Source organism: Bombina bombina, chromosome 2 (genome assembly GCF_027579735.1).
Source record: "Bombina bombina isolate aBomBom1 chromosome 2, aBomBom1.pri, whole genome shotgun sequence".
In the NCBI taxonomy this organism is placed as follows: domain Eukaryota; kingdom Metazoa; phylum Chordata; class Amphibia; order Anura; family Bombinatoridae; genus Bombina; species Bombina bombina.
Window position 1 is genome coordinate 418,426,736 of NC_069500.1, and position 72,089 is coordinate 418,498,824.

Genomic DNA, 72,089 nt, shown 5'->3' on the forward strand with positions numbered 1-72,089 from the left:
TTTCACAGGCATTAAATAGTTTTTTCCTTTTTATCATATAAGCCTTAGTTTCACCTTTGAGGTATGCCTTAGCGGCTTCCCAATATATCTCTACTTTATCTAAATACTCTCTATTGAAAAATTGATACTCTCGCCATTTCTGGCCTAACCAGTCAGCAAACTTTTTATCCTAAAATAGATAGTTAGGAAAAAAGAAATTATTTACAGGATTATTAGTTGTGTTCTTAATCGATATACTTAAAGAAATGACGGCGTGATCTGATATCACTATGTCGGCAATATGAGCCTCAGTATCCATCGCTAACATAGCACTGGAAATTAAAAAAAAAAACTATTCTGGATAGTGCTCTGTAAGACTTGGACTCACAAGAGAATAATTGTGAATCCGGGTGTTTAATACGCCAAATATCATGGATATTTAGATTGTTGCAGATCTGACTAAATATTTTGGCCTTAGCATTAGAAAATTGAGAGTTTTTTGGAGTGCGTCTATCTAAAGATGAAGTTTGAATAAGATTGAAGAATCAAATTTTGTCCAATGTACTGAGATAGAGACATAATTAGTTGATTCCAAAATCAAGTATCTACCTGATTTGGCGCATATATATTACAAAAATATATTTAGTGTTCCCTATCTCGATCTCAGCCAGAAGCCATCTATCCTCTTTATCCAAAGTATATTTCAAAATTTTGTAAGATAGTTCTTTGTTAAACAATATGGCTACTCCTCTTTTCTTTTTATTACATGGGGAGGCAATCACATGACCCACCCATTTTGATTTAAGTTTATTTACTTCTGTGGCCTTGAGATGCGTTTCTTGTAAGAAAGCAAGATCCGGTTTATGTTTACCTAGTTGTTTAAAGGGACACTAAACCCAAAAAATGTCTTCATAATTCAGATAGAGAATACAAATTTAAACAACATTAAAATTTACTTCTATTATTTATTTTGCTTCATTTTTAAGATATCCTTAGTTGAAGAAAAAGCAATGCACATGGGTGAGCCAATCACACAAGGCTTCTATGTGCAGGAACCAATCAGCCGCTACTGAGCCTATCTAGATATGCTTTTCAGCAAAGAATATCAAGAAAATAAAACAAAATAGATAATAGAAGTAAATTAGAAAATTGTTTAAAATTGTGGGTTTTATGTCCCTTTAAGGATCAGCTTCCTTTTGATAGGGGAATATATTCCCCCAATGTTCCACGAGCATACCTCCTATTCTCTATGCTAGTATCAGATGTGAAGAGGGTAACAAGGGAAGGAAAGGAGGGGAAAGAAGAAAAAAACGCGAATCTAAAAACAAGTCTTTATATATCAAATAGCTACATCCCAAGGAATCCAGAAATCTATTTACAACTTTAATTGATTCCCTCATCTTATAGGCTAATTTTCAAGTCAATGCAGAATTGTCTGGCTTCTTGTTCAGTTAACAAAGTATGCGTAGTGTCCTTATCTTCTATTATTATTTTGGCTGGGTAAATTAGCCTAGCTTTGTGTCCTGCATTAATTAGCTTGGTGCAGAAGGGTGCCATGATTTTCCTTCTTTGAGAAGTTTCACTGGAGTAATCCTGAAAAATCAGGATTTTAGCTTCCCCTATCTGCACCAAGCCAATTTTTCGATAAAGTCTTAGGAGTGTCATTTTATCTTGATAATTTTGGAATTTGATCATGACTGCTTTATGCTGAATTGTCCCATTTAGCAATTTCCTTTGAGGACCTACTCTATGTGCTCTTTCAATCAATAGAGGAATATTCTGCTGCTGCACCCCTAGTATTTGCGGGAGAGATATAGAGGAAAAATGTATAAGATCAGCAAACTCACTAGACTCTGGGAGTCTTACAATTTTTAGGTTATTGCGACGAGAACGGTCTTCAAGATCAGTTATACGATCTTGTAGAATTTTAATATATTTATTATGGTCTGATAATTGAATTGCTTGATTATTTATAATATCCTCTGTTTCAGAAACTCTATTTTCAACCTCATTGAGCCTATTTGAAAATTGTCTTACCTCAACTGTAAGATTAGCCATCTGAGACTGTAACAGCTCAAATTGAGGTAGAAATATTTCTGACAACTGATTTACTAGTGGCTGGATATCAGTTTTAGAGGATGTAGAGTCTTTAACTAATTCAGGCTGGATATCTGAAATACGTATCTTCCTGTCTTTATTTTTAACTGGCATGATGGGCGAGTTAAATTTAGAAGCCGTAATATACTTGTCCCTATATGACCCACACTTCTTCCCTTAATAGCTACTCTGTTTAAGTGAAAGTGACTTATAAGGTGCAATAAAAGAAAATATAGTGAAGCAAGTGAATAAAAAAAAAAAAAAAAGGGAAAGGTGTTTAGGGCGGTTAGCGCCTAGCTATACATATACGTGTACACACACACACAGACACGTGGGTAGGAGCATCTACACATGTAGATATATACATACATAAACAAAAAAAGTGTAATAAAAATAAATAAATCAGTGCATATACCGTGATATAGTGTAGGGGGAAAAAGGCAGACTTTATGTTTGCAGATTTTTTTAAACCAGGAATTGTAATTACTATTACAGAAAGCTCTTTAAGGGTTGCTGTATTGATTCTCTGTTAAAGTAAGATTGTCTAAGTATTATAGTTAGCTAACAAAGCTAATTCATAAATATTTTGCTTTGCAAGGGTTGCATTTTATAAAACAAAATAACTGTTGGTTTGTATCTAAATATATATATATTTTTTTCTTGTTTCCTGTGTGGGTAATTAGGGGTGTGATTTTTTTCAGCTGTTTGGGCCTAGCTAGATTATAAATTTAGCACATTTACTCTGGGAGCTTGCTCTTTAAGGGTTGCTGTATTGATTCTCTGTTAAAGTAAGATTGTCTAAGTATTATAGTTAGCTAACAAAGCTAATTCATAAATATTTTGCTTTGCAAGGGTTGCATTTTATAAAACAAAATAACTGTTGGTTTGTATCTAAATATATATATTTTTTTTTTCTTGTTTCCTGTGTGGGTAATTAGGGGTGTGATTTTTTTCAGCTGTTTGGGCCTAGCTAGATTATAAATTTAGCACATTTACTCTGGGAGCTTGCTCTTTAAGGGTTGCTGTATTGATTCTCTGTTAAAGTAAGATTGTCTAAGTATTATAGTTAGCTAACAAAGCTAATTCATAAATATTTTGCTTTGCAAGGGTTGCATTTTATAAAACAAAATAACTGTTGGTTTGTATCTAAATATATATATTTTTTTTTTTCTTGTTTCCTGTGTGGGTAATTAGGGGTGTGATTTTTTTCAGCTGTTTGGGCCTAGCTAGATTATAAATTTAGCACATTTACTCTGGGAGCTTGCTCTTTAAGGGTTGCTGTATTGATTCTCTGTTAAAGTAAGATTGTCTGTTTAAGTATTATAGTTAGCTAACCAAGGTAGTTAGGCAAACAAGGTTTTGGGGTAATCAAGGGGAAATATATTTTATACTTTTAAGTTAAACCTTTTATTAAGAATGTGTGAGAATCTCATTCAGTGTACAGCTTGCCACATGTTTGCATCACTGGAGCAGCCGCTTCTGGGATTATATGTTTGTGGCAAGTGCGAGCATATTGTCTCTTTAGAAACTCGTATTGGGGATCTGGAGGAACGAATTGCAACACTACATGAAATTCAGACACTTGAAAGGGAAATGGATAGGACTGAGCTGGTTGTTAATGGTTCCAGCAGTGGGAATGGGGAGGATTCAGATGAGGAGACTCCAGGATGTAGCTGGGTCACAGTAAGAGGGCGAAGTAAGCGGAAGAGACGGGCCAGTTCTGAGCTGGTACACCCCAATAGATTTGCAAGATTAAGTGAAGATGTTGGGGATATCAGTTCAGGGGTGGCAGTGTCAGAGAGGGCTGTGTTGCCTAGTATAGTGAACAGTCCTTTAGCTGTAGAAGAGGAGCATACTATGGTGGGCAGTCCTTCAGTCATGGAAGAGGGGCATACAAGTCAGGGCCAGAGGCAGATGTTGGTGGTAGGAGACTCTATTATTAGGAAGGTTGATAGGGTAATTTGTCATCCAGACCCTTTACATAGAACAGTTTGCTGTCTTCCAGGGGCTCGTGTTAGGCATATTGTGGAGCGTATTGATAGATTGTTAGAGGGATGTGGGTCTGATCCTGCAGTCATGGTGCATATTGGTACTAATGAAGGAATCGGTGGGAGATGGAGAGTCCTAAAAAATGACTTCAGGGAGTTAGGTAGCAAGCTTAAAGCAAGGACCTCCAAAGTAATATTTTCTGAGATATTACCAGTGCCGTGTGCTAATTCAGTAAGGCAGAAGGAGTTAAGGTCTGTTAATTCATGGCTAAAGACATGGTGTAAAAATGAGGGGTTTGACTTTTTAGAACACTGGGCTGATTTTTCACTAGGGTACAATTTGTACAGTAAGGATGGATTGCACCTGAATGACATGGGTGCAGGTGTGTTGGGGGAAAGGATGGTAGCACGTTTAGAGAACCTTTTAAACTAGGCAAAGGGGGGGAGGGTCAGTTAGAACACAATAGAACAGAGAGATCAGTCTGTGAATATGACAATCCCTTAATATCTCAAGGAAGGGATGACTTAAGAAATGTCACATTAGAAAATATAAAGGAAAGCACACCAAGTAGCAGCAGAAAGCACATGAAAATTAAATGTATGACAACAAATGCAAGAAGCATGACAGGTAAAATGGGGGAGCTGACGCTCTTAGTTGCAGAAGAGGACTATGATGTTATCAGTATAACTGAAACTTGGTGGGATGATTCACATGACTGGGCAGTTAACTTAGAGGGGTATACATTATTTAGGAGGGACAGGAATAATAAAAGGGGTGGAGGAATCTGCATGTATATTAAACGTAACCTTAAACCTACAATAAGGGAAGATATTTATGATACAAGTGACAATGTAGAGACCCTGTGGGTTGAAATAAAGAGTGGGGGGAAAAATCCTAAAAAAATATTACTAGGAACATGCTACAAGCCTCCCAACATTAGTGACCCGGAGGAAACTCAACTACTAATGCAAATAGGTAAGGCTGCTAATAACAGTGCTGTAATTATGGGAGATTTTAACTACCCTGATATAAACTGGGCCAATGAAACTAGTAATTCAGCTAAGGGGGATAGATTTTTAAATGTTCTCAGGGATAACTTCTTGTCACAATTAATAGAGGAGCCAACTAGGAGTAAAGCTATATTGGATTTAGTGCTATCAAACAATACAGATATAATATCAAACATAGAAGTTAAAGAACATTTGGGTAACAGTGATCATAACATGGTCACATTTGAAATCTATTTTCAAATGCAGTGTTTTAAAGGCTTAACTAAGACTTTTAATTTCAAGAAAGCAAAATTCAACGATTTAAGGAAATCATTAAATAATATAAATTGGGACAATGTATTTTCTAATAAAAATACAGAGAATAAATGGATAATATTTAAAAATGTGTTAAATAAATATACATATCAACACATACCATATGGTTATAAAAGTAAAAATAAAAAAACAAAGCCATTATGGCTAAATAAAAATGTGTTAAGAGAAATTAGGAAAAAACGTAGGGCATTTAAATTATTAAAAGAAAATAGTACAGACTCAGCATACAATATTTATAAGGAATGTAACAAAGCATGCAAAAAAGCAATCAAATTAGCCAAAATTGAAAATGAAAAATTAATTGCTAAGGATTCTAAGTCTAACCCTAAAAGGTTCTTTAAGTACATAAATAGCAAAAAATCTAAGAAGGATAATATAGGTACATTAAAATGTGTGGAGGGTAGCATGATAAATAATGACAGGGAGAAGGCTGAGGTACTAAACCAGTTTTTTTCTTCAGTATACACAAGAGAAGAACCATTGAATGATACTTTTGAACATAATAGAACATGCCAGTCCATACCACTAACTGGGTTTTGTTTAGAGGATATCAGGAAAAAACTGGAAAATATTAAGGTAAATAAAACTCCAGGCCCAGATGGAATACACCCAAGGGTGTTGAGGGAACTTAGCACTGTTATAGACAAACCTTTACTCTTAATTTTTCAAGACTCATTATCCTCAGGCATGGTACCCCAGGATTGGCGTAAAGCTGATGTGGTGCCACTCTTCAAAAAGGGAAGCAGGGATGATCCAGGAAGCTATAGACCAGTTAGTCTGACATCAATAGTGGGGAAGATATTTGAAGGGATTATAAGGGATTATATTGATGAGCATATTCGTGTAAACAAGATTATGAGTTCTAATCAGCATGGCTTTAGGAGAAATAGATCATGTCAAACTAATCTGATTAGATTCTACGAGGAAGTAAGTCAAAATATAGATAAAGGGGAATCAGTGGATGTGATATACTTAGATTTTGCAAAGGCATTTGATACAGTGCCACATGAGAGATTAATGCACAAAATTAAGGGACTGGGAATAGCTGAAAATGTTAGCTCATGGATAAATAACTGGATAAAAGATAGGGAGCAACGAGTAGTAGTAAATGGATCATACTCAGATTGGACAAAGGTAATCAGTGGCGTCCCCCAGGGATCAGTACTGGGCCCTGTTCTTTTTAATATTTTTATAAATGACTTGGAGCAAGGATTAAATAGCGACATCTCTATTTTTGCAGATGATACTAAGTTAAGTAAGGTCATAAGGTCAGAGCAGGACGAACTGTCTTTACAAAGGGATTTGCTAAAATTAGAACTATGGGCAAGTGAATGGAAAATGAGATTTAATACGGAAAAATGCAAGGTTCTACATTTTGGAAGTAAAAATAAGCAGGCTACGTATTTTTTAAATGGGACAAGACTTAGCCAAACACAGGAGGAAAGGGATTTGGGAGTAGTAATAGATAACAAGCTAAAGATGGGTGCACAATGCAGGGCAGCGGCTTCAAAGGCTAATAAGATACTAGCATGTATTAAAAGAGGTATTGATTCAAGGGAGGAAAGCATAATTCTGTCATTATATAAAGCCCTGGTAAGACCTCACCTTGAGTTTGGAGTGCAGTTCTGGGGACCAATTGCTAAAAAAGATATTGCAGAACTAGAAAAAGTTCAGAGAAGGGCCACAAAGCTAATAAGGGGATTGGAGAAATTAACCTATGAGGAGAGGCTAGCCAAACTGGGTCTGTTTTCTTTAGAAAAAAGGCGCTTGAGAGGTGACATGATTACTTTATATAAATATATTCAAGGCCCATATACAGAGATGGCAGAAGCTCTGTTTATTCCAAGAAAATTGTTTCTGACAAGAGGTCATAATTTAAGGTTGGAGGAAAGGAGATTTAATCTCCTGCAACGGAAACGTTTTTTCACTGTGAGAGCAATAAAATTGTGGAACTCATTACCAAAGGAGGTAGTGAATGCCAATACCATAGATACATTTAAAAATAGTCTGGATAAGTTTCTGTATACTAACAAAATTCATGGATATGATTGCTAGTATTAAATGGGTCACATTTTAATGGGGTTATTTAAGCTTAACTGGAGCTTTTTGTAAGTATTTTAGATTTGTATAGGTTGAACTCGATGGACTTCAGTCTTTTTTTCAACCTTATCTACTATGTTACTATGTATACAGTAATGCCCCAGTATCCAGCACAGAAATGCACCAACTGTTGATGATGTAGCAAGAGGCCTACCAAAAATTTAAATATAAAATCTTATAAAGCGTAAACAAATTTTATGGCATATTAGGTGTCTCTCAGTTCAATTTTGTCAGTGCCTAAGCAATCTAATAAACAATATTCCTAAGGTAGCAGAACAGGTAAACAAAAAAATTGTAGGGTCCTCAGATATAAGTGTATCTCAAAAGTAACTGATAGCAGGTTACAGTAATAAAAAAGCTCTTATAGGCACAAAAGAAAAGCTTTTTCGTAACACAGGCTGCAAAAAAAAAAAAAAACTCCAGCCTTGATAGCCAAACTTTTGAAATCTGGGCGGCAGTTCTTTCCATAAAGTTAGGCCCGCTGTTTTAGAAGTCCAGCATATCTATTCTGACTCCTTTAAACATTTGCCTTGTTGCTATGTTGACCTCTTGACTCCGGTTGACTTATTTATAACATCAAAAAGCTGGGTGCAGAAAGCAAACTTTGAGACCGTCAGCAACAGAGGTAACACTCAGCGCTTTATGATCTCCCCAAATTATATCAGTTACTTTAAACCATGCTGATACTGTGCAGCAACAGATCAGTAATAATAATATGATCAACGTTCTTTTTACTTTAGTGAGAAAGGTCGATACAGGCAGTCATAGGGGAGAAAAGAAAAAACACCCTTCTGCAGGGACAGATATACTTGCACTTTCCAAGTTGTAGCAGGTACAGCAGAGGAAGTTTAGCCCATCCCGGTATGTAATGCCGTCAGCAATGGCCCCTGTTGCAATTCCTAAGGGAGACTGAATCAGCTGTCAGCTTGAAGATATCGTAGCAACTGTCTGGGTAGTGTGGTAGCAGCCTTAGCAGCTTTATCCAGACGGTACAACACTCAAATTGCAGGTACTGTGTCTTGCTCCGTGTGCTGCTCCGGATCTTCCCTCGGGCAGAATGAGACACCTGCTTCTCACTGGTGTTCAGGTTAGAGAGGCATCAGGCCCTAGGGAATGAATCTATTCCACAGCGGGCCCACTACAAATGATGAAGCAGGAAACTTTAAATGTGTTTGTTCTGTTCGGCAGAGCAGCGGGAGTTTTAAAATATGCAGGGTATTTAGAGTGTAGAGGGTTATTCTCGCACATATAGTGCAGCAGGTTTTGCGTTCGTAGTACAACCAGGGTACCAGCAGTCTACAATTAAGGGACCACATCCCTCTATTACACTCGTTAGAGAAGTTGAACCCAGTAGCATATACAATTCCTTAGGAGAAGCCACTTGCAGCTCTTGCGACGGAGCTTACCGCTCTCACAGGTTTCCTGCCAGGGCTCGAGTTGTAGGTGCCCAGCTCCCTAGGATGCATAGACCGCATCAACAATGGGAGAAAGAGCCAGGGAGGCAAAGAGCTGTTTCAGAGGCTGTCTGTGCACCATGCCAAATTTCCCTAAGAAATTGATCTGTGGACTCCAATCTATATGTCCGAGATATGTATGGGCATTGACTAGACCCTGCATAGCTTCGAAAATACTACAGAAGCAGTTTGGCCAAGGCGGTGTTGCCATGCCCAATATCCAGGGATACTATGAAGCTGCCAGACTGACTCATATATCTGCCTGGGCAGAGAGAGGGGAACCACAAAGGTGGAGAGACACGGAATCTTCAGAAGCGCCCCCCGGACTGGCACTGGGGGAGCTCCTCTGGATCCCAGTTCATCGGTTGAATGATTTGGGGTTTGGTAATCCCATTAGAAAAGATAACTTGAAAATATGGCACGCTATTAGACATCTCTCGGGAATTAGTGCCACATCCATCTCCGATGCACTCAGTACCTAGTTTACTGGTGACTCTTCCGGACATGCATTCTTCGCAATGGAAAAACTGGAACATCCAACTTGTTACTCAGTTTTACCTTTCTGGGACACTTACTCCTCCACAACGACTAGACTCCCTAATACAAGATCCGCCCCCATGGGCAAGGTTTGAATATACCAGGTTATATAACTTCTTACTTTCATGGGGCTTCCCTAAAGCAGAAGACAGACCTTTGACTGCTTTGGAAAAACTATGGAAATTAAAAACAAGGCTTCCTAAGACTATATCCACACACTACAATCTAATTCAGAAATCAACTAACTCTGACAGAATTTGGCAACTCAAAGCCTGGGAATATGACCTATCTATAATCATCTCGGACGATGACTTGCACAAGCCATAATATTGACTAAGAAAACTTTGCATTGTGCAAATTCTATTGAATCCCATATGAAAGTCCTCCTCAGGTGGTACTACACGCCTGCTAGACTATCTCAGATATTTCCTCTTTCTTCCCCCCTATACTGGCGTGGATGTGGCAAAAGAGGTACTGATCTGCATGTATGGTGGAGCTGCCCAGCCTTGACGCCTTGTTGGAATAAAGTATTTCACATGTGTGAGGAAATGGGTCTGTCACTGCTGCCTAAACCAGAGATAGCCCTCCTCCATATATTCCCAAAATCCACACCCCCTGTGAGATCTAAATTGGCCATCTTCCTATTCGCTGCTATGAAACTCACTATAGCGAAAACCTGGAAGCAAGTATCGCCCCCAGATATAGCGGAAGTAGTTCATAATATTAAATATTTTGCTGAAATGGAAAAAAGTATCTATTCACGAATGGATAGAGAGGACCTGTATTGGTCTATATGGGAAGCATGGTTCCACCATCAGGAAAACCCTAGATAAACTATATTTAATTTAATTATTTTCGCCTTCTCTGTAAACTTGATACTAGCTGACTCTTGTTCCCCCTGTTCTGGTCCCTCTTACTTCTCCCTCCCTCTCCATGTCAGGATGTATCCCTCCCCCATGTCCCTTACCACGCCTGGATAACCTGCTATAATTCGGTTCCGCTATTAGAGCTTTGCATAATATTCATAATGATGTACAAACTGACTCTTGTATCTATCATCATAGTTATGTTTCCTCAAAAGTTCTATAACTTACCTATTTTGAACTTGTTTGATTAATTGATCCATGTTGTACTGTAAGCAATTTGGTTACTTATCAGGAAACGTCTCAGAGGTCAAGTACGGCGGTCATACTAGTTAACATATATTTTATACATATGCTCACCCTGACATTCTAAAGTGATATGTAATTTATCGCTGCTATTCTTTTAAGATGTGTTTGATCGTTGGATGTCATTTGAACTTGATGTCTATTGTTATATTGTTATCACCTTACTTTGATATATCTTCAATAAAAATTATTTAAAAAAGGGGGGCGGAGCTTGGCAGCTTTGAGAGATGGCCGCGTAAGGGAATAGCTCCTAGGCCCACATCTCTTAACCCAAGCAAAAATAGCCTTAACTAACACCTAAATACACCCAGGAGAGGGGCTTAATACCCCAGGATTAAGTCAAAAGGATCGGCTCACCCGCTACATGTCCCATGCCACTGTTACAGCAAGTGGCGGAGCGAGCGGCTATACAGAGGAGGAGACAGCGCCATCTTAACTGCAGGGCCTGGTGACAGGGCGGCGGTCTCTAACGCATCTACACAGCCGAAGGTGTCTCTGGGCAGCGGACTCTTTTACCGCATAGGGGGAGGACGGCACGCACGGCTGGAAAACATTTGCAGCAGCCACGGACCAGACGGTGCTTTCCTGACCCGGTAAGCCATAATCCACACCCATTGCTGCTAGAAGTACCGCAGCGGTGGCTCCATACTTAGGCCCACAAACGGATCTGAGAAACCGGCCGCTCCACCACTCAGCACAACATATATCAGGCCTGCAGGCTGACATAGTCACCGTCAGAGTCACAGAAACAGCGACACATAAAGGACTCACAGCACTAGCGGGCACTATAACACAGGCCTCAAGCGCAGCCTCCATTGAACCTGCATCAGACCTGCTTCTGAAACCTACACACACCACCACACCAGGGAAGCAGTGACTTTTTTTCCTAGAGAAAGCACTCAGATACTAAATAGCACTGCTTCCCAGTTTGTAAGGGCAGAGGAGCATCAGAGCCCAGTGGAACGCACAGTTAGCACTTCAATGCCTGCCCGTAAACCGCCTAAACGTGACGGGCTGTCAAGCTCAAAAATGCTGCAAAACTATCTCAGACAGCCCGAATCAGGCTTTCCACCCCAGAGTGAAAATCCAAGTAATAGCGCTACTAAAGACACTGACCAGAGCGCCACACTGCTACCACACTCTACATCATACCTCACAAAAGAAGACTTAAAGTCGCTATGTACAAAAGAAGATGTAAAAGAAATAGTATCAGAGGTTAAAAACTGGTACGGCGAGTTAAAAAAGGATATCTCAAGAGTGACACAGAGAGTCACAACACTTGAAGAAAGCCACGAAGTTGCCTTCAATGACATACAACACATCTCCCGAATAGCATATGAACAAGATGAGACCATTCAACACCTTATGGACAAGCTGGAGGACTTAGATAACCGGGGCAGAAGAAACAATTTGAGAATACGGGGTATACCCGAAAGCATCCAACCAAATGCCCTGGAAGGGTGCCTACAGGACCTCTTCCGCACCCTCAAAGGCGATAACAGCTCACCGGAGATCCAAATTGAGAGAGCACACAGGGCTCTGCGTGCGAAGCCCCCCCCCCCCAAAAGCCCCGCCAAGGGATGTTATCCTCAAAATATTACACTTTAAAGACAAAGAAGAGATATTAAAGCTGTCCAGGCAGAAGAAAGACTTTACACATGCAGGAAACAGAATTCAGATTTTCGCTGATTTGAGTCCCGCCACCCTGCAGAAACGAAGAGAATTATCTTATGTAACCGCCACTCTACGAGATCAAAATATTCCGTATAGATGGGGCTTTCCGGTTAGCATCATAGCAACGAGAGGAGATACAACTGCTGTGTTCAAGCACAAAGAAGACCTCCCAAGATTCTGTGAAGCATTGAGGATCTCCATCAAACACATCGACTCTCCCCCTGACAACCCATCAGACTTGCACACTCCTCGATCCAGACCACGGCCTTCCCGCGAGGAAACTCGTGGAGAGGCCACTAATGCTCAACAACCTCCTTTTTTTGATAAGGACTCCAATCCTGGGGACTGAAACCTGAAACCTTAATAACCCCTTTCTTCTGGGACTGATTTCTGTGCTACACATAGAAGGCTACAGGTCGTATGTTTACTTTAATGTATTAAAATGTTTACAATTTCATTAAGGGTTAGAGATGTGGGATACTTCCCACTCTATCATTGTATTTTTTGTTGGTTTTCTTGCTGTGGGTTTGAAAATCTTTTTGGAAAAAGTATTTGATAGTCCATCCGATACACAAACCCTAATTTTTTCTTTTCTCTACAGGTTATTATTGCATTGTTTGTAAGTTTTGAATATATCTGATATAACATCCTTGTTTTTATATGTGGGTAGCCCCGGGGGGGGCTCTTCACTGACAACACTCAGACGACAGACCATACCAGAGTAATTGACTCCCGCCCACAAACCTTTAGAGACTCTCACACATTGGACAGTCTGCTCAGTCATCAATGGCAGACACCCTCGCACACAAAGCCCGACCCATCACACTCATATCAATCAACGCCAAGGGACTGAACAGCCCAGAGAAGCGATCAGTAGCTTTCAGACAATTACACCAGGCTATGGGGGACATAATTTTCATCCAGGAAACAAATTTCCAGAGAGGTCGGGAACCAAAATACATAAACAACCAGTACAGAACGGCCTTCATAGCTTCAGGTCGGAGCAAAAGGGGAGGCGTGGGTATCTGGCTGCGCAACACCATTAAATTCCAACCTAAACATGTAGAAAAAGACATTAATGGCAGGTACATCATAGTAACAGGACTCCTCTTTGATCGCCCAGTGACGCTTGTAAATGTATATCTCCCGAACTCAGATCAACAAATACTTTTCAGGCAACTAACTCAGCTACTACTCGAACATATGTCAGGCATACTATTACTGGGAGGAGACTTCAACCTCCCTCTTGACCCTACCATTGATACTTCCACAAGGAAGACCAACGTACCGAAAAAGACAATTAAAGCTATGACAGCACATATACAACAACTCAAACTGCATGATGTGTGGAGACACAATAACCCATCCACACGTGACTATACCTTTTATTCACACCCCCACCGTACTTACTCAAGAATTGATTACATACTGAGCGACCAGTTGGGGCTGTCTTTGATAAACAACTCCAATATACTTCCAACAACGTGGTCAGACCACGCCCCAGTAACATGTAAGCTAGATTGGCCAACCTCCCCGGTCTTACCCTTCATTTGGAGACTAAACGAGTATCTCTTGGACAACCCACTAGTCAAACTAGACATAGACACCACATTAGAACATTACTTCCAAGAAAATACAGAAGACAGTATCACCCCCACCACCCTATGGGAAGCGCATAAATGTGTAGTGAGGGGAGACTTTATCAAACACAAGTCCAGGGAGACCAGGGATAACAGACAATTTCTGAACTCCACCTTGGCCCAAATCAAATACTGGGAAGCAGAACATAAAAGGAAGCCCTCCTCCACATCCATCTTGGGGCACCTCACACAGGTCAGATCTGACCTCAAGAATTATTTAACTAAAATGTACCAGCGCAAAACTGCCATGCTGAAACAACAGTACTATGACACTAACGACAAAGCAGGAGCATCTCTAGCAAGAGCTCTTAGATGTAAGCAGCTGAATACTCATGTACACTCCATACAAGACGGGGAGGGGCACAGCCACAGGGATAGCAAACAAATAGCAGAAACATTCAGACGCTACTACGAAAAGTTATACAACTTAGAAACCGATTGCACACAAGACGACATAGACAGATTCCTGGGAGATGTGGAACTCCCCTCGCTTTCAGCGGGTGATTTAGATTCCCTAGAGGCCCCAATCACACCGGCCGAAATCAAAACGGCCATCAAAAGTATGCCCAATGGGAAGAGCCCTGGCCCCGATGGTCTCAGTGTCAAATATTATAAAAGTTACATCCGTCACCTACTACACCCCCTTTCCTCTGTCTTTAATTCCCTTTTAGAGGGTAATGGCTTCACAGAACAAATGCTAAAGGCATACATAACTGTTCTCCCCAAGCAGGGCAAAAAACCGGACCGCCCGGAAAATTTCCGCCCCATCTCCCTGCTGAATGTGGATTTGAAAATATATGCAAAGGGGGGCGGAGCCAACTGTGAAACTGTTAGGACGCACGTTTCAATAGCTCTGGCCATTCCGGTTATAAAATAAGAATTTGCCTACTATACAAGCTTTTATATTGGACCATTGAGGAATATTAGTGAGTGTGGATGACCCATACACCTAATTCAAAGCTGACCACTGCTACATTGAAGAAACATCGCCAGCATCGGGGGTAAAATACTGATTACTGGGCTGGAGAGCCGCCATCTTTTGGCCTACGCAACATTCACATAGATGTACGAGACTGTTCAGAGTTGCCTGAATCATTTTAAGACTTGATATCTACTACTGCACCCTACCATGGATACCGCAGAGCGCATTATGGGAGAGATACACCGCTTTCTAAACAGCTACTGGGATGTGTTTACATACTCTAACGTGTTAGCACCTCGGCAGACGGAAGCAGTGTCCGTTGCCTGTTCTGATCATACTCCTATTGCTATTACTGCTCCCGAGAGGGGGGGCGCCTTGGGGCCCCGGCGCTCCTCACCTCCTCAACACCACCTACAGAAAACTTTGGGAACGAAGAGTGCGGTGGCAGTAGCCCATTCAACCATAACGGAAGCGGCTGGCCACCTTTCTGGAGCTGATCGCTCAATACCTCTGAGCACTACTTACAACATATCAGTTGCAGCGGGTTGCGACCCCCTGGAGCGGCATCGCGTGTCTCCTGAAGTGATACGTAGCGGGTTGTTTGATCTGAGACAGTCAGGTCGGTTCAACGAGAAGGTAACCCATGACATGCTCTACCACATTGTCTTGGAACTTTTTTCATTATTGGACTGCCTTGCCTGGTTTAGCTGGACCGCCACAGTTCACAGCCTTCAAATCCATGGTGGCCTTAAGAAAAATATCCTGAAAACAGGAATAGGTTAAGTTCTTCTTCGTTTAGGCGCCTCTCTTAGCCTTATAAGATTGATAATATGACCTATTCATGGACGGATTGCCTATTATTTATCTGGGACTTAACTATCCTAACTGTATTGTGAGACCAACTTTGTTTCATACTAGGTGCTGAACATTTCCAGGATCTTTTAATGTACTGTTGGACTTTGATTTATCATTATGGGTCACATATGTTTGTTTTAAAGCTCATACTACTTTATTAGAGTTCATTGTTGCAGGGTTTCCTTTTCCATAGTTCTTTGGTTATTGTCCATTCCTATTTAGAGTTTTAGGGGGCAAACTCGGGGATTTGCTGATATGGCCACTACTGATGAGGGGTAGCATGTAGTGATGCAGCCAGATTTTTGTTAAAGTTACTAGAGCGGGCTGGACCCACATTGATAATCCTATTTTGGACCTCCCTGCATTTTACATATATTAGCCCTATGCATGTTGTCCTTCTCTCCGTTTGCAATTGCTGCTTACTGTATTATGTCCCCCTGAACACCTCTTACACATATTACTGAGCCTAAGTGATTCTAAATGTCTTCCCAGGGATCAGTCATCCTGGCACACATAATACACCATTTGGATTGCTCGCACTTTCTGGCCAGACTTTATTTTACCAGCCCTGATACCTACCCATGGTCCTTGAAGAGCCCCTATATTTATGTATGTTGACCCTGATAGGTTCCAAATGTGCTGTCAATGTACCACCCTTTGTAGCCCCACACAACCTCTCAGGGTTGATAACTGCGGGTTTTAACCCCTCACCTTTTTTCACTTATTATGAGATATATGGGGGTTTAATGTATACGAATAAGCCTGGTCTTAAATTGATGTTTTCATAGTAACTACCAAATGTTTTAACCATTAATATATGCAATATACTTGTTATATTTCGCCTCACATGTACCAGCTCTACATTTATAGTTTACTGACTGTTATACTGGTTTCTTATGTTTGAGATATGCTTTATCTTCCTTAAGCTAGTTCACCATGGTTTGACAGTTTCACAAGTAATATACTGTAGTTATTGTATTTAATTTACCACCTCCCCCCCCCTCCATAATATACCTCCTACCCTTGGAGGGTTAACTATGTGGCTTCTCTTGCCTATGCCGCAACCAAATTGTTGTTTCTACATATTTTACCATACTATTTACCCAGTGGAGTAATACTCCCATAATATCTTTTTTGTTTCCATATACCATGTTAATTGCTAATTTACTTTAAGCTTACCAACCAAGAAGTGACCATTCACACTATTCATTTTAATTTATAAAAAGAGGTTCCAATCTTTTCTATAAGATTATACACATTAACAATTGCACTCTTCTACTTATATAGAAATCATCAAACTGTAATGTACTATTTCTACTTGTTTTCACGTTGTGTTGTTTCATATATGTTGTAACACTTTTGCACAACCTCAATAAAAAAAAAAAAAAAAAAATATATATGCAAAGGTGTTAGCCACCAGAATAAACAAGTTGCTCCCGACACTGATCCACTCCAACCAAGTGGGATTTGTGCCCGGCAGAGAAGCTCGGGACAATACCCTTAAAACACTACAGCTGATCTCATATGCTCAACTGCATGTGGTCCCAATGGCCCTGGTTTCAACAGATGCCGAAAAGGCCTTTGACAGGGTCCATTGGGGGTTCCTGAGAGCAACCATGACCAAGATGGGGTTCAGCGACAAATTCATAGCACAAACCTTCTCTCTATACAGAAAACCAACGGCCCAAGTTAAAGTAAACGGGTTACTGTCTGACAACTTCTACATACAGAATGGGACGAGACAAGGGTGTCCGCTCTCGCCCATCCTGTTTGCCATCTCCATAGAGGCATTAGCACAGAAGATACGCTCAGACAGACAGATTCAGGGCATCAGGACAGGGACCGTTGAGCATAAGCTTGCGCTCTATGCCGATGATATCCTGCTTACCCTTACGGCAAAATCAGAATTGTTAAATATCGCCTATAATGCTGAACGGCTGCCTAATATCATTTTAGACTGTCCCCTGAAAAGGCAACACTCAAAAATGAAATACCTGGGCATATACCTCTCCCCCGACCCGCAATTACTATTCCAAGCCAATTACAAGACCTTGGAAAATAATCTTATTTCAGACTTGTCCAGCTGGAGAAACAAGTCGATCTCCTGGCTGGGACGAATTGGCGTGATAAAGATGAATGTGCTGCCTAGACTCCTCTATCTGTTGCAAACAACACTGATACCACTGCCACTAGGATATCTGGAAAGAATCCAAGCCCTCATAGAACAATACATTTGGAAAGATATCAGGCCGAGGGTGGCTAGGCGGTCCATTCATCTACCAAGAGACAGGGAAGGGCTGGGCATTCCAAACATCTCAGTGTATAAACAAGCAATATCCTTACACAGGCTGCTAGACTGGTGCCACAATGACCCACATAAAGACTGGATCAAGTTAGACTGCGACATCTTCAATATAGATAACCTATACCCTCTACTCTCTGACTTCTTCTCCACATGGGACAAGTTGATTAATACCTCCACAAACATATCTACAAGAGTGTACCCGCTTCTACCTATTTACAATAACCCCTCGTTGCCCTGGGACCTCAAAGACAAAAGAACTAATGAACATGACCACATGATAGATCGGGTGTGGTACACGATAACCGATGGCCACAAACTCAAAGACCTGGCCAGGATCAGGGAAGACACACTGCACATCCCTCTGACATGGTTCTCACACAGCCAACTCGGGCATTTCTTCTCAACACACCAACACAAACATCAATTGGGGAGACCACTGACTCCTTTCGAGACTCTATGCATACAAAATTCGCCTACTAGTCATGCAATATCCAGACTATATAAGCTTCTTCTAATAGAGACACTCAAACACTCCCCTCATACACCAAGGCGTGGGAGAAGGAATTACATTCAGACATCTCCCATCAGGAGTGGCAGAGAGCTTTCGATCACACGAAATGCTCCTCAATATCAGCTAGGGTACAAGAGTCTAACTATAAGTTTTTATCCCGGTGGTACCTCACACCAATCAGACTGCAGTCCATATATAAGACCGCTTCACGGAAGTGCTGGAAGGAGTGCGGAGGAGAGGGTTCTCTGTCCCATATCTGGTGGGGGTGCCCTAGGCTTGACTCATACTGGACGGGGATACTTACCCATATAAAAGACACAATAGGTCACACCTTACCCAATGACCCCAAACTACTACTCTACATGTCCCTTCCTAAACTGGAGAATAAAGTCTCTAAAGCTCTATTGATGGTTATGCTGAACAGCGCCAAACTGCTGGTACCTAGGTACTGGAAATCCAGGACAGTCCCGACTGTAGCAGAGTGGAGAAGGGAGGTCTCCATGCATCTTAATTTGGAAAGATATCATCACCTCACACAAGACACATTAGACATACATGAACAAATGCTGACAATGTGGACCTCCAGCGTAGATACCCTGACAGGGTAGATCACAACATCGACACAGACCTCACGTGGGGGGACCCAGGACTTAGACTGACACATTGACACGGACGGGATGGGGCGCCGTCTCTTTCCCCTCCCCCCCTTTCCCCTCCCCCCCCCCTCCTCCCCCCCCCCCCTCGGTGGCTATGTATTAACTGCATCATCAACATTATCTGTAACACCTATGTTGCTGTTATATCTCACACTGCTGTTACCTGATTATTTCTTATCAATGTTTACTCGGTTCCTTCACATCCCAGCTTGAAATAGTGTGGTGGAGGATGGACTTTTGGACATTCTATATCCCTCCCCTCCCCATTACATCCCAAGTTTTGTACTCTTGTAAGCTCGGCTTAGGCCAAGCTCCAATTGGGAACCTTTTTTCTTTACAACTGTAGGATGCAGATAAAACATGTCTTTGTTGCTTATTGCCTATCCTGTAATGCATCATTATGCTGTGCTTGTATTCTTTTTTCTTTCAATAAAGCTCTTTGAAACTCAAAAAAAAACAAAAAATATTTAAAAAAAAAAAAAAAACACTACTAAAAATAAAAAAACACAGTTATGCCTATGCTAAAATTAAAGCCCCCTTTAAAAAAAACCCCAAAAAAACAACCCAAATTAAAAAAAAATTAAACTAACACTAAAGGTCACTATAACAATAGCCCTTAGAATGGCTTTTTATGGGGCATTGCCATAAAGTAACAGCTATTTTAAAATAAATACTACAACCCCATTCTACAATAAAAGTAACCCCTCCAAAAAAAGCATAATCTAACAAAAAAATAAACTAAAAAAAGAACTATCCTAAAAACAGATAGACCTTAGAAGGGCATTTGGTAGGGCAGTGCCAAGAGCTCTTTTGTTACCCAAAACAAAATCCCTTATCTAAAAAAAGATTGCCCTGAAAAGGGCATTTGCTTGGGGGTTGCCCTTAGAATGACATTTGGTAGGGCATTGCCCTAACAAAAACTATTTCTTTAGATAATTTTATTTTTACATAGATTATTTTCTATTATGTATCTATTTATTTAACCCCACAAATACATTTCTATAAGAGCTGCTAAACAGTTACAATGAAAGTGTCTTAATCCTGTCACTTTTTATGTCTTGTGATAGTATACCTGCCATTACTAACATAAGCTACAAGATAAGACTAAGGGCTCTATTTATCAAGCTGTGAATGTAAGTTCAGAGCTCTTGCGTTGCACAAGCGAGCCTGCAGCTGATAGTTAAGAAATAGTGGTCTTATTTTAAACTCTCCACCACCTCTGTGTTGGTGGTTTTAAATCACCCAAACTAATCAGACTTTAGGTGGGGGGATTGACAGCCCCTGCTTAATTGGTTGCACAAAGGTTGGATCATTGTTGCACGAGTGCTTGCCCCTCAGATGAGGGAGCCCTAAAACTTAATGTCGACAAATAAAAATAAATAAGATATGTATTTCTGATTTGCTGAGGGTTTTTTGCTTTGAGTAGGTAAACACACAAAATATATTGTAAGGGATATTATTGTGACATTCACAGAAGCAAGTTAAAATCAGCCAATGGAAAAACATGTTAATTGGATCAAATTTAGCTGCATTGATTGAAATTCAATATAGGTTGTAAGTGGAAATGAGATAATGAGAAAAGGGAGTTTGCGAAAGAGGGCGAAGGGACATGGGAGAGTCAGGGAAAGTGATTGAGAAAGTGAACATGAGAACTAGGGAGTAAGATTGTGAGGCATGACAAGTAGGCCATATCAGTGGAAAGCGGGGAGGTACAACAAACCAAAGATCACTCAAATCAAAATGAAAAGCTTAGGCTAAATCCAAAAATGTAAATATATTTAGCAAAAACATTTTATAGAATAAGTTAAGTTCAGCAACAGATGAGAACTTTAAAATGATGTGGCCTCAAAGTAAGGATTCATGCACCTTCTATAAGCTTCCTTATAAACATAGAAGCCTAAGATTTATACACAATCAGCTTTAAATAAGGTTTAGACCTTTGCTGTTGACATATGTTATTATGGCATGAATTTATATCTCCTATTAGTTTGCATATTGCAGAAAAGATTATAGATGTATGAGTGTTTCCCTTGAATGGTTAATATGTATGTGGTAATTGGTACCTTTTGTTAATTTATTTCATTTTTATAGTATGTAATTTAATTTTATATTACAATAAACAAAGCCAGACAAGCTGTACTCTCTGAATCAGCGTAAGGAGCTTTATTAGCATGAAAACATGAAGCAATGTTTCAGGGCTCCCAAACCTTTATCAAGTGAAACACACGACTATGTGATCAATATATATATATATATATATATATATATATATATATATATATATATATATATAGTCAATTAGCCAGTGACCCAGCACTCCAACCTTGGTGGTGTGTAGCAGACCAGGGTGCAATCCTCAAAAGAAATAATAAAGATGTATATTTTATCTTTTATCGTCACACGCTCATTTTTCTGTTTGGGAGTACGGCTCTACCGCTGACTAAAGATAAATTTTGTCCTGAAGAAGACTCATAAAGGAGCCGAAACGTTAACAATGATCCTCTACAATTGATATTGTAATACTATCAGAATAAATGTTTTCACAGTTTAACTATAAATTCTGAGAGTGCCCTTCTTGATATACATCTATATATATGTACAAAATGAAATCATGGACCAATCATTACAGAGACCACTCCCACAAGTGGGTAGGGGTAACACACAAGCATTTCACAAAATTAAACCCTTAAAGGGACAGTCAACACCAGAATTTTTGTTGTTTAAAAAGATAGATAATCCCTTTATTACCCATTCCCCAGTTTTGCATACGCAACACAGTTATATTAATACACGTTTTACCTCTGTGATTACCTTGTATCTAAGCCTCTGCAAATTGTCCCCTTATTTCAGTTCTTTTGACAGACTTGCATTTCAGTGTTTACTCCTAGGTAACTTCACGTGCGTGAGCTCAATGTTATCTATATGAAACACATAAACTAACGCCCTCTAGTGGTGAAAAATTGTCAGATCAGAGGCGGCCTTCATGGTCTAAGAAATTAGCATATGAACCTCCTATGTTTAGCTTTTAACTAAGAATACCAAAAGAACAAAGCAAAATTGGAGATAAAAGTAAATTGGAAAGTTGTTTAAAATTACATGCCCTATCTGAATCATGAAAGTTTATTTTGGACTTGACTGTCCCTTTAATAAACTTCCATTGTTAATTGTAAGGCCCATGTATAAAAATGAAAAGGTGTGTATCACAGGCAGGTAAAATTAAAAGCATACTAGATAAATGGGTTACAGTCAAACTCTTTATTCATTCCCTTGGGTGCATCATATCTATCCTTCATATCCAACTAGCCTTCTTAAATAGCAAATCTTTCCGTCTATTCCCTATTATAATGCTTTGAAGTGTCCATGTGGGTTTCTCTAAATAGGTGAAATGATGCAAAAGGTAAAGGATTGGGTAGGCCAACATAAATCCAACATTAGAAACCCTGATCTTAACTACCTCTGGGTACTCCATCATTTTCAAAGCAAGTTCGATACGATGCACTCCAAAGGAGTGAATAAATATATATATATATATTTTAGTAGACAACCCAAGGTTCATTGATTTAGGCCCAGGGCCGTCTTTAACACAGGGCAAAAGAAGCAGCTGTACAGGGCTCAGTCTTTGTTGTGGGACTCTAGTGCCCTTAAAAAAATTTTTAAAAAATATTTTTTTTGGTTTATGCCAGATTGCTGATGTCATATGACATGGGGGGCACACACAGTCAGTCCTAATACTGTCACAGTCAAAAGTTCTCTGCTTATATTTATTTGTGAGAAACTGTGCCAGACCGTGCCGGTGTCATGTGACATGCCAAGCTAGTGGTGCCATGTGCTGTTTTAGGTATGCATTGTGCAGCATTGAATGCTAAGCCATAACTCGGCATTCAGCCAATCCAACTGCATCAGAAAAGGTCCTGCTGGGGTTACCACTGTAACTAGGTAACTGCTCTGGTGGTGGGGATTGTTCAGGGTAGGGCTGACTGTAGGCACATGCAGTAGAAAGCTGGAGTGGCAGGCATATGAGGAATTGAACATCTGCAGGTGCAGACACTGCTCTCTTCAGTCTTGAGGTTGTGTGACTCATTTTACACTGTATCCCTGCAGTCTTGGACAGACAGCATCCAGTCTGCTTGTCCCCTTAGCCCTACTCTTTCTGCTGTGGCCCTCAGATCAACTAACTGAAGTTTGTTAGGGGAACAGTGCTTTGTAGAAAGGTGTCAGTGGGAAGAATAAGTGAGTGCACACACGTACCTCCCCCATGCAGCATTGTCTAGTGCAGGGTGAGAGGGAACTTGTTCCTAGCAGAGAAGTGACATGTGCTGCTGTGGCGGATGTATAATGTCATGCTGATACTTCACACATTAAGGTAAGGTTTATTTTTATAGATTTTTTCTCTCTGTCTCAGATTTTACAGCTTCCCATAGTAGTTCTGCTGTTTCAGTCAGTGTAAGGTGTATAATCCCATGGGGGGGTGTCAGCGCAGGCCAAAGCCTGGGGCCTAGTGTACCACCTGAGGCATATGTAGATTATCTGATAAGGGCCCCTTAGAATGACTCAGACCACGCAGCATTATGATCGAAAGCCAATTCTGTTTATTGCACAGTGCAAGCCTTTCTTATAGTGACATACAGGGTTAAGGGGATGACACGTTAGGACCGCGTCATCTTACCCAGTTATACAGAGCAATTTACAAGGAAAAACTGGAACATGAGTTTCTCATAACAATATTTACAGAGTCATAACAAACTACCATCTGCAGAGACAACCGAGTGTCTGAAGCCTCTTGTTTACATTATCTTATTCTATCTTACTTCTACGCATTAGGCCAGGGTACATTGGCAAGGCCGAATAGCTAAAGAAACTCATAACATGCATATAATTCTCACTGCATAATACCCCAGTATAATAAAGTCTATTCATTACAAAATGGCTGCGAGGAACAAGATGGCTGCGAAGAACAAGATGGTTGCCATCAGGTTCATATTACCCCTAACATACCATCCTTTTATTCTAACAGAATAACATAAAAATAGACAGGCATAGAAAATTAGTAAAGTCTTATATTATGGTAACAGAACTCTATAAGAATACTAAAGAGAAAAATATTTGCCTGTCGTGATATACTTTTATAGGCTAATTGTCACTGCATATAGGTACAGTCCCTCCAATACCTTCCATCTATCCTCCAGCCCTCCCAAAACTACCGGTCTACCAGCACAGAGACCCAACCAGCCCCCCATCTACCCCCAAACAACGCTGCATCTTCTATCTCTCCACCTGCATTGCTAGCACCCCCCCAATATGTCCAACAGTTCCTTTTCCACAGTAAAGCATGACATAGCAACAGCACAACTGTCTCTAGGTGGCCTCTGATCACTTTAAGAACAGTCTTTGTCCATTTGAGAGCGCTGCACCTTGACACTTTGCTATAATACAGTTCTCCAACAGTTCATTTGCAGTAGGGGTGCTTATCCACGGTTCTTCCGCAGGGAGATACTGGAAATCTGATGGTTTGTTCATGGGGTAGACAAGGCAACCAGTGGATACCCATGGCAAGCAGACACTCGAGTCACAGGGAGTCTAGGAAGCAAACAGAAACAGTACAGGATGAGTACACACCGAAATACAATCACAATTATGTCCAAATAAAATGTCACTTTTATCCTATGTCATTTAAAATCAAACAAAACATTGTTGATATATAATACATTGACATTTCTCAGAGAATAATTTACAACTTCTCTATACACTTTTAAATGATACTTCATGAATACTACGCAAGTGAAAACCTGTCAGACTTCCTCAAGGGCCTGAATGTTTATGCTAAAACTTATGCTAAGGCCTGCCCTGTTGTAAGAATGGAAAAAAGAAAACCGTCAATGAAAATAAATGAATTTCTTTACAATATCACTTTGAACTTCTAAAAAATAAAAGAACCTTGTGTTGCTTTATTCTGGATGGCTGCTATCTATAATGCTTATAATTCTCCAACCATGATCCTAATATTCAACAATCTCATTTGATATAAACACTACTAGTTTACTAATTATTTTATGCAACCTAAATTCTCTCACACTCCTATATGAGGAAAGCATACAAACAGAACATCATTTAAAACTACAAGCTCTTTTAAAGGTAAACACATCTTTATGGTAAGAATTACTCTCTTTGACAAACATCAGGAATGACCAAATTCACTTTGCAGATACCATACTAATTAATAAAAGGGAAAAATACATTTGCTTTCATAAACTATAATTATGCTATTCCCTGAACAAACATTTCTCTGTATATTTACTATAAACTTCTAGCTTAGATGTGTCCTCCTTATGTTCTAAAGGGTGAAGGGTCTAAAATATTATTCTATGTTGCAGCATTTTCCTTAAACCTATTTTCTATACTCAGTGGGCCATTCAATAGAGTACAATACTGCGAAGTTCACAGTTACACTTATCTAAAGGGTTACTTTGTTACGCACATAAACTACCATGTGCACTAATACCAATGAAGCATATGATTTCTTAGACCAAATATGATCAATAAAAATAAAACAAATACAAGAAAATACAAAACAAGCAATATAAGGAATGGAGTTAAAACAATACTCCCCTAATTTAATTGGTTGATCCTGTAACAGCATAACAGGACTTCCATATCGAGCGGTAAGGCACAGTCCAGAGAAGGATAGTCTTTATGTCCTGAAGACACACATCAGAGAAAACAGTCATGGATTACCCAGAGTCCAGTTCTGGGGCTGGTACCAGCATGCAAAGCAAAGAATGGATCCAAAGATAGTTCAGTAACTTTTTTTTTACTGCAGTATGATGGTTAAAACAAGCTTGACAAAAGGTCTTTCATCTTTATCTTTTCTTTCTTTAAAGGTTTACTCGCTTTCAATCTTTAATCTTTTGAAGAGTGCACTTATGGAATTTTGCCTGTACAGATTTTACCTAAATATGGAAACTCAAAAATAATTCAGTTAGTGTGTTTCAATCTCTGAAGACAGCATACTCTCATCCTGCAAATACAAATATAGTGTTAAGAACCACATAGAAAAATAAAACATTTTAGGCATCTGAAATTAACACAATAACATTGTACGAGGAGATTCAAAACGTTTTAGGTTCACCTCCTAAAAATAATCTCCTCCATTACATAAAGATATTCATCAATACTCATCAATACTTCCCCCATGTTTGCGTAAAACATCTCATGTGACACGCAAACACAAGATAACAAGAAACTAAACGATAAATCATGCACTCCACTCATGCAGAGACAATTCTCAATAGCAAGCAAAATGAAATACACTTCACAATTCAATATGCTGTCCACAAAAGAGAAAAACATAACAAACAATGAAAACCAATCGTTCTTGTCTTACACAAAACGAAACATTAGCTGCTGACACAAATTTCAAACAACCACAATTAACTTAGAATGCAACACATATTCTGACATTCGCTGAAATGCAACACACTCAGAACATGACAAACAATTAAAAACATCCACTATGTACAAAACTTTAATATCACACAAAGAAAGCAATCACAGCAGATGCCCAAGAAACTTAAGTTGCAGATTGCACAAATAAAATTGCGCTTATTTGGGAAAGATCAGATAACCACAGTAGCCACTGTTAAAGGGACATTCTAGGATAAATGAAAATTCATTACTCAGATAGGACTTTTAATTTTAACCAACCTTCCTAGATTAAACCAAACATAGGTAGGCTTATATGCTAATTTTTTTAAACCTTTGAGGACTGCCTCTTATCACAGGCTGTATAAATCTCATTACAACACCAAGAGACAAAATACACGTAAGCCATATAAATAAAACCAAAACTGTGAACAGATAAATTAGCTAGTTATATAAATGCAGTAGAATCAGATAAACTGTGCATCATTTGTTTTAGGGGTGTTTAATTCTAGACACCTTATAGACCACGGCTTAACTGTTAAGCAGCAATCAAAGTCATTGCAATAATAGTGGTAGACTATTTAATAACCAAATAACTATATATATTTTAAAGTGTCACTGAAATCACTTCATTAAATAATATCTCATTTATTTATTGAACGCAGTGGGGGTTATTTTAAATAACAAAGAGTTATATCTGTGAGATACAGTTTGACAGCCACAGAAATAAAATTATCATTTTTTAAGCTATATTCTATGACAGAATATAATATAAATACTTGTTTCTTTGTAGTGAGCAATTTATAGTTATCATTTTTTATAACATAGAACACCAGTACTGCCGCTTTAAATGTACAGTGCAAATTGTTCTCTCTGTAACAAAGCCAAACACAAGAGAGAAACTTCTTTTCTTTTCTTTTTTAAAGAAAACCAAAACATGCACAGTGTTATCAGTCTTTCTCAAGGATAGTGAGGCAAGCTCAAAGTTTCATTTTTACTTAAAGGAGAAACACTGTTTACTGCTTAAAAATATAAAATTCACACTAAAACTTGATAAATGCTAATTAGTTTAACCACAACAAAATTATTGGATTTAACGTTGTATATAATTTGATATTCCCCATTCTGCAGCTCTCCAGCCAAATATAACAACCGCATATAACACAAAAAAAAAATAAGCTTTCTGAAAAAGAAATACTAATACAATTTCCCCTTTAAATTAATCCCAATGATCCTTATAATAAAAAAAAATGTATACTGACGTTCATTAAATAGCCTAAACAAGCATAAGCAGCATAAGAACGCACTCACAGTGGGATGCAGGCTAATTAAAGGGACATTTTAACCAAATTAAAAATAATCTTTAATTGAAACTGCTAACACAGTGAAATATACTAGTGTTAGGCTTACAGTAAACCTCATCGTCTTTTATGTAAATATTCCCTTAAATTCTCAGATGTTATACCAGTTTTCCTGTATCCCTTTAAATATTTTCACTCCTCTGTTTTTTCTCGTTTTTTTTTCTTTTCTGTCCGCTAGTCTCACGGATCCCTACACTAAAATTGTAGACAACTTATCACTTCAGTTTGCATTACAGAGAGAATTAAGTTATGCTGCAAAAAAATATCTGCTATCTGAACAGCAACTTTAAAATAAATATATACAAAGAAAGGTCTCTAAAAATATATTTAGCAAACTACTAATACAGGGTTATTGCACTGGTTCTTTAACTAATAAAATGACAATTTTCTATTGCTCCGTCTACGCACTGAGCTCTGATTTTCCAGACAAATATAAGATAATATGCCGCTTGTATAACAAGTCATGGACAATACATTAATAGCAACACCTTGTTACAGTGAACCGTCCCTTTAAGGACTAACCATTCATCACGCAAATTACATATGTATATCCTAACCACAATCTAGGCTGATTGTATGATTTACCACACCAATTTCACCTCTGTACTGTAGCATGACCTGCAGATTAATTTACTTGCAACAAAAACAGACGCCCTTTTAGAAAAACTTTCAATTACAGCCTATAAATATATTTCATTGTGTGCACCCACGCCGTGCACATACCTTACAAATACAACATACGTTAACCCATTAATCATACCAGAAACAATTTCATATTTACCAGAGCGTGACAAAAAATCCCATACCATCGCACTTTCAAAGCCGTTACTTCACTTGCAAAAACAATATCATATCTTTACATGCCGAACAACAATTATCAATTAAAACTAAAACTGCATATGAATACCACATACTTAAAACATGCTGGCGACTTTAAAATACAGGTATATAAAATAACATGACCAAATATCTTCTAAAAACGTCTGATTTCCCAGCAGAGAAACAGAAGGAAACATTATTACGATACAGACACACAAGTTCATTTCATCTCGCATACCAAAGATTCACTCCCTTTTTCCTTTTCTCAGAAAAACATCTAATTTATAGCGTACGACATACATATAAAATTTACCAGATTACCCTATCACCAAATCCAAAATGCATTCTTTATTTTTCCGAAACCCCACAAAATGGCCACTTTTGCAGGGTTTGAGACAATCATTTTCAAATAATACATTCTGTTCCCGGTCCAAAGTAAATCTGTTACACGCATACCACAGTGAGAACCTACAGACCATCACACATTATGCATCTCAATATACAAAATTTCAGTTTTGTTACTGCAAGCAAACAAAAAAAATCTTACAAACGGAGACAGGATTTCTTTTCTCTCTTTTTTTTTTTTCTTTTCTGAGCTATGTGCGCGCTCAGTGGTGGCCCCCCTTCTTTGCCTGCTACATTCTTTAACACAGAGATTTCTCTATTTATCAAACAGCAGTACTTACTGACAGTGTTTTAAAAAAAATATTTCTGTCTTTTGCAGAAACTATTAACTCTTCTTTTCTTTTACCTTATACATGTAATTTTCTCTGTGCAATCTTATCTATGAGCAGTTCCCCTTTCTCAATACAATAATAGCCACAATTAACATGCACAGCCACTTAATATTTTCTACGCACAGCATCATTTTATATAGCAGCAAAAGCAAGCATCAGATATCAACATGAGCTTCAGGTGGGTAACAAAACTCTATTATGGGAATGAATATGGGAAACTTCAACACACATGAGACTTACTCACTTCACTGCCAAGTTCGCCCGGAGTAGCTTATCTTAAAAGCTCCCCGTCAACTGGCATTCATATATTACTTGCACGCTTATCACCGACAGGACTCACAATACCTGTCGTGTCCCAGCACAGGACTGATTACCTGTCTGGAGGGGTATCACAACTGCCGGCAGGACTCTAACCTCCGCAAACCTGTGCTTCAACCACAGGAACCCCTTTAACCTTATATCATTATCATATATTACACCTTTTTTTTTTTTTTTTTTTTTTTTTAAAAAACACAAACAACTAAATTTAGGTTCAGATTCACAGAAGGAAAGCATGGTAAAAGCACTCATACTTACGCACTGCGAATCCCACAAACTGCCACCAAGAATTGTAAGGTGTATAATCCCACGGGGGGGTGTCAGCACAGGCCAAAGCCTGGGGCCTAGTGTACCACCTGAGGCATATGTAGATTATCTGATAAGGGCCCCTTAGAATGACTCAGACCACGCAGCATTATGATCGAAAGCCAATTCTGTTTATTGCACAGTGCAAGCCTTTCTTATAGTGACATACAGGGTTAAGGGGATGACACGTTAGGACCGCGTCATCTTACCCAGTTATACAGAGCAATTTACAAGGAAAAACTGGAACATGAGTTTCTCATAACAATATTTACAGAGTCATAACAAACTACCATCTGCAGAGACAACCGAGTGTCTGAAGCCTCTTGTTTACATTATCTTATTCTATCTTACTTCTAGGCATTAGGCCAGGGTACATTGGCAAGGCCGAATAGCTAAAGAAACTCATAACATGCATATAATTCTCACTGCATAATACCCCAGTATAATAAAGTCTATTCATTACAAAATGGCTGCGAGGAACAAGATGGCTGAGAAGAACAAGATGGCTGCCATCAGGTTCATATTACCCCTAACAGTCAGGAAATGTATATATGTCTGCACCTCCATGCTTCTTCCTCAGTCTTTACCTTGCTTTGCTCCTGTTGGCTGCCCTAAATCTCTTTAACCAGCCCTAAATCTATGTAACCAGTTAACCTCACACCAGAATCACATTCAAAAGCATTATATTGATTGATTAGATGATCCATAGCTGATCTTGTTCTCCCCAAATGTTAGGATTCCCCCTTACAGATCAGACACACATGAGTATATGGCACAGTGCACACATACTTTGTATTTTTAATATTGGTCCCAGTAAAGATTACTAGAGCCTTTTCCACTTTCATTGGAAATAAAAAAAAACACCCCACCTAAATGAATTCAGTGAGATGCCATTTAGTTGTCGTTTATTTAACGTGTGCTGTTTGTTATGCCAAGTGTTGTTATATTTTTATGCATGCTGTAAAGTATGTGTGTGTAAGAGGGAATGTGTGTGTTTGTGTGTACATATACATGTATATGCTCTGTAGTGTGTGTTTGTGTGTGTATATGTATATGCTCTTGAGAGTGTGTTTATGTGTACATGTGTATGCTCTGGAGAGTGTGTGTTTGTGTGTATATGTGTATGCTCTGGAGAGTGTGTTTGTGTGTACATGTGTATGCTCTGGAGAGTGTGTGTTTGTGTGTACATGTGTATGCTCTGTAGAGTGTGTGTTTGTGTGTACATGTGTATGCTCTGGAGAGTGTGTGTGTGTGTATATGTGTATGCTCTGGAGAGTGTGTTTGTGTGTACATGGGCATGCTCTGGAGAGTGTTTGTTTGTGTGTACATGGGCATGCTCTGGAGAGTGTTTGTTTGTGTGTACATGTGTATGCTCTGGAGAGTGTGCGTGTATATATGTATGCTCGGTAGAGTGTTTGTGTATATGTGTATGCTCTGGAGAGAGTGTGTTTGTGTGTACATGTGTATGCTCTGGAGAGTGTGTGTTTGTGTATATATGTTTGCTCGGGAGAGTGTTTGTTTATATGTGTACATGTATATGTGTATGCTCTGGAGAGTGTGTTTGTGTGTACATGTACATGTGTATGCTCCGGAGAATGTGTGTTTGTGTGTACATGTGTATGCTCTGGAGAGTGTGTGTTTGTGTATATGTGTATTCTCTGGAGAGTGTGTGTGTGTACATGTATATGTGTATGCTCTGGAGAGTGTGTGTGTGTGTGTGTGTACATGTATATGTGTATGCTCTGGAGAATGTGGGTTTGTATGTACATTCGTATGGTCTGGAGAGTGTGTGTTTGCGTGTATATGTGTATGCTCTGGACAGTGTGTGTTTGTGTGTACATGTGTATGCTCTGGAGAGTGTGTGTTTGTGTGTACATGTGTATGCTCTGGAAGGTGTGTGTTTGTGTGTATATGTGTATGCTCTGGAGAGTGTGTGTTTGTGTATATGTGTATGCTCTGGAGAGTGTGTGTTTGTGTATATGTGTATGCTCTGGAGAATGTGTGTTTGTGTGTACATGTACTTGTGTATGCTCCGGAGAGTGTGTGTTTGTGTGTACATGTGTATGCTCTGGAGAGTGTGTGTTTGTGTATATGAGTATGCTCTGGAGAGTGTGTGTTTGTGTGTACATGTGTATGCTCTGGAGAGTGTGTGTTTGTGTGTACATGTGTATGCTCTGGAGAGTGTGTGTGTGTGTATATGTGTATGCTCTGGAGAGTGTGTTTGTGTGTACATGTGCATGCTCTGGAGAGTGTTTGTTTGTGTGTACATGTGTATGCTCTGGAGAGTGTGCGTGTATATATGTATGCTCGGGAGAGTGTTTGTATATATGTGTATGCTCTGGAGAGTGTGTGTTTGTGTGTACATGTGTATGCTCTGGAGAGTGTGTGTTTGTGTGTACATGTGTATGCTCTGGAGAGTGTGTGTTTGTGTGTACATGTGTATGCTCTGGAGAGTGTGTGTGTGTGTATATGTGTATGCTCTGGAGAGTGTGTTTGTGTGTACATGTGCATGCTCTGGAGAGTGTTTGTTTGTGTGTACATGTGTATGCTCTGGAGAGTGTGCGTGTATATATGTATGCTCGGGAGAGTGTTTGTATATATGTGTATGCTCTGGAGAGTGTGTGTTTGTGTGTACATGCGTATGGTCTGGAGAGTGTGTGTTTGTGTGTATATGTGTATGCTCTGTAGAGTGTGTGTTTGTGTGTACATGTGTATGCTCTGGAGAGTGTGTGTTTGTGTGTACATGTGTATGCTCTGGAGAGTGTGTGTTTGTGTGTACATGTGTATGCTCTGGAGAGTGTGTGTGTGTGTATATGTGTATGCTCTGGAGAGTGTGTTTGTGTGTACATGTGCATGCTCTGGAGAGTGTTTGTTTGTGTGTACATGTGTATGCTCTGGAGAGTGTGCGTGTATATATGTATGCTCGGGAGAGTGTTTGTATATATGTGTATGCTCTGGAGAGTGTGTGTTTGTGTGTACATGTGTATGCTCTGGAGAGTGTGTGTTTGTGTATATATGTATGCTCGGGAGAGTGTTTGTTTATATGTGTACATGCATATATGTATGCTCTGGAGAGTGTGTTTGTGTGTACATGTACATGTATATGCTCTGGAGAGTGTGTGTTTATGTGTATGCTCTGGAGAGTGTGTGTTTGTGTATATGTGTATGCTCTGGAGAGTGTGTGTTTGTGTATATGTGTATGCTCTGGAGAATGTGTGTTTGTGTGTACATGTACATGTGTATGCTCCGGAGAGTGTGTGTTTGTGTGTACATGTGTATGCTCTGGAGAGTGTGTGTTTGTGTATATGAGTATGCTCTGGAGAGTGTGTGTACATGTATATGTGTATGCTCTGGAGAGTGTGTGTGTGTACATGTATGTGTATGCTCTGAAGAATGTGTGTTTGTGTGTACATGCGTATGGTCTGGAGAGTGTGTGTTTGTGTGTATATGTGTATGCTCTGTAGAGTGTGTGTTTGTGTGTACATGTGTATGCTCTGGAGAGTGTGTGTTTGTGTGTACATGTGTATGCTCTGGAGAGTGTGTGTTTGTGTGTACATGTGTATGCTCTGGAGAGTGTGTGTGTGTGTATATGTGTATGCTCTGGAGAGTGTGTTTGTGTGTACATGTGCATGCTCTGGAGAGTGTTTGTTTGTGTGTACATGTGTATGCTCTGGAGAGTGTGCGTGTATATATGTATGCTCGGGAGAGTGTTTGTATATATGTGTATGCTCTGGAGAGTGTGTGTTTGTGTGTACATGTGTATGCTCTGGAGAGTGTGTGTTTGTGTATATATGTATGCTCGGGAGAGTGTTTGTTTATATGTGTACATGCATATATGTATGCTCTGGAGAGTTGTGTGTTTGTGTGTACATGTGTATGCTCTGGAGAGTGTGTGTTTGTGTATATGTGTATGCTCTGGAGAGTGTGTGTGTACATGTATATGTGTATGCTCTGGAGAATGTGTGTTTGTGTGTACATGCGTATGGTCTGGAGAGTGTGTGTTTGTGTGTATATGTGTATGCTCTGGAGAGTGTGTGTTTGTGTGTACATGTTTATGCTCTGTAGAGTGTGTGTTTGTGTGTACATGTGTATGCTCTGGACAGTGTGTGTTTGTGTATATGTGTATGCTCTGGAGAGTGTGTGTACATGTATATGTGTATGCTCTGGAGAGTGTGTGTACATGTATATGTGTATGCTCTGGAGAGTGTGTGTACATTTATATGTGTATGCTCTGGAGAGTGTGTGTGTGTGTGTACATGTATATGTGTATGCTCTGGAGAATGTGTGTTTGTGTGTACATGCGTATGGTCTGGAGAGCGTGTGTTTGTGTGTATATGTGTATGCTCTGGAGAGTGTGTGTGTGTATATGTGTATGCTCTGGAGAGTGTGTGTTTGTGTATATGTGTATGCTCTGGAGAGTGTGTGTTTGTGTATATGTGTATGCTCTGGAGAGTGTGTGTTTGTGTGGACATGTGTATGCTCTGGACAGTGTGTGTTTGTGTATATGTGTATGCTCTGGAGAGTGTTTGTACATGTATATGTGTATGCTCTGGAGAGTGTGTGTGTGTGTACATATATATGTGTATGCTCTGGAGAATGTGTGTTTGTGTGTACATGCGTATGGTCTGGAGAGCGTGTGTTTGTGTGTATATGTGTATGCTCTGGAGAGTGTGTGTTTGTATGTACATGTGTATGCTCTGGAGAGTGTGTGTTTGTGTTTACATGTGTATGCTCTGGAGAGTGTGTGTTTGTGTGTATATGTGTATGCTCTGGAGAGTGTGTGTTTGTGTATATGTGTATGCTCTGGAGAGTGTGTGTTTGTGTATATGTGTATGCTCTGGAGAGTGTGTGTTTGTGTGTATATGTGTATGCTCTGGAGAGTGTGTGTGTGTACATGTACATGTGTATGCTCTGGAGAGTGTGTGTTTGTGTGTATATGTGTATGCTCTGGAGAGTGTGTTTGTGTGTATATGTGTATGCTCTGGAGAGTGTGTATTTGTGTGTATATGTGTACATGTGTATGCTCTGGAGAGTGTGTGTGTGTGTGTACATGTACATGTGTATGCTCTGGAGAGTGTGTGTTTGTGTGTACATGTGTATGCTCTGGAGAGTGTGTGTTTGTGTGTACATGTGTATGCTCTGGAGAGTATGTGTTTGTGTGTACATGTGTATGCTCTGGAGAGTGTGTGTTTGTGTATATGTGTATGCTCTGGAGAGTGTGTGTTTGTGTACATGTGTATGCTCTGGAGAGTGTGTGTTTGTGTGGACATGTGTATGCTCTGGACAGTGTGTGTTTGTGTATATGTGTATGCTCTGGAGAGTGTTTGTACATGTATATGTGTATGCTCTGCAGAGTGTGTGTGTGTGTACATATATATGTGTATGCTCTGGAGAATGTGTGTTTGTGTGTACATGCATATGGTCTGGAGAGCGTGTGTTTCTGTGTATATGTGTATGCTCTGGAGAGTGTGTGTTTGTGTGTACACGTGTATGCTCTGGAGAGTGTGTGTTTGTGTGTACATGTGTATGCTCTGGAGAGTGTGTGTTTGTGTGTATATGTGTTTGCTCTGGAGAGTGTGTGTTTGTGTATATGTGTATGCTCTGGATAGTGTGTGTTTGTGTGTATATGTGTATGCTCTGGAGAGTGTGTGTGTGTACATGTACATGTGTATGCTCTGGAGAGTGTGTGTTTGTGTGTATATGTGTATGCTCTGGAGAGTGTGTTTGTGTGTATATGTGTATGCTCTGGAGAGTGTGTGTTTGTGTGTATATGTGTACATGTGTATGCTCTGGAGAGTGTGTGTGTGTGTACATGTACATGTGTATGCTCTGGAGAGTGTGTGTTTGTGTGTATATGTGTATGCTCTGGAGAGTGTGTGTGTGTACATGTACATGTGTATGCTCTGGAGAGTGTGTGTTTGTGTGTATGTGTGTATGCTCTGGAGAGTGTGTTTGTGTGTATATGTGTATGCTCTGGAGAGTGTGTGTTTGTGTGTATATGTGTACATGTGTATGCTCTGGAGAGTGTGTGTGTGTGTACATGTACATGTGTATGCTCTGGAGAGTGTGTGTTTGTGTGTACATGTGTATGCTCTGGAGAGTGTGTGTTTGTGTATATGTGTATGCTCTGGAGAGTGTGTGTTTGTGTGTATATGTGTATGCTCTGGAGAGTGTGTGTGTGTACATGTACATGTGTATGCTCTGGAGAGTGTGTGTTTGTGTGTATATGTGTATGCTCTGGAGAGTGTGTTTGTGTGTATATGTGTATGCTCTGGAGAGTGTGTGTTTGTGTGTATATGTGTACATGTGTATGCTCTGGAGAGTGTGTGTGTGTGTACATGTACATGTGTATGCTCTGGAGAGTGTGTGTTTGTGTGTACATGTGTATGCTCTGGAGAGTGTGTGTTTGTGTGTACATGTGTATGCTCTGGAGAGTGTGTGTTTGTGTGTACATGTGTATGCTCTGGAGATTGTGTGTTTGTGTGTACATGTGTATGCTCTGGAGAGTGTGTGTTTGTGTATATGTGTATGTTCTGGAGAGTGTGTGTTTGTGTGTACATACGTATGGTCTGGAGAGCGTGTGTTTGTGTGTATATGTGTATGCTCTGGAGAGTGTGTGTTTGTGTACATGTGTATTCTCTGGAGAGTGTGTGTTTGTGTGGACATGTGTATGCTCTGGACAGTGTGTGTTTGTGTATATGTGTATGCTCTGGAGAGTGTTTGTACATGTATATGTGTATGCTCTGGAGAGTGTGTGTGTGTGTACATATATATGTGTATGCTCTGGAGAATGTGTGTTTGTGTGTACATGAGTATGGTCTGGAGAGCGTGTGTTTCTGTGTATATGTGTATGCTCTGGAGAGTGTGTGTTTGTGTGTACACGTGTATGCTCTGGAGAGTGTGTGTTTGTGTGTACATGTGTATGCTCTGGAGAGTGTGTGTTTGTGTGTATATGTGTATGCTCTGGAGAGTGTGTGTTTGTGTATATGTGTATGCTCTGGAGAATGTGTGTTTGTGTATATGTGTATGCTCTGGAGAGTGTGTGTTTGTGTGTATATGTGTATGCTCTGGAGAGTGTGTGTGTGTACATGTACATGTGTATGCTCTGGAGAGTGTGTGTTTGTGTGTATATGTGTATGCTCTGGAGAGTGTGTTTGTGTGTATATGTGTATGCTCTGGAGAGTGTGTGTTTGTGTGTATATGTGTACATGTGTATGCTCTGGAGAGTGTGTGTGTGTGTACATGTACATGTGTATGCTCTGGAGAGTGTGTGTTTGTGTGTACATGTGTATGCTCTGGAGAGTGTGTGTTTGTGTGTACATGTGTATGCTCTGGAGAGTGTGTGTTTGTGTGTACATGTGTATGCTCTGGAGAGTGTGTGTTTGTGTATATGTGTATGCTCTGGAGAGTGTGTGTTTGTGTACATGTGTATGCTCTGGAGAATGTGTGTTTGTGTGTACATACGTATGGTCTGGAGAGCGTGTGTTTGTGTGTATATGTGTATGCTCTGGAGAGTGTGTGTTTGTGTACATGTGTATGCTCTGGAGAGTGTGTGTGTACATGGGTTAGGGGAGTTTGTTATGTTAGGCATTCCCTTGGTATTCATGGAAGTGGTAATTTAGCTGTACAATGGCTGTCTAAACAATAAATATGTAGTAAATATCCTAAAACTGGTGAGATGCTTTTAGGGGGGCCCAAAATAAATTCATGCACCGGGGCTCTGTAGAAATTAGGTCCACAACTGATTTTTACTATGCGATGCCGTGCATCGTATTTTATTTTATGTACTTAAAGAAAAATATACTGTATAATATATAAATAAATTAAAAACCAACATTTAATTAATTAGTAAATAAATATATTAAATTAATCTACAGTGGTGGAGTTTATATATTTATTTTTATTAGTACTGCTTAGGTCCAGTTTCACATATTGCAATTTATTTCATTTTTTTTTATTTTTATTTAAATGATTAGCCCAGCAGTAGATGATCCACTGCTGGGCTAATCACTTTTTAAAAAAATTGATTTAGTTGTTTTTTTTGGGATGTTGGGGTGGAGAGCGAAATTGCATGGGAAGAAAATGTTTGCCCAGGGTCCAGTCAATATTAAAGAGAGCCCTGTTTAGGCCAATGGTTTTCAAAGTCTTACACAATGGGCCTCCCCTTTGACAAAACTTACAAGATGAGCCTCCCCCCTGCAATAGTTTTTTTTTTTATTTTTTAAGAATGTACTTTGAAATGCTTGTAGTTTATTTCTTAAGAAATATGAAAATGTAAAGATATATCAATTATATAACATATATATATATATATATATATATATATATATTAAATATATATATATATATATATATATATATATATATATATATAACACACACACACATTCATACACATGCACACACTCATGCACATGCACACACTAATTCACAAACACACACATACTCACATACACACTCATACACATGCACACACACACAAACTCATGCACACACACAAACTCATACACACATGCACACTCACAAACTCATACACATTCACACACACATACACATAGACACAAACTTATACACACATGCACACACACACACAAACTCATAAATATGCACACACCACAAACTCATATACACACAAACGCATACACATGCACACACATACACACAAACTCATACACACACACACACAAACTCATACCACACCACAAACTCATACACATGCACACACACACACTCATACAAACACAAACACACATACATATGCACATATACAAACTCATACACATTCACAGTTTCACACACACTCATACACATGCACACACACAAACTCATACACACAAACTATTTAATACATACACACAAACATACCCACATATGAAAATATATAAAGACTTAATTAAAGTTGGTGGACCCACCCCACATGACAAGTTTGGAAATAGTAGCCCATATTGAACTGCTGTGCTGTTCTCTTTCCATTTTTTGTAGGCTACAATAGTCAAAGCAGCATTTGGGAACTAATGTAAATTCTGCCTGCCCAAAGCAATAGAATACAATGTTTTATCTAGCGCTGTATAGCTGGCAAGATTTTATTTTGCAGCTGGCTGGAATATACTGCTCCTGCTTTCCTCCGCAGACCACCAAGGTGTGGAACATGTTGGGTACAGTTGTTCCCCAAATCAACGCCATTCATTTCATTTAGCAGTGGTTGTGGCGGGCTATTAGAGAGAGGATAGGGCAGATGTTGTAAGAGTAGTAGCAAGGAATGAAAACTTTAAATAAATAAACATTGGTATGTTCGCACTTTCAAAAGCAAGCCTTGGCGGTCACACACTGCGCCTCACTGCACCTGCAGCACACTCTTCTTAGTGTGGCCCTGCACCACTCACTCAGGAGGCACTCGATCAGGAAAAGAGAATTGGCCCTGCACCACTCACTCAGGAGGGACTCGGTCATGAAAAGAAAACTGGTCCTGCACCACTCACTCAGGAGGGACTCGGTCAGGAAAAGAAAACTGGCCCTGCACCACTCACTCAGGAGGCACTCGATCAGGAAAAGATAATTGGCCCTGCACCACTCACTCAGGAGGCACTCGATCAGTAAAAGAAAGGTTGCTCAGTAAAGAAAAAAAAGTACTTCTGCTCCTGCTCACACGCCCCCCCTTATGTGCTCCAGCGCATACACACACCCCCACCCACACACAGTTTGAAAACCGCCGATCTAGGCCAGTTTTGGTATATTCCATTCCACAGTTTCACTGTATAATGCATATCATCATATTAAAAAACAGAATTTATGCTTACCTGATAAATTACTTTCTCTTGTGGTGTATCCAGTCCACGGATTCATCCTTTACTTGTTGGATATTCTCCTTCCTAACAGGAAGTGGCAAAGAGAGCACACAGCAGAGCTGTCCATATAGCTCCCCCTCTAGCTCCACCCTCCAGTCATTCGACCGGAGGTTAGGAAGAAAAAGGAGAAACCATAGGGTGCAGTACCTGACTTAATAGCCAGGGCGGGCCGTGGACTGGATACACCACAAGAGAAAGTAATTTATCAGGTAAGCATAAATTCTGTTTTCTCTTGTAAGGTGTATCCAGTCCACGGATTCATCCTTTACTTGTGGGATACCAATACCAAAGCTTTAGGACACGGATGAAGGGAGGGAACAAGACAGGTACCTTAAACGGAAGGCACCACTGCTTGCAAAACCTTTCTCCCAAAAATAGCCTCCGAAGAAGCAAAAGTTTCGAATTTGTCAAATTTGGAAAAAGTATGCAGCGAAGACCAAGTCGCTGCCTTACAAATCTGTTCAACAGAAGCCTCATTTTTAAAAGCCCATGTGGAAGCCACTGCTCTGGTAGAATGAGCAGTAATTGTTTCAGGAGGCTGCTGGCCAGCAGTCTCATAGGCCAGACGGATGATGCTTTTCAGCCAAAAGGAAAGAGAGGTAGCAGTCGCCTTCTGACCTCTCCTCTTACCAGAATAGATGACAAACAATGAAGTTGTTTGTCTGAAATCTTTAGTTGCTTGTAAATAGAACTTTAAAGCACGAACCACATCAAGATTGTGTAACAGACGTTCCTTCTTTGACAAAGGATTAGGACACAGAGAAGGAACAACAATTTCCTGGTTAATATTCTTATTATACACAACCTTAGGAAGAAAACCAGGTTTGGTACGCAAAACTACCTTATCTGCATGGAACACCAAGTAAGGTGAGTCACACTGTAAAGCAGATAACTCTGAAACTCTTCGTGCAGAAGAGATAGCTACCAAAAACAAAACTTTCCAAGATAAAAGCTTAATATCTATGGAATGTAAAGGTTCAAACGGAACCCCTTGCAGAACTGAAAGAACTAAATTCAGACTCCATGGCGGAGCCACAGGTCTATAAACAGGCTTGATTCTGACTAAAGCCTGAGTAAACGCTTGAACGTCTGGTACCTCCGCCAGACGTTTGTGTAAAAGAATAGACAAAGCAGATATCTGTCCTTTTAAGGAACTAGCTGACAATCCTTTCTCCAATCCATCTTGGAGAAAAGACAATATCCTGGGAATCCTAATCTTACTCCATGAGTAGCCCTTGGATTCGCACCAACAAAGATATTTTCGCCAAATCTTATGGTAGATTTTCCTGGTGACAGGCTTTCTAGCCTGAATCAGGGTATCGAGAAACCACGCTCAGATAGAATTAGGCGTTCAATCTCCAAGCAGTCAGACGCAGAGAAATTAGATTTGGATGTTTGAAAGGACCTTGAAGTAGAAGGTCCTGCCTCATTGGCAGAGTCCATGGTGGAACGGATGACATGTCCACTAGGTCTGCATACCTAGTCCTGCGTGGCCATGCAGGTGCTATTAGAATCACAGACGCCCTCTCCTGCTTGATTCTGGCAACCAGACGAGGAAGGAGAGGAAACGGTGGAAACACATAGGCCAGATTGAAGGACCAAGGCGCTGCTAGAGCATCTATCAACGCCGCCTGGGGATCCCGGGACCTGGACCCGTAAAGAGGAAGTTTGGCATTCTGACGGGACGCCATCAGATCCAATTCTGTAGTGCCCCATAGCTGAGTCAGCTGGGCAAATACTTCCGGGTGGAGTTCCCACTCCCCCGGATGAAAAGTCTGACGACTTAGAAAATCCGCTTCCCAGTTGTCTACTCCTGGGATGTGAATTGCTGAGAGGTGGCAAGAGTGATCCTCTGCCCACCTGATTATTTTGGTTACTTCCATCATTGCTAGGGGACTCCTTGTTCCCCCTTGATGGTTGATGTAAGCTACAGTCGTGATGTTGTCCGACTGAAATCTGATGAATTTGGCCGCAGCTAGCTGAGGCCATGCCTGAAGAGCGTTGAATATCGCCCTCAGTACCAAAATGTTTATCGGGAGAAGAGCTTCTTCCCGAGACCATAAGCCCTGAGCTTTCAGGGAGTCCCAGACAGCACCCCAGCCCAACAGACTGGCATCAGTCGTTACGATGATCCACTCTGGTCTGCGGAAACACATTCCCTGAGCCAGGTGATCCTGAGTCAACCACCAGAGAAGAGAATCTCTGGTCCCTCTGGTCCCCTGGTGTATTTGAGGAGACAAATCTGCATAATCCCCATTCCACTATTTGAGCATGCATAGTTGCAGTGGTCTGAGGTGTATCTCCTCAAATTGTAGCAGGAGCCACCATGGGTAACAACCCCTGAAAGAAACCCAAAAGGACCTTCTAAGTATCTCAAAAATGATCTTTATAAGTAAAAACCGTTTGCCATAAAAAAGTGTCAACCCATAAAAAAGTGTCAACCAGCATAAATTAGCCCTGTAATGTAAGCTTGTAATTCCATACTTAGTCTCTGAATAAAGCTTACCCTTCCCTCATGGGGATCTTATCAGTCCTTTTCTAGCATTATCACAGTCTTGTCTAGAAATAAATGACTGAACATACCTTATTGCAGCTTAATCTGCAAACCGTTCCCCCTAACTGAAGTTTTCTTGTACTCCTCAGTCCTGTTGAGGAACAGCAGTGGATTTTAGTTACAACATGCTAAAATCATTTTCCTCTCTGCAGAAATCTTCATCCCTTTTCTGCTGGAGAGTAAATAGTACAAACCGGTACCATTTAAAAATAACAAACTTTTGCTTGTAGAACAAAAACTACAAATCTAACACCACATTCACTTTACCCTTCCGAGAGAGACCCTATTGCCGCCCCCTGCAGACTTGCGGCCGCCAGCAGGGGGGTGTCAATCAACCCGATCATATTCGATTGGGTTGAATTGCGGCGATTCCTGTCCGCCTGCTCAGAGCAGGCGGACAGGTTATGGAGCAGCGGTCTTTAGACCACTGCTTCATAACTGGTGTTTCTGGTGAGCCTCAAGTTAGCCCCTATGTGAAGCTTGTTCTATGAATTCTCTACAACCTTGACAATCTTTGATCATCAGGGCCTAATTGAGGTCTGTGGGACGACATATCTCACACCTACCAGCTCCTGCAAGTGAACTCCTCTTTTGTTATGAATTGCACTTTTAAAGTGGCTTTCTCACAGATTAACTGCTTGCAGCCTCACCAGCAGGTCTTTATGAATCTAAGCCTGTTTGTGAGACTGTGTGAGAGTATTTGTTTATGGTAGCCAGTGAGTGTGTGTGAGTATGTATGTATGATAGCAAGTGTGTCTGAGACTATTTGTGTATGATAGCGAGTGTGTGTGAGAGTATGTGTGTATGACAGTGAGTGTGCATAAGAGTAATTCATACCCCCCAACTGTCCCGATTTTCGCGGGACAGTCCCGATTTTAGGGGTCTGTCCCCCTGTCCCGGATTGCTAGCCATCTCTCCCGATTTGCCCCATGCATTAAAAATGTATTATTATTTTTTTTAATTCTATTGGGCCAATACTCAGCAGCAGCTGGCTTTGCTCTCACAGGGTTAGATACCTGTTAGATTCCCTGTGGAAAAGGAATGGTGTGTGGGTTAAGCAGGAGTAAGAAGGCTGTATACACTCTGACCACGGGTAATGGTGACCTCTCTAACCTACCTCTGGTAGTGATGATGTCTAACCCCTGGTGATAATACTAGTATGCCTTCAGTTTTATACAATGAGCAGTGCTAATACCAGGGTAACGAACAGTGGCAGCCGCAGACTGCCAGCTAATGTGCTTGCCAACCCCAGGACCCCATACAATGAATTACAGATACCCATATATGATGTATTGTGTGTGTCTATCTGTATCCATAACTGTGTGTGTGTATCTGTATGTATAAGTTTATGCTATGTAGTGTGTGTGTGTGTGCATGTATAAATGTAAGCTATGTAGTGTGTGTATGTGTATCTGCATGTATAAGTGTGTATCTGCATGTATAAGTGTATGCTATGTAGTGTGTGTCTGCATGTATAAGTGTATACTATGTAGTGTCTGTGTATCTGCATGTATAAGTGTATGCTGCATGTATAAGTGTATGCTATATAATGTGTGTGTGTGTATCTGCATGTATAAGTGTATACTATGTAGTGTGTGTGTATCTGCATGTATAAGTGTATGCTATGTAGTGTGTGTGTATCTGCATGTATAAGTGTATGCTATGTAGTGTGTGTGTATCTGCATGTGTAAGTGTATGCTATGTGACTGGACCCTGGGCAAAAAAAATCTTGTCCCCACCCCACCCCATGCAATTTTGCTCTCCACCCCAACATCCCAAAAAACAACTAAATCAATTTATTTTATAATTTTTTTTTTTAATTATTAGCCTAGCAGTGGATCATCCACTACTGGGATAATCATTAAAAAAAAAAAAAATTAAATAAATTGCAATATGTGAAATTAGACCTAAGCAGTACTAATAAGTAAATAAATATATGAATTCCTGTGGATTCATTTAATATTCTTTTGAATGTGATTCTGGTGTGAGGTTAGCTGGTTAAAGAGATTTAGGGCAGCCAACAGGAGAAAAGCAAGGTAAAGACTAAGGAGGAAGCATGGAGGTGCAGACAAATATAAGTTTACTGACTGGAACAGCAGAACTACTATGGCAAGTTGTAAAATCTGAGACAGAGAGAAAACAAAAACTATAAAAATAAACCTTAAATTAATGTGTGACGTATCAGCATGACACTATACATCAGCCACAGCAGCACATGTCACTTCTTTGCTAGGAACACATTCCCTCTCACCCTGCACTAGACAATGCTGCATGGGGAGGGGCGTGTGTGCACTCACTTATTCTTCCCACTGACACCTTTCTACAAAGCACTGTTCCCCTAACAAACTTCAGGATGCTGTCTGCCCAAGGCTGCATGGATACAGTGTGAGATGAGTCACACAGCCTCAAGACTGAAGAGAGCAGTGTATGCAGCTGCACAGATGCTCAAATCCTCATGTGCCTGCCACTCCAGCTTTCTGCAGCATGTGCCTACAGTCAGCCCTATCCAGAAACAATCCCCGCCACAAGAGCAATTACCTGGTAACAGTGGTAACCCCAGTAGGACCTTTTCTGATGAAGTGGGAATGGCTGGATGTCGAGTTCGGGCTTTGCAATCAGTGCTGCACAGTGCACATCTAAAACAGCACATGGCAATAGCTTGGCATGTCACATGACACCGGCACGGTCTGGCACAGTTTAAAAAAAAAAAAATATATAAGCAGAGAACTTTTGACTGTGACAGTATTAGGACTGACTGTGTGTGTTCCCCATGTCACATCAGCAGTCTTGGGCCCCTCAACAGAGACTGGGCCCTGGGCAGCTGCCCCTTTTGCCCTGTGTTAAAGACGGCCCTGGTATCTGCATGTATAAGTGTATGCTATAGTGTGTGTGTGTATCTGCATGTGTAAGTGTATGCTATGTAGTGTGCTACTGTGCATTTTTGCTGACTTTAAAGGCCAGAATCTAGAATATTAAATGTCCAATTAAGATAAAAATATTTAGCAATGTCTTTGCAAAGAATAATTAAATACATAGCTCACATAGCCATGCCAGTGGTTTGAGCTTGTGTTTGATCTGCTGACTAAGGCCTAGATTTGGAGTTTGGCGGTAGCCGTGAAAACCAGCGTTAGAGGCTCCTAACGCTGGTTTTAGGCTACCGCCGGTATTTGGAGTCATTCAAAAAAGGGTCTAACGCTCACTTTTCAGCCGCGACTTTTCCATACCGCAGATCCCCTTACGTCAATTGCGTATCCTATCTTTTCAATGGGATCTTTCTAACTCTGGTATTTAGAGTCGTGGCTGAAGTGAGCGTTAGAATTCTAACGACAAGACTCCAGCCGCAGAAAAAAGTCAGTCGTTAAGAGCTTTCTGGGCTAACGCCGGTTCATAAAGCTCTTAACTACTGTGCCCTAAAGTACACTAACACCCATAAACTACCTATGTACCCCTAAACCGAGGCCCCCCCACATCGCCGACACTCAATAAAAAAATTTTAACCCCTAATCTGCCGACCGCCACCTACGTTATCCTTATGTACCCCTAATCTGCTGCCCCTAACACCGCCGACCCCTATATTATATTTATTAACCCCTAACCTGCCCCCCACAACGTTGCCGCCAGCTACCTACAATTATTAACCCCTAATCTGCCGACCGCCACCTACGTTATACTTATGTACCCCTAATTTGCTGCCCCTAACACCGCCGAACACTATATTATATTTATTAACCCCTAACCTGCCCCCCACAATGTCGCCGCCAGCTACCTACAATAATTAACCCCTAATCTGCCGACCGCCACCTACGTTATACTTATGTACCCCTAATTTGCTGCCCCTAACACCGCCGAACACTATATTATATTTATTAACCCCTAATCTGCCCCCCTCAACGTCCCCTCCACCTGCCTACACTTATTAACCCCTAATCTGCCGAGCGGACCGCACCGCTACTATAATAAAGTTATTAACCCCTGATCCGCCTCACTAACCCTATAATAAATAGTATTAACCCCTAATCTGCCCTCCCTAACATCACCGACACCTAACTTCAAACATTAACCCCTAATCTGCCGACTGGAGCTCACCGCTATTCTAATAAATGTATTAATCCCTAAAGCTAAGTCTAACCTTAACACTAACACCCCCCTAAGTTAAATATAATTTAAATCTAACGAAATTAATTAACTCTTATTAAATAAATTATTCCTATTTAAAGCTAAATACTTACCTGTAAAATAAATCCTAATATAGCTACAATATAAATTATAATTATATTATAGCTATTTTAGGATTTATATTTATTTTACAGGTAACTTTGTATTTATTTTAACCAGGTACAATAGCTATTAAATAGTTAAGAACTATTTAATAGCTAAAATAGTTAAAATAATTACAAAATTACCTGTAAAATAAATTCTAACCTAAGTTACAATTAAACCTAACACTACACTATCAATAAATTAATTAAATAAAATACCTACAATTACCTACAATTACACCTAACACTACACTATCAATAAATGAATTAAATACAATATCTACAAATAAATACAATGAAATAAACTAACTAAAGTACAAAAAATAAAAAAGAACTAAGTTACAAAAAATAAAAAAATATTTACAAACATAAGAAAAATATTACAACAATTTTAAACTAATTACACCTACTCTAAGCCCCCTAATAAAATAACAAAGCCCTCCAAAATAAAAAATGCCCTACCCTATTCTAAATTACAAAAGTTCAAAGCTCTTTTACCTTACCAGCCCTGAACAGGGCCCTTTGCGGGGCATGCCCCAAGAAATTCAGCTCTTTTTCCTGTAAAAAAACACATACAATACCCCCCCCCAACATTACAACCCACCACCCACATACCCCTAATCTAACCCAAACCCCCTTAAATAAACCTAACACTAAGCCCCTGAAGATCTTCCTACCTTATCTTCACCATACCAGGTTCACCGATCGATCCAGAAGAGCTCCTCCGATGTCCTGATCCAAGCCCAAGCAGGGGGCTGAAGATGTCCATGATCCGGCTGAAATCATCACCCAAGCGGGAGCTGAAGAGGTCCATGATCCGGCTGAAGTCATCATCCAAGCGGGAGCTGAAGAGGTCCATGATCCGGCTGAAGTCTTCTATCAACGTCATCTTCAATCTTCTTTCTTCCGGATCCATCTTGGAGACCTCCGACGCGGAACATCCTGCTGGCCCGACGGACTACTGACGAATGAAGGCTCCTTTAAGGGACGTCATCCAAGATGGCGTCCCTCGAATTCCGATTGGCTGATAGGATTAAGGTAGGAAAATTCTGATTGGCTGATGGAATCAGCCAATCAGAATCAAGTTCAATCCAATTGGCCGATCCGATCAGCCAATCAAATTGAACTTGATTCTGATTGGCTGATTCCATCAGCCAATCAGAATTTTCCTACCTTAATTCCGATTGGCTGATAGAATCCTATCAGCCAATCGGAATTCGAGGGACGCCATCTTGGATGACGTCCCTTAAAGGAGCCTTCATTCGTCGGTAGTCCGTCGGGCCAGCAGGATGTTCCGCGTCGGAGGTCTCCAAGATGGATCCGGAAGAAAGAAGATTGAAGATGCCGTTGATAGAAGACTTCAGCCAGATCATGGACCTCTTCCGGCTGAAGTCTAACCTAAGTTACAATCAAACCTAACCGCCGAACACTATATTATATTTATTAACCCCTAACCTGCCCCCCACAACGTCGCCGCCAGCTACCTACAATAATTAACCCCTAATCTGCCGACCGCCACCTACGTTATACTTATGTACCCCTAATTTGCTGCCCCTAACACCGCCGAACACTATATTATATTTGTTCGGCGGATCATGGACCTCTTCAGCTCCCGCTTGGATGATGACTTCAGCCGGATCATGGACCTCTTCAGCTCCCGCTTGGATGATGACTTCAGGCGGATCATGGACATCTTCAGCCCCCTGCTTGGGCTTGGATCAGGACATCGGAGGAGCTCTTCTGGATCGATCGGTGAACCTGGTATGGTGAAGATAAGGTAGGAAGATCTTCAGGGGCTTAGTGTTAGGTTTATTTAAGGGGGGTTTGGGTTAGATTAGGGGTATGTGGGTGGTGGGTTGTAATGTTGGGGGGGGTATTGTATGTGTTTTTTTACAGGAAAAAGAGCTGAATTTCTTGGGGCATGCCCCGCAAAGGGCCCTGTTCAGGGCTGGTAAGGTTAAAGAGCTTTGAACTTTTGTAATTTAGAATAGGGTAGGGCATTTTTTATTTTGGGGGGCTTTGTTATTTTATTAGGGGGCTTAGAGTAGGTGTAATTAGTTTAAAATTGTTGTAATATTTTTCTTATGTTTGTAAATATTTTTTTATTTATTGTAACTTAGTTCTTTTTTATTTTTTCTACTTTAGTTAGTTTATTTCATTGTATTTATTTGTAGATATTGTATTTAATTAATGTATTGATAGTGTAGTGTTAGGTTTAATTGTAGGTAATTGTAGGTATTTTATTTAATTAATTTATTGATAGTGTAGTGTTAGGTTTGATTGTAACTTAGGTTAGGATTTATTTTACAGGTAATTTTGTAATTATTTTAACTATTTTAGCTATTAAATAGTTCTTAACTATTTAATAGCTATTGTACCTGGTTAAAATAAATACAAAGTTGCCTGTAAAATAAATATAAATCCTAAAATAGCTATAATATAATTACAATTTATATTGTAGCTATATTAGGATTTATTTTACAGGTAAGTATTTAGCTTTAAATAGGAATAATTTATTTAATAAGAGTTAATTTATTTCGTTAGATTTAAATTATATTTAAGTTAGGGGGGTGTTAGTGTTAGGGTTAGACTTAGCTTTAGGGGTTAATGCATTTATTAGAATAGTGGTGAGCTCCAGTCGGCAGATTAGGGGTTAATGTTTGAAATTAGGTGTCGGCGATGTTAGGGAGGGCAGATTAGGGGTTAATACTATTTATTATAGGGTTAGTGAGGCGGATTAGGGGTTAATAACTTTATTATAATAGCGGTGCGGTCCGCTCGGCAGATTAGGGGTTAATAAGTGTAGGTAGGTGGAGGCGACGTTGTGGGGGGCAGATTAGGGGTTAATAAATATAATATAGGGGTCGGCGGTGTTAGGGGCTGCAGATTAGGGGTACATAGGGATAATGTAAGTAGCGGCGGTTTACGGAGCGGCAGATTAAGGGTTAATAATAATATGCAGGGGTCAGCGATAGCGGGGTCGGCAGATTAGGGGTTAATAAGTGTAAGGTTAGGGGTGTTTAGACTCGGGGTACATGTTAGAGTGCTAGGTGCAGACGTAGGAAGTGTTTCCCCATAGCAAACAATGGGGCTGCGTTAGGAGCTGAACGCGGCTTTTTTGCAGGTGTTAGGTTTTTTTTAAGCTCAAACAGCCCCATTGTTTTCTATGGGGGAATCGTGCACAAGCACGTTTTTGAGGCTGGCCGCGTCCGTAAGCAACTCTGGTATCGAGAGTTGCAGTGGCGTTAAATATGCTCTACGCTCCTTTTTTGGAGCCTAACGCAGCCATTCTGTGGACTCTCAATACCAGAGTTATTTTAAAGGTGCGGCCAGAAAAAAGCCAGCGTTAGCTACGCGGGTCGTTACCGACAAAACTCTAAATCTAGCCGTATGTGTATTAAAATATATGACTTTATTGAGAATTTTATTTATATTACTTTAATTTTATGATTTTTAAGCCCCGCCCACCACATTTCAATTTTCTTGCTGCAGCGGGGGGGGGGGGGGGGGCTTGGGGGGTCCCTCTTTTGAATTTTGAAATGTTGGAAGGTATGGAGTATGTGTGTATGAAAGTGAGTGAGTGTGTGTGAGTATGTGTGTATGACAGTGAGTGTGTGTGTATGACAGGGAGCATGCATGAGAGTATGTGTGTATGACAGTAAGTGTGTGTGAGAGTATATGTGTATGACAGTAAATATGTCTGTATGACAGTGAGTGTGTGTGTATGACAGGGAGCGTGCGTGAGAGTATGTGTGTATGACAGTGAGTGTGTGTGAGAGTATATGCGTATGACAGTGAGTGTGTATGAGTATTTGTGTGTGAGAGTGTGTGTGTATGATAGTGTATGTGTGTATGACAGTGAGTGTGTGTGAGAGTATGTATGATAGTGAGTGTTTGTGAGAGTATGTGTGTATGACAGTGTGTGTGTGTGTGTGTGTGTGTGAGAGAGAGTATGTCTGTATGACAGTGAGTGTGTGTGTATGACAGTGAGTGTGTGTGAGAGTATGTGTGTATGACAGTGAGTGTGTGAGAGTATGTGTTTATGACAGTGAGTGTGTGTGTGTGAGAATATGTGTTTATGAAAGTAAGCGAGTATGTGTGTATGACAGTGAATATGTGTGTATGATAGTGAGAGTATGTCATGTGTGTATGACAGTGAGTGTGTGTGAGAGTATGTGTCAATAACAGTTAATATGTGTGTATGATAGTGAGTGTGTGTGAGAGTATGTGTGTATGACAGTGAGAGTATGTGTTTATGAAAGTGAATGTGTGCGAGAGTATGTGTGTATGACAGTGAATATCTGTGTATGACAGTGTGTGTGAGAGTATGTCATGTGTGTATGACAGTGTGTGTGAGAGTATGTGTGTATGACAGTGAATATGTGTGTATGTTAGTGAGTGTGTGTGAGAGTATGTTTGTATAACAGTTAATATGTGTGTATGATAGTGTGTGTGTGTGAGAGTATGTGTGTATGACAGTGAATATGTGTGTATGACAGTGAGTGTGTGTGAGAGTATGTGTGTATGACAGTGAATATGTGTGTATGACAGTGAGTGTGTGTGAGAGTATGTCATGTGTGTATGACAGTGAGTGTGTGTGAGAGTATGTGTGTATGATAGTGTGTGTGTGTGAGAGTATGTGTGTATGACAGTGAATATGTGTGTATGACAGTGAGTGTGTGTGAGAGTATGTGTGTATGACAGTGAATATGTGTGTATGACAGTGAGTGTGTGTGAGAGTATGTCATGTGTGTATGACAGTGAGTGTGTGTGAGAGTATGTGTGTATGACAGTGAGTGTGTGTGAGAGTATGTGTGTATGACAGTGAATATCTGTGTATGACAGTGAGTGTGTGTATGAGTATGTGTGCATGACAGGGAGCGTGTGTGAGAGTATGTGTTTATGAAAGTTAGTGTGTGTGAGAATATGTGTGTATGATAGTGACAGTGTTTGAGATTATTTGTGTTGTTCCATTGCCAGTCACTTCTCACTAGAGAACAAAGTTTAAGTGGTTTTATTACACCTTACAACAATAAGTATTTTTGTTCTGCAGTTGTGGAGATATTAAAGAGACATGAAACCTATTTCTTTTATAATTCAGATAGCGAGTACAATTTTAAAAATGTTTCCATTTTACTTCTATTATCAAATCTACTTTGTTCTCATAGGGGCATATCTATCAAGCTCCGTGTTTCTAAAGACTGCTGCTCCATAACTTGTCCGCCTGCTTTGAGCAGACCGACAGACATCGCCACAATTCAACCCGATCGAGTATGATCAGGTTGATTGACACCCCCTGCTAGCGGCTGATTGGCCGCAAATCTGCAGGGGGCGGTGTTGCACCAGCAGCTCACAAGAGCTGCTGGTGCAATGCTGAATACGGAGAGCGTGTTGCTCTCCGCATTCAGCGAGGTCTGTCGGACCCGATCCGCACTGTCGGATCAGGTCCGACAGACCTTTGTTAAATAGGCCCCTTGGTGTCCTTTGTTGACAAACAAGTAGGTTGGATCAGGAGTGTGCATGTGGGCGGATTATTATATCTCAGCAGTTTTTGTTATAAGTTGTGCAAACACTTTTTGACATCTAGTGCAATGCAGTGCTCCAGAAATGTGCAAGCTGCCTTCCTATGTATGCTTGTCAACAAAGAATGTATTGAGAACAAAGTAAATGTGATAATAGAAGTAAATTGAAAACTTGTTTTTTTAATTGTATGCTCTGAATCATGAAAAAAAATTGAGTTTCATGTCAGTGTTACATTTTGATAAGCATGCCCACTGAAAACAAGATTTTAACATATTTAAGTTGCACTCAACCACGGTCCTAAAGTACCCCTAACAGACCAGGTTTTCATTATTGCTGAACTAGAGCACATGTGAAATAATCAGCTGACCAGTAACCATGGTTACTAACCTGCTCTTACCCATCAGCTGATTATTTCACCTGTGCCCTAGTTCAGCTATAATTTAAAACCTGGTCTGTTAGGGGTACTTGAGGACTGTGGTTGAGAAACACTGGCATATATAATTATATTTTTTCTATTTGTTTGTATTTTTATGTATTTTTTTGGTTTCTTTTTACAAAGAAGACTTTTTTTTTTTACTTCCTAATCTTAGGCCTAGATTTGGAGTTCGGCGGTAAAAGGGCTGTTAACGCTCCGCAGGCTTTTTTCTGGCCGCACCATAAATTTAACTCTGGTATCGAGAGTTCAAACAAATGCTGCGTTAGGCTCCAAAAAAGGAGCGTAGAGCATTTTTACCGCAAAAGCAACTCTCGATACCAGAGTTGCTTACGGACGCGGCCGGCCTCAAAAACGTGCTCGTGCACGATTCCCCCATAGGAAACAATGGGGCTGTTTGAGCTGAAAAAAAACCTAACACCTGCAAAAAAGCAGCGTTCAGCTCCTAACGCAGCCCCATTGTTTGCTATGGGGAAACACTTCCTACGTCTGCACCTAACACTCTAACATGTACCCCGAGTCTAAACACCCCTAACCTTACACTTATTAACCCCTAATCTGCCGCCCCCGCTATCGCTGACCCCTGCATATTTTTTTAAACCCCTAATCTGCCGCTCCGTAAACCGCCGCCACCTACGTTATCCCTATGTACCCCTAATCTGCTACCCCTAACACCGCCGACCCCTATATTATATTTATTAACCCCTAACCTGCCCCCCACAACGTCGCCGACACCTGCCTACACTTATTAACCCCTAATCTGCTGAGCGGACCTGAGCGCTACTATAATAAAGTTATTAACCCCTAATCCGCCTCACTAACCCTATCATAAATAGTATTAACCCCTAATCTGCCCTCCCTAACATCGCCGACACCTAACTTCAATTATTAACCCCTAATCTTCCGATCGGAGCTCACCGCTATTCTAATAAATGGATTAACCCCTAAAGCTAAGTCTAAACCTAACACTAACACCCCCCTAAGTTAAATATAATATTTATCTAACGAAATAAATTAACTCTTATTAAATAACTTATTCCTATTTAAAGCTAAATACTTACCTGTAAAATAAATCCTAATATAGCTACAATATAAATTATAATTATATTATAGCTATTTTAGGATTAATATTTATTTTACAGGTAACTTTGTTATTATTTTAACCAGGTACAATAGCTATTAAATAGTTAAGAACTATTTAATAGTTACCTAGTTAAAATAATAACAAATTTACCTGTAAAATAAATCCTAACCTAAGTTATAATTAAACCTAACACTACCCTATCAATAAAATAATTAAATAAACTACCTACAATTACCTACAATTAACCTAACACTACACTATCAATAAATTAATTAAACACAATTCCTACAAATAAATACAATTAAATAAACTAGCTAAAGTACAAAAAATAAAAAAGAACTAAGTTACAGAAAATAAAAAAATATTTACAAACATAAGAAAAATATTACAACAATTTTAAACTAATTACACCTACTCTAAGCCCCCTAATAAAATAACAAAGCCCCCCAAAATAAAAAATTCCCTACCCTATTCTAAATTAAAAAAGTTACAAGCTCTTTTACCTTACCAGCCCTGAACAGGGCCCTTTGCGGGGCATGCCCCAAGAATTTCAGCTCTTTTGCCTGTAAAAAAAAACATACAATACCCCCCCCCAACATTACAACCCACCACCCACATACCCCTAATCTAACCCAAACCCCCCTTAAATAAACCTAACACTAAGCCCCTGAAGATCTTCCTACCTTGTCTTCACCATCCAGGTATCACCGATCCGTCCTGGCTCCAAGATCTTCATCCAACCCAAGCGGGGGTTGGCGATCCATAATCCGGTCCAGAAGAGGCTCCAAAGTCTTCCTCCTATCCGGCAAGAAGAGGACATCCGGACCGGCAAACATCTTCTCCAAGCGGCATCTTCGATCTTCTTCCATCCGGAGCGAAGCGGCAGGATCCTGAAGACCTCCAGCGCGGAACATCCATCCGGACCGACGACTGAACGACGAATGACTGTTCCTTTAAGGGAAGTCATCCAAGATGGCGTCCCTCGAATTCCGATTGGCTGATAGGATTCTATCAGCCAATCGGAATTAAGGTAGGGATTTTCTGATTGGCTGATGGAATCAGCCAATCAGAATCAAGTTCAATCCGATTGGCTGATCCAATCAGCCAATCAGATTGAGCTCGCATTCTATTGGCTGTTCCGATCAGGGGGGTGTTAGTGTTAGGGTTAGACTTAGCTTTAGGGGTTAATACATTTATTAGAATAGCGGTGAGCTCCGGTCGGCAGATTAGGGGTTAATAATTGAAGTTAGGTGTCGGCGATGTTAGGGAGGGCAGATTAGGGGTTAATACTATTTATGATAGGGTTAGTGAGGCGGATTAGGGGTTAATACATTTATTATAGTAGCGCTCAGGTCCGCTCGGCAGATTAGGGGTTAATAAGTGTAGGCAGGTGTCGGCGACGTTGAGGGGGGCAGATTAGGGGTTAATAAATATAATATAGGGGTCGGAGATGTTAGGGCAGCAGATTAGGGGTACATAGGGATAACGTAGGTGGCGGCGATTTGCGGTCGGAAGATTAGGGGTTAATTATTTTAAGTAGCTGGCGGCGACGTTGTGGGGGGCAAGTTAGTGGTTAATAAATGTAATACAGGGGTCGGCGGGGTTAGGGGCAGCAGATTAGGGGTACATAAGTATAACGTAGGTGGCGGTCGGCAGATTAGGGGTTAAAAATTTTAATCGAGTGGCGGCGGTGTGGGGGGAGCTCGGTTTAGGGGTACATAGGTAGTTTATGGGTGTTAGTGTACGTTAGGGTACAGTAGTTAAGAGCTTTATAAACCGGCGTTAGCCAGAAAGCTCTTAACTCCTGCTATTTTCAGGCGGCTGGAATCTTGTCGTTAGAGCTCTAACGCTCACTTCAGAAACGACTCTAAATACCAGCGTTAGAAAGATCCCATTGAAAATATAGGCTACGCAAATGGCGTAGGGGGATCTGCGGTATGGAAAAGTCGCGGCTGAAAAGTGAGCGTTAGACCCTTTAATCACTGACTCCAAATACCAGCGGGCGGCCAAAACCAGCGTTAGGAGCCTCTAACGCTGGTTTTCACGGCTACCGCCGAACTCCAAATCTAGGCCTTAGTTTGCCACTTCATGTGCTACATAAAAATACTGGAAAACCAGTAGCTGACAAGACACAGTCACAAAACTCTACCATAGGTTCCAAAAAAGCCACTACTTTTCAAATTCAGGGCAACTGTTATATTTGAAGTTTGATGGTGCAATAGTAATGAGTAGGGGTACATAACAATCTCCTTGAACTCACACTTCTTAAAAAGCAGTGATGTATCCCCTCTTGGCTGCCAGTAACAAACATAGCTGTTAATTGACCCCCCTTGGCTGCAGGTAACACACAAACAGGGCAGTACTTTGACCCCCCTCCCCCCTTATCTGACAGTAAAACATGTATAACAGGAATTTCACAACTATTGGGTACCAGTGTATGTTCTGAAGCACTTGGCTGACAGTAACACACACAGAGCAGGGATTTTAAAACCTTTGGTTGACAGTAACACACAAAACAGTAGTTTGACCCCCTCCTTGGCTGCCAGTAACAGCCTGCATGGGTGTCAGTAATACATACACAAGCAAAATGACCTTCTTAGCTACCAGTAATGGACAAGTTAGGATTTACTTTCTACCCTTGCCCTTGATTACCATAGATCAGTAAGTTAACCCCCTTTTTGTCAGTAGTATAAACAGCAATTCATATTTAGATAGCACCAGTAACATAATAGAATAGTTATTCCCTGTGTGCTAATAAAAGCAACAATTAATATACTGTGTGCCAGAAGAAAAGTATTGATTTTCTCTAAGTTTTGTTCTTATTGGTCTCTTTATAACACGAATAAGCTGCTGTCTGAAGCTTCGCTCCTTTATAAACATGGGAGTGGCCGTTCCAAGATGCCTACTACCATATTTGTAACTGAAGTTCTTCAAAAATGTAATTGCCCCTTGGATGTCAAAGTTGCATCAGTAAGCAAGCGCACATGCCTTTTTCACAGAAGTTTAATCTGGGCCTTAGACTCCATGTTGTGAGTATGCAAGATTTTAAAAGTACTGCTAGTGGAGAAATGGTTGCAGCAACGGTAGTACTCACTTATGTCACATTGACATTGAGGTGAGAGTGTTGGGGCTTGAGTGGAGTATGGTGGTTTCTCTGGATGGATGTTCTGGGGAGCTTCCCATGGAAGATATGTTTACAGCTCTGGTGAATTGTGAAGGAAAAAGGAAGCACTACTACCTTGTGTGAGTGACTGTGCACCAAGCTTGTAAAGATTTGAACGAATGTAGCGCCACTGTTGTTTCTTTGTACAGAGGGGAAGTGCTGTTGGATTACTTTGGCACTGTAGTGGTGTGCACATTGATAAAGGGTAAGATTTGTTTGCCCCAGAGAATGTTTAGCTTAGGTGTATTTGTAACTTAGGTTAGGATTTATTTTACAGGTAATTTTGTAATTATTTAATAGCTATTGTACCTAGTTAAAATAAATACAAAGTTACCTGTAAAATAAATATAAACCCTAAAATAGCTACAACGTAATTATTAATTATATTGTAGCTATTTTAGGGTTTATTTTATAGCTAAGTATTTAGTTTTAAATAGGAATAATTTAGTTAATAATAATATTATTTAGATTTATTTAAATAATTATTAAGTTAGGGGGTGTTAGGGTTAGACTTAGGTTTAGGGGTAATATATTTAATATAGGTGGCGGCGGTGTAGGGGGGTCAGATTAGGGGTTAATAAATTTAATATAGGTGGCGGCGGTGTAGGGGGGTCAGGTTAGGCGTTAATATATTTAATATAGGTGGCGGCGGTGTAGGGGGGTCAGATTAGGGGTTAATATATTTAATATAGATGGCGACAGTGTAGGGGGGTCAGATTAGGGGGTAATATATTTAATATAGGTGGCGGCGGTGTAAGGGGGTCAGATTAGGGGGTAATACATTTAATATAGGTGGCCGCGGTGTAGGGGGGTCAGATTAAGGGGTAATACATTTAATATAGGTGGCGGCGGTGTAGGGGGGTCAGATTAGGGGGTAATACATTTAATATAGGTGGCGGCGGTGTAGGGGGGTCAGATTAGGGGGTAATACATATAATATAGGAGGCAGCGGGGTCCGGGAGCGGTGGTTTAGGGGTTAATACTAGGATAAGTTTATTGCGGTGTCGGCTATGGCGGTTTAGGGGTTAATAATTAGGCTTATTGCTTTGTGGGGGGTTGTCGGTCTAGGGGTTAATACATTTATTGTTAGGAGTGAGAGGGGGGATTACAGATAGAGGGGTATACGTATTGGGCTATTTTTGGGAGGCGTGTTAGACAGTTACTGGAGATTTAAAAGTTTAGTGAGTTTTTGTAGGTGCAGGCAGTTTTGAAAGTGCCGTAAGTCACTGGCGACTCCAGAAATTTGTACTTATGCTTATTTCTGGACATCGCTAGTTTGTTCGATTTACGGCACTTTAGCAACTGCGAGCGAGGTATATGTAATACCCCGATGTGCGAGGTGAAACTACGGGCAGCGCGGGTAACCTCGCTTGCGCCAAAAAGTACGCCCTATATCGGATCGCGCCCTTGTATCGTTAGACTGTTTCTTAGTTGTATGCCTTTGCCAAAATCAAGTGAAGCAGACAGTGTATGCGATTTTTAGTTTTTGCCAGGAGTGAGCATTCTTAATTTGTTTTTTTGTTTTTACATATAATCTTGCTAGCTCTTTAAAATGTGGTGTAACTGAGTATTGGACATTGTTGTTTTAATGTAGATTGTGCTGCAGTTTCGTGACTCATATGTAAAACATTTAAAGCAGATGATTATTTAGAGAGGGGCGTGTTGTAAATGGCAATATGAATAGGAAAGGGAGTGACAAAAGTGAATGATACGGGGACTGGAGAATGACACACATAAAACCAGGATGATGCATACTCATGAGACAATGACGCAGACAAACAGGATCGTGACACAGAAGAGAGTGATACACAGGCAGGAAAGTGACATGCCCACAAATATAATAGAATTACAGAGGCAGGCGAGACATACAAATAGTTAAAGGGACAGTCAACTCCAAAATTGTTATTGTTTGAAAAGCTAGATAATCCCTTTATTACCTACTCCCCAGTTTTGCATAACCAACATGGTTATTTTAACTCTTTAATGACCAAGGACATTACAGGAACTTCCTACAAGAAGTGGCAGTTAATGACCAAGGAAGTGCCTGGCACGTCCTCTGGGGTTTCAAGCGGTGGAAGCGATCCTGATTGCTTCCAGTCGCTTTCAGACTATTGCAACAATGCCTCAATATTGATGCATCGTGCAAAACCCTTTTTAAGCACACTGATGGAGAGAGGGCGGCCCAATGTTAGTAGCCGATTTCCTGTCAGTGAGGCTGATGGATCCGGCAGCGTGCACGTGCGGGGGGCAGGGCCCGCTACACTATGGGACATTAATAATGAAAGGGTAAGTGGGATATGGATTCAAGTATTGGGAAAGGGATCTGGGAGGGGGAGGTGGTAGGGTATTGAGGGGGCAGTTTCACTTCAGAAAATGGGGCAAATATAAAAAAGGGGCACATTTTTTGTAAACTGGGTACTGGCAGACAGCTGCCAGTACCTAAGGTGGCGGCCAATAGGTTGAGGGGGTGTCAGGGTGCCAGGAATCAGACTGAGACAAGAAGTGCAAAAATAATCACACCTTTATTAATAACAAAAATAATAAAAAGTCCACAAGTCAAATAACAAGCCAGGAGTCAAAACCAGAGCTGGTAGTCAGACGAGCCAAGTCAGGAGCCAAAGCGAGTAGTCAGACGAGCCGGAATAAGGAACAAGGGGAACAGCAAAGTCAGGAACAAGCCAGGTATCAGGAACCAGAAGACACGTCAGACTAGCCAGGTAATACACAGGAACCCACAAACAGGTCTGAGACAATGCAAGGGCAAAGCATACTGAACAGAGGCCCTTTAAATAATAAGTGATGACATCACAATTCTGAGACTGCAACCTGTCTCACACGGATGATGTACAACAATCTGACCATAAGAGGGCGTGCAGGAAATGAGCAGATCCCACACTCTGAACCAGATTCAGCAAGAAAGGTGAGTAAAATGGCTGCCAGCAGCACATGGTATACAAAGCAGGGAAAACCCCCCGAAAATACCCTCCCCTCAATGACCCCTCCCCCGCGGGAGGACAAAAGACTTATTGGGGAAACGGGCATGGAAGGCATGGAAGAGGGCGGGAGCATGAACATCAGAGGAGGGAACCCATGAATGCTCCTCCGGACCGTAACCCCTCCAGTGAACCAAATACTGTACGCGACCCCTGGACATACGAGAGTCAATAATGCTGCTGACCTCATATTCTTCATGGTTGTCAACAAAGATAGGACGGGGACGAGGCAACACAGTGGTAAACCGATTACAAACCAATGGTTTCAAGAGGGAGACATAAAAAACATTGGCGATGCGCATTGCAGGAGGAAGGTCAAGAGCATAGGCCACAGGATTGACCCGTCAGAGTATCCGAAAAGGACCAACATAACGGGGAGCCAGTTTATTGGAAGGCACACGAAGGTTCAAGTTGCGGGAGGACAGCCAAACCCTCTCACAAACCTGGTAGGAAGGCACGGGCAGACGCCTACGATCAGCCTGGAACTTTTGGCGCTGCATATAACGATGAAGGCAATCCTGAATCTTCACCCACGTAGAACGGAGTTGCTAGAGATGCACCTTCAAAGCTGGAATTCCCTGAGACATGAATGAATCGGGCAACAAGGATGGTTGAAACCCATAATTCGCCATGAACGCGGATAACTGGGAGGAAGCATTAATAGCACTATTACGAGCGAACTCTGCCCAAGGTAACAGTTCAGACCAATTATTGTGGTGATCTGAGACATAGCAATGGAGGAACTGTTCCAGAGCTTGATTAGACCATTCCGCAGCCCCATTGGATTGAGGGTGATATGCTGAGGAGAAGGAAAGCTGGATCCCCATTTGAGCACAAAAGGAACGCCAAAATCTGGAGACAAACTGGCTACCCCGGTCCAACACTATCTGCTTTGGTAACCCATGTAAATGGAAGACCTCCCGGGCAAAAATTGAAGCAAGCTCCTGAGCGGTAGGCAGCTTCTTCAAGGGAATGCAATATGACATTTTAGAAAAACGGTCAACCACCATTAGGATAATAGTATTGCCATTGGAAACAGGGAGCTCAATAATGAAGTCCATGGAAAGATGTGTCAAAGGAGGCTCACCATTAGCAATAGGTTGAAGAAGACCCACAGGTAGACGTCTGAGTCTTATTCTGTGCATAGACTGAGCAGGAGGCAACATACGCAGCAACATCAGAACGAAGAATTGTTGAGTAACAGACCAAATCATTTGGTTCTTGCCCGGGTTACCTGTGGCTTTAGGATAGTGGTAAGTGTGAAATAGTTTAGTTAGAAGATTATCAGGTACAAAGCACTTACAACTAGGTTTCTCAGGAGGTGCATTGGTTTGTGCAGCCAGGATCTCCTCCCCTAAGGAAAAAGTCAAATTAGTATGTATGGTGGCCAAAATATGGTCAGGAGGTATAAATGGAATAGGTACAGACTCCTCCTTGGACAGAGGTGAAAATTGATGAGAGAGGGTATCAGCCCTAACATTCTTACTACCAGGCAGGTAGGAGACCACATAATTAAACCGAGACAAAAATAGCGCCCATCTGGCCTGTCGGGGCGACAAGCGTTTTGCTTCAGATAGATAAGTCAAATTCTTGTGGTCAGTAAGAATGAGCACTGGTACGCTAGTGTGATATCTATGTGAAACCACTATTATTTTGTTAAGGAAGCGCAGTAATATGTTATGAGATTGTATGCTTTTAAAACATTACCCATCAAAGGAATGATAAAATGACAGGTACCTCTGTTTAAAGCAAAGTTTCAATATGATTGGTGATATATAAGTAGCACAATCTTAACAAACAGTTAATTTGAACACTGTTATACCAATTAACTGAATGCAAGTATCTATAACGAAATTGCTTACTTCTTAAAGTCTCTATTGAATGAATTTGATAATAATTCCTAGAATACCGTTTAGTGTAAATTCTGTTAGTTGGTTGCTTATTTAGACTTAGGCAATTATTTGAGCACAAATGATAAATTGTATCTTCTTATAGTAAAACAGGACTTTTGGAATGTTGGTATTTTATATGAAACAGTCAAAGAAATGGAACAATACTTGCGATTATTTCGTTTTGGAATGGAGCAGCTTCAGCCCACAGTGCTTGTCAGCGTTCCCCAGAGAGAAAGAGGAAGGTATCCAGCGTGTGACTCCGGTCACTGGAATGTTTGCAGGGAGCGGTGAGTGTAACGTAGTAGCTGTTACAAATCTTGCTTGTCAGCTGTGGCAGTAGCAGGTAATCGGAGACTGAGCATCTCACCCAGCAGCTCTTCCAGTTCAGTGAAGCGTCTCACTGTTTACTTACAGGAGGTGTTTAAATTACAAGGCAAATAGGCACAAATGTGGGGTAATCCTTCATTTAGAAAGGTAAGTAAAGTGAAAATCTTTAACTTCCACTTCGTTGTAGATTCAAAATTGAAGGCTTAAATATTAGAAGTAGTAGAGATCCTGAGATTAAGTGTTTCCCTAACAAAGTTTAATAATCAAGCAGTGAAGCTTGAAAAAGGGTGTGCCTTTATAGATGCATAGGAGGTTGGTTTTTCAAATTTAAAGAGACAGGCGCATGCTAATACATGACAGCTAGTACCCTCGAGAAGGTGTCTCCATTCCTTGAGTGCCAAAATTATGGCCAGTAATTCCCTGTCGCCAATTTCATAATTGCACTCCGCCTGAGACCATTTCTTAGAGAAGAAACCGCACAGATGCAAGGAACCATCAGGCGTTGGATGTTGAAACAAGAGGGCACCTACTCCAGTCTCAGACGCATCAACCTCAAGAACAAAAGGCAGGACAGGGTTAGGATGAGCCAGAACTGAAGCACAGCAAAGGCAGTCTTAAGACTCTCAAAAGCCTTATTGGCAGTAGGTGACCAATGGAGTGGATCATTCTCCTTACGGGTCATGTCAGTGATAGGTTTGACCAAGGAAGAAAAGTTTTTTTAATAAACTTCCTAGTAATTGGCAAAGCCCAAAAAACGTTAAATAGAGCAAAGACCAACTGGACGAGGCCACTGCAGGACTGTAGACAACTTGTCAGGATCCATGGAGAGCCCTGCAACGGAGATTACATAACCTAGAAAGGTTACTTGAGTCTGATGCAACTCACATTTCTCGAGTTTACAAAACAGGCCATTCTCACGTAGTCTCTGAAGTACCCAAGTGACATCAGAACGATGAGCCTCAAGAGTGGGTGAGTGTATGAAGATATCATCTAAGTACACCCCAACACACTGTTGCAACATATCTCGTAGAACATCATTAATAAATTCCTTGAAAACAGCTGGAGCATTACATTGGCCAAAGGGCATTACAAGATACTCATAATGCCAGCTCCTGGTGTTAAATGCTGTTTCCATTCGTGGCCCTCCTTAATCCTAACGAGATTGTATGCTTCTCTCAAATCAAGTTTAGAAAAGAATGTAGCTCCCTTGAGGCGGTCAAAGAGTTCCATAATGAGCGGAATAGGGTAAGCATTCTTAATGGTAAGATGATTAAGACCCCTATAATCAATGCATGGTCTTAACTCACCACCCTTTTTCTTCATGAAGAAGAAGCCAGCCCCTGCAGGAGAGCAGGATTTGTGGATGATCCACCATGACAGAGCATCAGCAACATACTCCTCCATAGAACAATTCTCTGCAACCGAGAGAGGGTAAACCCAGCCCCGAGGAGGAATGACTCTGGGTTGCAGGTCTATGGCACAATCTTAAGACCGGTGATGAGGCAATGTACCGGCATGCACCTTGTCAAAAATGTCTTGGAGCTTTCGGTACTCCTCAGGCAATTGAGATACCGAAGAAGTGCACAGGACTTTGACTGGTTTCCGAAGACAAGTGGAAATACATTGCGGAGACCACGACAAAATTTCGGACCTATGCCAGTCGAAACCGGGATTGTGCTTTTGGAGACAGGGATAACCCAGAACAACTGGAAAATACGGAGTGTTAATCACCTGGAACTGGAGGGTTTCAAAATGGAGAGCCCCAACAGCCATGGATAACGGAGTGGTTTCGTGAGTAACAAGTGCAGGCTGAAGAGGCCTGCCATCAATGGCCTCAATAGCAAGTGGAATGGACCAAGGCAATACAGGAATGGAGTGCTGTGATACAAAAGCACTGTCAATAAAATAGCCTGCAGCACCAGATCCAACAAGAGCCTGGGTGACTATGGAGGAGTCCAACCAGGAAAGGACAACCATGACCAAAGGTTTCTCCTTTAGCGGTTCCGGGGACAAGTATAAACCGCCCAAGGTCTGCCCCCGACAGGACCCTAGGTGCGAGCGTTTAACTGGCCGTGTAGGATAAAACTTTAAAAGGTGGCCCTGTAACCCGCAATAGAGACAGAGCCCCTCCCTCCTCCTAAAGGCCCTCTCTGCCATGGAGAGACACGTAAATCCCAACTGCATAGGCACAGCAGTACCTGGTGACTCGGGACCAGGAGACATGGGAGGAGAGGGAGGCATGGGTGGGAACGACAACGTAGGAGTCAACGGTACAGGAGGCTTCTGCAAGCGCTCCTTGAAAGAAGGCCTCTCTCTGAGTCTGATGTCAATTAGGATTAAAAAAGACAACAAAGCCTCAATATCCTCTGGTAAATCTCTGGCCGCAACTTTGTCTTTAATCAAATCAGAAAGCCCATGAAAGAAGGCGGCAACAAGGGCTTCATTGCTCCAACCAACCTCTTCGGCAAGCGTACAGAACTCAATGGCATACTGAGCAACAGATCTCGTACCTTGCTGAATGGACATGAGTCGTTTGGCAGCAGAGGAGGAGCGAGCCGGAACATCAAATACCCATTCGAAAGGAGGCCACAAATTCAGGTTAATTAGAAATCACAGGTTTATTAGTTTCCCACAAGGGATTAGCCCAGGCAAGGGCCATGTCAGAGAGTAAAAAGATGAGAAATCCCACCTTAGCTCTGTCAGAGGGAAACGCCTGAGGTAACATCTCAAAGTAAATGCCCACCTGGTTCAAAAACCCTCTGTACTGATTAGGGTCGCCTCCATAATGCTGAGGTAGAGGTGCAGAACCGGACATGCTCCTGGTAGGACTAGGTGCAACAGCGGAAACAGGAGCAGCCATAACTTGTGGGACACTCTGGTCCAAATGTGCAGTGCAAGTCAGCAGGGTTTGCAGGGCTAGTGCAAATGGATCCAAGCGGTGATCCTGTTCATCAATCCTGGAAATGATTGTAGGTAAAGGTGGATTATTAGCACCATCAGGATTCATGGCCCTTGCATAATGTCAGGTTGCCAGGAATTAGACTGAGACAAGAAGTGCAAAAATAATCATACCTTTATTAATAAAAAAATAATAAAAAGTCCATAAGTCAAATAACAAGCCAGGGGTCAAAACCAGGGCTGGTAGTCAGACGAGCCAAGTCAGGAGCCATAGCGAGAAGTCAGACGAGACGGAATCAGGAACAAGGAGAACAGCAAAGTTAGGAGCAAGCCAGGGATCAGGAACCAAAAGAGATGTCAGACTAGCCAGGTAACACACAGGAACTCACAAACAGGTCTGAGGCAACACAAGGGCAAAGCATACTGAACAGAGGCCCTTTAAATAATAAGTGATGACATCACAATCCTGAGACTGCAACCTGTCTCACACGGATGATGTACAACAGTCTGGCCATAAGAGGGCGTGCAGGAAATAAGCAGCATCACACACTCTGAACCAGATTCAGCAAGAAAGGTGAGTAAAATGACTGCCAGCAGCACATGGCAAACAAAGCTGGGGAAAAACCCTGAAAGGGGGAGGCTTAGAGAGCTGTTTTTGAGGGGAATCAGGGAGGTTGGGGGTAATGGGGGATCCTACACCTCAGAAAAAATATATTAAAAAAAAATCTTAAAAAAACAAAACAAAAACACCTTTATTTCTTTTTATATTTATTTTTATACTGGCAGATTTTCTGCCAGTACTTAAGATGACGGTGACAATTGTGAGGTGGGGGAGGAAAGAGAGCTGTTTGAGAGGGGTCAGGGAGGGATCAGGGGGTGGGATGTGTCAGGTAGGAGGCTGATCTCTACACTAGAGCTAAAATTAACCCTACAAGCTACCTAATTAACCCCTTCACTGCTGGGCATAATACAAGTGTGGTGCGCAGTGGCATTTAGCAGCCTTCTAATTATCAAAAAGTAATGCCAAAGCCATAAATGTCTGCTATTTCTGAACAAAGGGGATCCCAGAGAAGCATTTACAACCACTTGCGCCATAATTGCACAAGCCGTTTGTAAATAATTCCAGTGAGAAACCTAAAGTTAGTGAAAGAGTTAACAATTGCATTTGGCGGTGAAATGGTGGCATGAAATATACCAAAATGGGCCTTGATCAATACTATATATATATATATATATATATATATATATATATATATGCATTAAGCCTATTCAAGAGAGATAGATATATATATATATCGACAAATATTATATAAAAAGTAAGGGATATCAGCACTCTTTTGTTGAGAAAAGTCATATAAATATATTTATTTCAGAAGGAGATCCAACAAACAGCGGACCTCTGTCCCATCAATGAGCAGAAACCTGCACATAATGAAAACACATTTAAAATAGATGCCTGACACATAATATTGACCGGCCAGTCTTGTCTAATGTTAACTAAAGTATGTAAAATACCTCATACAGCAGACAGCTATAAAGAGAAAGAACAATAACTACTGCTATTAAACTAACATTCAAATAGAAGCAGTGATAAGTAAATACATAGTATCAAATTGACACAAATATCTCAATAGCATAGTCACATACAGCAACAGCATGCAGCTGCCGCTGACATACTCAGCAAAGTTAGCAAGATATAGCAGTCCCACAATCGTGTAGCAAGAGTTAACTGTGAAAGTCTTTATGAACTTCCCTTGCTAGTGTAGCAAATATCTGCACTCATATAGCACCATTTGTAGAAACAGACATGTCCCATATAGTTGAAACAGCAAACAAAATGCCTTCAGTATCTCTTTCCTTGTTACTTTTAGCTTGAAAGTTACTGACAGGAAAACATGCTGTGATAATCATCTATTTTATAGGTTACCGTTTCTTCAGGTGAGTCCCTTGTTGTGTTACCCGGTATACATTCATACACTGCGCTTAGTCCAGCGCTACTCCGCCTCTTCAGGGCTGTGTGTCTTCTTCCAGGGCAGGCTGCACAAAACAGAAATGCTCACATCCAGGCTGTGAGTGGTTGCATTCAGTCCCTTTGTTTTCACTCGTGCATATTCTCATACACAGGCAGGGATCTTTTCTTATTCAGCAAACAACCGGCTTTGCTGAGTATGTCAGCGGCAGCTGCATGCTGTTGCTGTATGTGACTATGCTATTGAGATATTTGTGTCAATTTGATACTATGTATTTACTTATCACTGCTTCTATTTGAATGTTAGTTTAATAGCAGTAGTTATTGTTCTTTCTCTTTATAGCTGTCTGCTGTATGAGGTATTTTACATACTTTAGTTAACATTAGACAAGACTGGCCGGTCAATATTATGTGTCAGGCATCTATTTTAAATGTGTTTTCATTATGTGCAGGTTTCTGCTCATTGATGGGACAGAGGTCCGCTGTTTGTTGGATCTCCTTCTGAAATAAATAAATTTATATGACTTTTCTCAACAAAAGAGTGCTGATATCCCTTACTTTTTATATAATATTTGTCGATATATATATATCTATCTCTCTTGAATAGGCTTAATACATTTAAATTTATAAGGGTCTGCACCAATTGATGTGACTACATCGATTTATCAATACTATTGTATACAATAGTATATATATTATCTCTCCCCTCTAATTTCTATATTTGTACATATATATATATATATATATATATATATATATATATATATATATATATATACATGTGAAGGGTTATTCAGTAATTCCTGACAGATATCAGTGTTCCAATGTAACTATCGCTAATTTTGAAAAAAAAATGGCTGGGAAATAGCAAAGTACTACTTTTACTTATTGCCCTATAACTTGCAAAAAAAGCAAAGAACATGTAAACATTTGGAATTTCTAAACTCAGGACAAAATTTAGAAACCATTTAGCATAGGTGATTTTTGGTGGTTGTAGCATATTTTGGGGGTCAAAGTTAGAAAAAGTGTGTTTGTTTCCATTTTTTCATCATATTTTATAATGTTTTTTATAGTAAATTATACGATATGATGAAAATAATGGTATCTTTAGAAAGTCCAGAAAAACGGTATATAATATGTGTGGGTACAGTAAATGAGTAGAGGAAAATTACAGCTAAACACAAACACAGCAGAAATATAAAAAATAGCCTTGGTCTTTAACGGTAAGAAAATTAAAAATGGTCTGGTCACTAAGGGGTTAACATACTTTTAACCTCTGTGATTACCTTGTATCTAAGCCACTTCTGACAGCCCCTTATCACATGGCTATTTATTTATTATCTATTGACTTGCATTTTAGCCAATTAGTGCTGTGTCATCCACAACTCCTCAGGCATGAGCACAATGTTATCTTCACCGCACATATGAATTAGCTGTATCTTGTTGTGAAAAGCTAATAAAAAAGCACGTGTTAAGAGGCTGTCTTTAGTGGCTGAGAAACAGGCAGAAATTTACAGGTTTAAATGTTATAAAGTATATTAATATAACAATATTGGCTGTGCAGAGCTGGGGAATGGGTAGTAAAGGCGTTATCTAACTTTTTAAACAATAACAATTTTGGTGTTGACTGTCCCTTTAATTAATAAATACAAGAGTAACCCTAGAATTCACAGAAAAAGGAGAGTTACACACACAAGAGCTACAAAACAAAAGCAATATTGTGAAAAATAGATTAGCACACAAGAGTAAGTTAAGTGATAAAAGTAATAGACATATACTTACAAAAATACCTATCGAAAGGCAAAGAATTTCTAATGTGTTTACTGTATAATATATGGTACAACGTGACTTTTATTTACATTGTTTTAGTTTCTCTCTTAAAAATTGTATTAAATAAACAATATATTCTTTGAAACCCGTTTGTGGAAAAAAAGAAAACTTGCAGCAACATCTCAACTCGAAAAATTGCACGAATAAAAGAGGATTTGTACCTGCCCCTGTTACATCAAAAAGTTTCCAGCGACTCTCCATTATATTAATGGAGTAGCCTCTATTTTGTAACTGTTCACCAGAGCATAGAACAAGCTCCACTGTGAAGTTCATGAAAACCTTTCAAAACATTTTTAAAACAGGAAAAACACCATCAATAAAACAATCCACTTTAACATGTACACAATCGTGTCCACTCGAGCTCGCTAAATGCTGACAGCATATGCTGTCCACATTTAACATTCATTAGCAAGGTTTTTTGTATTTTTTGTATATCATATATTCTTGGCAGCCAGCGTATACCATACCATTAAATTGACAATTAGCAAATGGTTAATATGAAGTTTTGTGCTAATGACAAATGTTTTTAATTAAATAATTAACTTGATTGTGTATAAACAAGCTGTTAGGACACAGCATCCATAGGTCTATGAGTACGGCTCTGATGAGCTGAAACACGTCAGTCTTGGATGTCTTTGTCAGCACTTTTACTTGGATTAACCTGGCTTGCCGTTATTTTTAAGTTTATAAATAAACTTAACTTTTTACTGGAGCTCCGTCTGGATATACTTTCTTAGTTTTGCTTGCTATTTGTCGCCAGAAATCCATTCAGACAGATCCAGTTTTCCAATGGTTGGTGACGTTTCCTTCATGTTGCAAATGAGTTGCCGTAGTGACGTCACTCAAATGGGCCGCAGACTGCAAGGGGGTCAATAACGCATGCTTTGGCAGCACATTTCCAGTGTGGAGGAATAAGGAACACTTGGAGAACCGAGAGTCACGGTACTACGGTGGGGTGTTCCGATCCCGAGCTTGTGGAGTTTGTAACAAGGTAAGAAATCGACTTGCTGCTAACGGACACAAAAGGGACTATTACATCTGATTAACAGAGAGATGTTTATATATATATATATATATATATATAATTGTATACATATATTTATCCCACATACCCCCTTGCACACTGAAACCTTAAAAGATTGTTTGTTCCTCAAGAATTGAGTCTGTCTGAGATTAGTGGGACTTATTACTTTATTTACAGGTAGTACCTGCACTAGGGGCACCTGGCGAGCTCTACTCCTTTTCAGTCCCACATATCAACGGACATTATACTACAATAATACTCCTTTTTGCATATGTCATTTTGTTTTTTGTTATTACATATTATATTCAATCAGTCCTAACCCTTGGGTAAATATATGATACAGGAGTAGGGAAACTAGGCCGCTGCAGAGCGTGACGCTGAGAGGAGAGTCGTGTGCAGCCCAGCTGATAGGGTGAGTTCAACACAGCCCCGTGAGGTGCAAATCTAGCGCGGCTGAGTGTAAGCCGCAAGAATCAGTCAACGTACAAAAAGTGCAGCACTCGTGGGACAATTGAAGATAAAAACTTCAAATTTTATTTCATATCGTTAAAAATTGAGGTATGGATCCATACCTCAATTTTTAAAGATATGAAATAAAATTTGAAGTTTTTATCTTCAAGTGTCCCACGAGTGCTGCACTTTTTGTACTTTAAATATATGATACAATTTACTACAGCCTCATTTGACTCTATTGCTTATCAGTTTCTTGGGACATTGGAATGACCTTTATTTACACTGAGGATAAAATAACCCCAGTATATGAGTGCATAATTGTTACTTTTTGACAGTATCATGGAAACATTTGATAACCTGGCAATAGAAAGTACATCCACTGTGATACAAAAAAAGGTCTTCTACTCATTAAAGTGAATGTAAATTTTGATGCTAAAGTGCCCGTTTTTTAAAACTTTGATTAAAAACAGGGGCACTTTAATTCATCAAAATTTACATTTCACTCCTGTTGTGACAAAAAACTTACCTTTTAAACTTCACAGCAGCTCCAGCTTCCTCCAGTCTCACAAGCCATTTCTGATGTCAGAAATGATTGATAGGTCATCCTCCAATCACAGCTTGCCCCCCGGGGGATTCAGTGTCTGATTCACTGCTGTGATTGGAGGAAGCCGGATGCCTCATTTTAGACCCAGGAAGAGGCTTTGAAACGGGTGGAGGAAGCTGGAGCTGCTGTGAAGATTAAAAGGTAAGTTTTTTTCACAACATGAGTGAAATGAAAATTTTGATGAATTAAAGTGCCCCTGTTTTTAATCGAAGTTTTAAAAACCGGGCATCAAAATTTACATTCACTTTAAGAGATCCAAACGATGTGGAAATATGCAATAGAGATTTTGACACCTTTTGTTCTATTGATGACTCAAACCTTAATTTTCAAGATCTTTTTTCAAGGATAGAGTTATTAATGATTAAAGCAGAAAAAATCAAATATAATAAATGGACATTGGAGAAATATTTTAATCTTAAAATGATACCTAGGGGGCTTAGGATCAACAAATTCCCAACTTTTGAAGTTGAGGATCGTAAATTTAAAGATGAATGTAATAATGTTCTTGATGAATGTTCTTTTAGACTAATGTTCATTTTTATTACATATAAAGATAAACTTCTTGTAGATATAAATGAGAAAATTACCTCTTTACAACGGTATTTGCTTATATTTCAAGCTTTACCTGAATATGCCACTTGTGACAAAATTCTATCAGATGTAGTAGAGAAATCCTCTGACGAAATTGTACTAATCAAACATACAAAGTTTTTGAGGGATTGGACAGATTACCAAATAAATAATATACATATATGGCAGAGAAAAGATAGATCCAATTTTTATTGTAATAACAATAGAAGAAATTTTAGGTGCAGAGGTAAAAACTCCAAAAATAATAAAACAACTGTTACCTTTTCTGACACAGAAGCTGAGTCCACAGATGATAATAGTGGTGACAATGAGACACACGTTACAGAGGTGCCAGCAGACCCCATGACTATCAGTAGCACCAATGTCTCACATGTGGAATCAGCAACTATTAAGAAAAATACGCCTAGATTATGAGTTTGGCGTTAGCCTTAAAAAGCAGCGTTGAGAGTTCCCTACGCTGCTTTTTAACGCCCA